This window comes from Propithecus coquereli, unplaced genomic scaffold, assembly GCF_000956105.1.
Source record: "Propithecus coquereli isolate 6110/MARCELLA unplaced genomic scaffold, Pcoq_1.0 Scaffold139, whole genome shotgun sequence".
Taxonomy (NCBI): domain Eukaryota; kingdom Metazoa; phylum Chordata; class Mammalia; order Primates; family Indriidae; genus Propithecus; species Propithecus coquereli.
The window spans coordinates 1,788,138-1,860,226 of NW_012138191.1; the positions used below are offsets into that span (position 1 = coordinate 1,788,138).

Genomic DNA, 72,089 nt, shown 5'->3' on the forward strand with positions numbered 1-72,089 from the left:
TAGTAAACCTTTGTGTGCTATGTGCATTTTAGATCATTTCACCCAGTTTGGCTTTGCATAATTTTTTTCCTCATTGTGTGGAAAACTTCACAGTGTTTTCATGACTTCAGTGTTTCATGTGTTACTTAGGAAGGCTTTGCCTACTAGATGATTATAGAATTATTCTCCAAAAGCTTTTTCAAGAACATTTTAAATTCCATGCTTTTTCATTAGTAGATCTAGAACTTATTTTTGATATAGCTTGAGGTAGACATATAATTTTTCTTTTAGGCAAAGAGAAAATTGTCCCAAGAGAAAATTGTCCTAACATTGCTGCGTATTAGTCCAATTTCCCCCACTGATACGAAATGTCATTTGTGGACATTATTATGTTCATCAATATTTAGTTCCCATGGAAGACACCCTCTCCTTTTACTTAGGCAAGGTCTTATGATTAATTCTGGCCAATGGACTCTAAACTGAACTGTTTTGTGTTACTTCTGGACTAAGGAAAAGCTCTTTGTAGCCCTTTACATTTCTTTTCCTGATATGGTCATGGAAAAGGTCTCATGTTGAGATAGCAGAGCCGTAAGATGGAAGCAGTGTGTGTGTGTGTAGACACTGCCCAGTGTACAGCTTCCCTGAGAGTCTCTTGGATCCAAGGTGCAATTTGCATGACAGGGAAATGAGCTTTGTAAATTAAGCCTCTGAGATTTTGGGGGTTGTTTGTTACTATAGTCTATCTTATTCTTACTAATACACCACCTTTAACATATATAAATACCTATATGCATGGTTTTGTTTCTTCAGTCTTTACTCTGATCCAGTTATCTATGTGCTGCTTCTTATGTCAGTACCTCCCTCTTTTATCATAACTTTATAGCAGATTTTGGTCCTGGGAGGTCCTAAGAGGACCAAGACTTACATCATTGCTCCTTTTCAAAATCCTGTTGATTAGTCTTAAGCATTAACATTTTAGGATAGATGTTTTAGAATTCCATAAAAAAGACCTTGGTGAGATTTCAGTGACTTTTGCATTAAATTTACAGATTAATTTGGAGTAAATGACATCCATGCCATATAAAGTCTTCTGGCTTTTTCCCATGCCTTACATATTTCTATTAGGCTTTTTAAAAATAGTTTTTGTTAGTATCGAATGGGCTTTTTGTCTTTATTAGGTTTTAAAATTAATTCTAATTGGTGTATAGGAAGACAACTGATGTGTATATGTTTCTCTTGTAGGCAGTTGCTCTTTTCCTGAGCTCACTTGTTAGTTCTAAAAATAATTAGTTGATTTGCTTGCACCACGACATGGTCCTGGGGTTGTTTCTTAGAGGTTTATCAAGTCTCATTCTGAATTCATTTCTAGTCACAAGCCTGAGTGTAATTCAGTGTATTTCCGTTCTTCATGGTTTCTTCTGCCACCTGTTCTAGGAAATATTGCTGTGTCCTATTTAAAGTCTCTCTTCCATCTCTTGTTCCTGTAAGGCATTTAGCAAATCTGTTTGTGTAATTAAATTCCTGTACTATTATTACTTTACAGACTAATTTTACAGCATTGCTTAGGTTATTTAATATTTCCATGCCAGTTTCACCATCCTTAATAAGAAAATCATTGTATATTATTTTTATACCCTATTATTATAGAGTTTGTAATCTGAGTAAAATCTCCTTATCTGTTATTGATTATCTTCTTTATATTGAGTCCTGAGTTGCCAATTTTATCAAAGTCTTTGCTAATAACTGTATATTAAAAGTTTCTACCCTTAGAAAATAAGTTCTTATCTCTCTTGGTTTTCTTATATCCACTCTTCAAGGCTAAAAAGAGTTCAAATATAAAAGATACTTATCTTTATAGATCTATTTATACAAATCTAAATACTTTTTTGAATCTTTTTTGAGTAAGTTTAACAAAAATTCTGTGAAGTCCCATGAGTACTTAAGTACCAAGGCATCAGACCGTCTGTCTGCCAAGGGCTTGAAAATCTTTTCTCTGCAATACCTGTTGCCCACACATGCATCTCACAGGCCCCGCTTACAGAAAGAAAAAGGGGAGTGGTAGCTCCTACTCTGCTCTCCAGAAATACCACTCCCTTAAAGAAAAAACAAACAGACAAACAAAAATAACCTTTCAGATATTCCTGAGTAAGTTGTCAAAGGAAGACAGTGGGTTAGTCAGAATAGACTGGATAATGTTTCAGTGACAAATAATTCCAAACTTTCAGAGTGGCTTTTTGATAGATTAAATATGGCTGCAATTTATTTTGCTACTTCTTGTTAAGGGTAATAGAATTCCTCTTCCCTTTAGTCTAGGCTGGCCTTTAGTGCCTTGTTTGATCAACAGAATCCCATAGAAGTCACATTCTCAGACTTCCAAAGCAATGCGGGCTCCACCTGGGCTTCTGGGAACTCCTGCTCTAGACAAAGTAAGTATGACAGCCCTGGAACTGCCATGCTGTAAAGAAGCCCAAGGTAGCTTGGGCTACCACATGGAGAGACCGTATGGATAAGAGAGATACCTGATCAGTTCCCAGCCTACGCCAGGTGACAGATATGAGTGCAAAGGACTTCATCTAACTTTAGCTTTAGCCTCCAGGTGCCTGCCACCATATGAAGGAATACAAGCAAATACAGCCTAGCTGAGCTGGAGTGGTTGTCTATGCAGCAATAGCTCACCTGAATAGGCTATCCCAATGAAAATTTGTCTCTTGCCTATGTGAAGTCCATTGAGAATCTAGGAGACCGCCCAGTGCAACTGTTCTTCATGAGGCAGTTCAGCAATTCAGGCAACTCTGGGCTTGTAGACCCCTAGATCACAATCTTTTCTCTAAAATATCCATAGCAGGAGAAGGGAACACTGGAGCATCTTGCACCAGCGATTAAATGCTTCAGCCAGAAAGTGGTACACACCCTCTGCTTTTGTTTGTAGCCCATTGGCCAGGACTATTCATATTGGTATGCCTAACTTCAAAGGTGTGTGGAATGGAAGGCTGAGGTGGGAGAATCACTTGAGGTCAGGAGTTGGAGACCAGCCCGGGCAACATATTGAGGCCCCAACTCTACAATTATAATAATAAAAAAAAATAGCTGGGCATAGTGGCACACACCTGTAGTCCTAGCTACTGGGAAGGCTGAGACAAGGGGATCATTTGAGCCCAGGAATTCAAGGTTGCAGTGAACTATGGTCATTCCACTGCATTCTAGCCTGGGTGACACAGTTAGAAAAAGGAGGGGGGTGTATGTGTAGAAGCACACTCCTCTGCAGGGTAGGGAAAGAGAGGGGAACTAAATATGGATCGACCAAACTCCTCCCCTCTCTCCTGCTATGTTGTAACCTCATCAGAGTCCAAGGAATTCCTTTGCGTACTAGGATCTGTGTATTTTTGTGTAACCACAGCTGCACTGCAGTGGTACTATTGCAAACTACTCTGGGGACAAAAGCTCTTTTTCTCAGTACCAGGTACCAATCTTCTTAAAACTGTAAATCCATGCTTCAAACATGAAAATGATTGCACACTGACCTATTGTTGCATAACCAAACACCCCAAATCTTAGTGGCTTAATAACAACATTGATTATCTCACAGTTTCTGTGGGCAGAGGACCCAGCTAAGGTGTGTGACATGATTCTGGGTCATTCGTAAGGCTCACTCAAGAGCACTGGGGAAAGATCTGTTTCTAGGTCACTCATGTGGTTGTTTGCAGGATTCAATTCTTTGAGAGCTGTTGGACTGAGGCCGCGGTTCTTAGGACATGGGCTGGAGGATGTCCTTAGTTCCTGTCATATGGAGCTCTCCATACAGAGTCTCAGAGTGAGCATGCAAGAATGAAAAAGGGTTCCAGCAAGGTGGAAGTCGCAGCTTTTTGTAATCTTATCTCAGAAGTGATAACCCATAACTTTATTCTATTAGAAGTGAATCACCAGGCCCCACTGACATTCAAGAAAAGAGGATGGCACAGGGGCATGAACACCGCGTCAGGAGCTGCTTACCCCAAGTACTGCTCTGGGATGGGTATTCTGCCAAGCAGGAGACACAAAGATATACAAGGTAGTTCCCTTAACCTTGAAGAGTTCCTAGTAAGAGCTGGAGAAGTGAAGAGAGAGTGTGATAACTACATGTAATTGAATTACACTGTTATGTTAGAGTTACACAGAAGAGTTATATAGAAGATCTGAGAAGAGACAGCAGCTCATTCTACATGGGCTATAAGAAGTACAATGTGAGCTACATGATAGAGGCTGAATAATAATTCACTAGGCAACTAGTATTCTAAGCAGAGCAAAGAGACAAGGAAGCATAAAAGCTCATGGTGTGCTTAGGAGATGGCAAGTAGCTTTTTGAAGCACAGGGGATTATAGGAATGGTGGAATGTAAGTGGGCAAAACTGAAGCTGGATTGTGAAGGACACTGTGTATGATGCTAAGTGAATTTGACTTCAGTATAGGAAAAATAGGCTTGGGAACATTACAGCATATCGTTGCCCCAAATAATAATAAATAAGCTCTTTTGAGCCATACCATGAGCTAGGCATTGTGCTTACCTCATATAATCTTCACAGATGCCTTTTGGAGCAGGTTGGTTTATTATCCGCTTTTCAACAGAAACTGGGTGTTAACTAATTTTAGCCCCAAGTCACATGGCTAGGAAATGTCAGGGCTGAGATGCCTATCATGGTCTGACAGCAACCCTTCTCCTACCCTGATCTGTGCCTCCTCACCACAAACCCTGCTACGCATTCTTTCTATATTTCTTTCCTACTGTCCTCTGTCTGAAGGCCAAGAATGCAATCCTTGAACACACGATTTGTGTTAGAGATAGGAAGCGCTTCAGCAAGGAATTTCTTTTGCACCTCAGATGCTCTCTTTCTTTTTAACTTGTCATTTTGTAAATTTCCCAACACATACAGAAGTAGATAAGGGAGCAAAATGAACTTAGTTTCAACACGGACTGATGTTGTGCCACACTTGTTTCATCTATCTTCCCTCCAGTTTCCACATTTTATTTTTGGAGTATTTTAAAGCAAATTCTAGACAGCATGTTATTTCACCCATAAATATTTCACTATTTGTAACCAATAAAGAATTTTAAAAATGTAGTTATCACACATTTATCATAGTCAACAAAATTAACATCATTACTTAATATCACATGCTATTTTTAAGAACTTTTTAAAAATCACAAATCTTACACACACAAAAAAAGCTGTACTGGAAAGAATGACAGAATTCCTGTTTGTGAACCATTTCTTTTCATAGGCATGGTAAAATGTTTTCCATTGAGTTTATAGGATTGATGTGTATGTACAGAATAACAGTGAATCTTAGTAGCATTCATTACAAAGACATTTTCCTAATTTACAGTAGTCTGTGAACCCTTGAGTGTTATATTTTGATGATAAGGGCTGGGCCCACAGTTTTTAGCTACTGCTAATTAACACCTAATTCAGGCAAGATCTTCTCTGCAGACAAAATTAATCTTCCTCTCCTATAAGTACTGGTGGAAGATTGATCTTATGTGCCCTGAAGTACTCTGATTGCTGTCTCTGTTCTAAGTCCAGGAGAGAAATTACATCTTTTTCATGGTCTATTAACCACATTACCCAGTTTCATGGGTTTGCACACCTAGTAAAGGAATGTAAAGCATCCTTTCAAAAAGCTTTGCCACAATCTAATGGTAATCCAGTATTACATACTAATGGTGCAGTGGGCCCAAGGTACGGATTCATCTAATGTGTACCTGGAAAGAAATTTGGAAATCATTTAAGGCTACTCTCATTTTAGATCTGACAAAACTGTAGCTGAGAGAAATGCGGTCTATTTTATTGCAAGTGACAATGTTCTTAACTAATTCATTTTATCTGTTAGTGCCCATGTACTAAAAGTTTCCATGAAATTAAAGTTATTTTTTTGTAAAACAATGCAATTGCATAGCTTAATTTCATCATTATCCCCAATCAGGCAGCGATGCTTCAATATACACATGCAAAGAGTACTTAAATTTTCCTCTTCCTTTGAGCAAGAGATGCTCACCACGTCCCTCCATTTTTCATTGAACATAAGTCTACCCTGCAGTCCGCTGCTGTTGTTTGTGCTGCCGTTGACGAGGGGATGGATTTTTAAATTACTGGCCATATTTCTCTTTAGAGAGGCCCACACGCGCCAATCCTCCGCCGACTGGAGCCTGAGCTCCAGTGGTGTATGTTCTAACTTAAGCAACATTGGGTCATCTGTTTATTGTGGGTTTAGCGGTCAGGAAGAAAGGGTGGCCGTTGCCAGGGCAACCGACACCCAGGGCAACGGCAAGTCGAGGAGGGAGGGGGCGTGGCCTCGAGCGGCACGGGCCGATAAGAGGCGGCGCCCGTCGTCGCGTTGCGAGTGGGGTCAGTCTACGCGGCAGGGCGGAGGCGGGGCGGCCCGGGCGTCTCCGACTGCCTAGAAAGACCCCGAAGGGCGGGCGAGCGAGGCTGCGGTCCCGGCCGTTGCCCTTCCTCACAGCCCATGCCGAGGAGCCTCGCCCGGCGCCCTAACATGGCCGGCGGGCGATGCGGCCCGCTGCTGACGGCGCTCCTGGCCGCCTGGGTCGCGGCGGCGGCGGCTACTGCGAGCCCAGAGCAGGCCGCGCTGCCGCCAGAGCAGAGCCGGGTCCAGCCCATGACCGCCTCCAACTGGACGCTGGTGATGGAGGGCGAGTGGATGCTAAAATTGTGAGTGTGCCCGCCCGCCCCGCACGCCACACTGTCCTCAGGGGCGCCACCCCCCCAACCCCGCGCGGGTAGCTCCCGATCCCGCGCTGCCGCCCGACTCGACCTGGGGCCCCGGACCCGCCCTGCAAACGACCTGCGGCGCCGGGGTTGGGCCTCTCGCGCTGCGCATGCGCACCCAGCCTTCCCTGTGACAGCTTTGGGTGCATAGTATCATCGCCTGCCTTCTTGTCCCTTGCTTTGAGGGAAAGTGTTTTAGGGATGGAGCAACTTGCCAAGGGAAGGGGGGGAAGGAAGAAAATGTGTGCTTTTATAGGTCTGTGGAAGAGAAAGCGCAGTCAGTCAATGACATTTATGTATGGTATGAATACGTAGCAGAGGCTAAGCAAGTTATTAGTTTAGTGAATAATTACAGCACAGTGAAGGCAGACCATTTGTATAATATAAAATATCTTAGTTCGCCTTTTGAAGACCTTGAGATGTCATTGTGAAAATAAAACGTACACATGGGTGCCTTTTAAGTTTTAAAATAAGATTTCAAATAAATGTTGATATGTGTTCTCATTTTTTGAGGTAGAACTTTCTGGGTAGATTATCATAATTATGCTAGTGTCATAAAAAATAGACATTAGAAAATTCTCCCTTTTGAACAATAGAAGATAAATGGTGGATAGTGTCTTTGTTTGAAGGAGACGGGAAACTATATCTTTATTTTTGGTGAAGGACAGGGATTTGTTGATTGTAGCTTAAAATTAAACTTCTTATAGTAGGGAAGTGATTATTTGAAAGGAGACTTGATGTTGACAATGGGCAGGTGTCTGAATAGACTTGAGAGACCATCATAGTGAGCTTGCAGGGAAAATGAAGAATGGTGAAATAATCACTGAGACTACATCTCTTTAGCCTGTGGTCTCAGGCAATATGTATACTTGATCACTACTATTTTATAATTAATTTTACATTGAGGACACAGACACTCACAAAATTATATCTTTATTTATCAAAGAACATTTCTATTCTTTCAGTTTAGATTTCAAGCAGTCGCCTATGGAGTGAAAACCTCAATGTAAGATCAGGGCTAAAAGTTATGTCACTTAGCAGATTACATTGCTTAAAGAATTTAATGCATAATATCCCTTAAAATGTGCATTTACCTTTTGGTCACAAAGGGGATATTTAAGACTCGAAATGAGATTCCCTCGTTTTCATAATAAATCAATGAAATTATTAGAGGTGTAGACATGAATAACTTATTAAAATACAACTATTAATACTCTGGATGGAAATAAGGAGGTCATATTCCATTTAAAACAGAAATTTTGTAAGTAAGTGGAGCTTTATGTTAGGACTGCCATGTTTGTAATTGTAAGAGTTTTAGAGAAACTGCATTTTGTCAGCCAATACTATAGAAAGTTCTTTTTTCCAGTAGATCCTTACAAAGTGGACTTTTTCTAGATGTCAATTTTCTGGTTAAAACGGAGTTGGTGTATGTACATGCTGACAATCAAATCAGAAAGTTTTCCTTATATTTAACGATGTCAACTTTTTTATGGTTCATTTTAGAATCACTGTTTTTTTTTTTTTCTAAAGTAAAAGAACTAAGAACACTAAGGCTGCAATAAGTTTATAAATGAATGACCACCACCAAATCCTATGTTTGGCTATGTTGATGATTCAAATTTTACTTTTTTATAAATATGCAAGCCTGGGCACAGTAATCAATTGCTCCAAGCTTGCTATGTGTCCCGTTGTATGGAATATACTTGAGCTGTGATGCAAGGTGAGTCTTACAGTCTGGAAATAATCTCTGTAGACACTTGAGGTCATTTTAGTTGAAGTTCTTTTTTCATCAAGCGTACTTTAGGATAGGTAGATAGGAAGCAAGCCTATAAAGGAAAGATGATTTAAACCATTACATCCAATTTCTTTGTACCTAAGAACCTGAGTGCTCATCCTGAAGAAATATTATAGGTCTTGTCTATTTGTGATCTGTTTTTCTATTTTTCTGCATTATTCCCTCTCCTCTCTGTGAAAAAATACAAAACTTTAAAAAATATAAAATTCATTAGATTCTCTACCATTGTAGGCCTACTATGAGTCTCTAAGAATTCATTAAACCAACAATAAGTTAACAGATTTCTTTTCCTGATGTATATAACAGAAAAACAAAGTAGGTTGGTACTAACTCCACGTTAACACCTTGTTCAGGTGAACTGCTCATAATTAATGGAAACTTTTAGGAGTCTGCAGAGGATGTATTTCTTTCTCCAAAGAAGCAAGTTAGGAAGCTTTCTGATATTAAAAAATTGACTTTACTTTGAATGACGGTTCTTTGTTTGTTCATTTGCTTACACGCTACCTTCTGGGAATTTTTTTTTTCTTTTTTATCCTATGTCATATAAAGCCCCTGTAATGCAATTCCTGGTTATATTGGTATAGAAAATTTAATTTATTTTTAAGGACCTAGCACTGTTTGGCAGCTCTGAGACATGAAAAGCTCCTATTAGGAGATTTATTTGATTACGTTTTCTTTGTCTTTCAAACAGAGTTTGGATTCTTGCAAGTGAATTTTCAGTTTTAGAAAAGCACTTCTGTATTAAGGAATCAGTTCAGTATCAGTTAAAAATATGTATGCAATAAGTCTCCATTTCTATTAATATTCTGAAACCTTTAAAAATCTGAAAAATTCTCCCATTACTACTTACATTTTTTTAATGTTATGACCTTATTGTATACTCACTTTTCCTGTTGTTTCCTTTCATAGATTGTTTTATAGTGTTTAACTCTATTTCTGCCATTCCCTGTAATTTGGCTTGCTGTGTTTTTCCACTCCCTTAACTTCTGAATGCAAACTTTGCTCTTTATCTGAATTAGGAAAAATGATCTAATCTTTAAAATACCTTTTGATGCTTACTTGTCTCTATTTCCATTGTTTATACTCTGCTCCAGTTACTTTGCAACCTTTTGCTATTTTAAACCCTTGCTTGGCTCATGGTATATCTCCTTGAGAATACTACTTTTGTTCTTTTGAAACACAAAAGTATGCAGTATGATACATTCTGTGTACTGTTCTGTTGGCTTTTTCCCTCAAAAGAAATAAGTAGAAATCCAAGTGGCTCAATTTTGACCCACCTACTTTCAAACTGACATCCAGAGGAAAATTATATCTTTGAGTTAAATTAATTTACCTCAGTAAAGCATATAGATCTTTTTAAAGCACTGCTTTTTCTCTCTTTATTCTTAGGATACTCATGTTTCAAAATTGAAATTAAAAACCTGGTGATGGAGCAGAGCCTCATTTATTTTCCTAGGACATCTAGGTTTTAGTATTGTCTTCCCAGTATCCTTCTTATACCCGGAGAGAATGTGTTGAACATCATTACCTTAACTTGCCCACGTCAAATAGTTATAATTTCTTGCAGTTTAATAGATTGTCTTGATTTATTGATTGAATGTTTAAGAGCTAGTCATTAAATGCTGGTTATGTGGGTTGGGGATCTGGGAAGGTAAGGGTGAATGAGCTGCAGCTTCGATTTCAAAAGTGCTCTGAAGGAAATAAATAGTATAAGTCATGCGCATTTACCTAGCAAATGTTTGCTGAATGCTCCCTCTGTATTTGACATTCAGCAGTGGTTCTCAACAGGGCACTATTGGCATTTTGGGTTGCACAGTTCTTTGGTGTGTGAGGATGGCCCACACATTGCGGAACCTTTGGCATCCCAGCCCATTACATTTCCAGTAGTATTGTGACAGCAAAAATATTACAACCCCCATTCCCTGTACATACTTCCAAATGCCTCCAATTGACAACCACGGCTCCCTAGGTACTGTTACAGGTATCTAAAAACATGCAAATATTTGATTTTAGATAGTTTCCACAGAGGGTTTAAAGCCTCATTAAAACTTATCATCCACTTCACCTCTGTCATTATCATCATCATCATCACAATCATATTAAACAGTTAAATTGCTTACATCACATATTCCAAATGTTATCTTATTTAGTCGTCTTAGAAATGTCGTACAGTATTATCATTCCCATTCTGACTAGAGGAGATGAAAAGTTGAAAAGGTTAAAGCTTTGGCCAAGGGCAAATCCTTAGTAAGAGGTGGGCAAGGCCAGAACTAGAATGCAGGCCCCAATTCAATCGTGGGAGGGTAGTAGGGGAGCCTGGAGGAAGGCACAGGGCCTGGCTGACCTTGCTTAGGTCTCAGCTGGCCAGCACCCTGACCCACGACAGGAGGCCTTGTTCCTGTAGGATTCAGAAGCCCATCCATGCTTTACCATCTCTCTAGTTTCTGTAAATAAAGAGCCTTTTTACTACATGCTGATTCCTGACACTGCTCACCACTTAGATAGGTGCCCTGCCTTCCCTACATCCCAACACCCCAGGAATATTCCTTCACACTACACCTTGGTTGTATCTAGTATGGTCCTTACCACAACTAGTAATTATAAATTATTTATATGCTTTAGTGCTAAGTTTTTCTTTGACTCTTCCATTACAAGCTTTTAAGTAGAGGAACAAGGTTTTTCTTCTTCCCTGTTTATTTCCAAAGTCTTAATACCTATTAATAACAAGTAGTAGGTGTTCAATAAATACTTTTTAACTAAAGGAATGAGTGAATAATAGACTTCAATTGTTTCTATAATCAAGAGATTTTACAAGTATATCCCTGGAAGGAACATCTGTACTATTTTCTTAAGTTTTAAGTATAATCGCCATCATCTCCCATTTGCTTATTGCAGTAATATTTATTGTGGTGTAGGACCCACCAGGCTCTGTTCTAGGGTACAAGTGATGCAGTAGTTACTGCCTTCATGGAGTGCTCATTCTAGTGAAAGTAGTGAATTCTACTTTCTCTAGCAGGTGTCTTGATTTTCACAGAGCTGTCAATTTTTTATTTTTTCTCTACCTGTTGTGATGACATGGTCCAGCAATGATTTTCTAAAGAAGTACATTTGCGCATAAAGCAGCGGTCCGCAACCTTTTTGGCTCCAGGGACTAGTTTCATGGAAGACAATTTTTCCACGCTGACGAGGGGTGGAAGGGGATGGATTTGGGATGATTCAAGCACATTACATTTATTGTGCAGTCAGACCTCTCTGCTAATGATAATCTCGATTTGTAGCTGCTCCCCAGCGCTAGCATGACTGCCTCAGCTCCACCTCAGATCATCAGGCATTAGATTCTCATAAGGAGTGTGCAACCTAGATCCCTCGCATGCACAGTTTACAGTTGGGTTTGTGCTCCTATGGGAATCTGATGCTGCTGCTGATCAGTGTGACAGGAGGTGGAGCTTAGGGGGTGATGTGAGTGATGGGGAGTGGGCTGTAAACAGAGATGAAGCTTTGCTCACTCACCTGCTGCTCACCTCCTGCTGTGCTGCCTGGTTCCTAACAGGCACTGGAGGTTGGGGACTGCAGGCATAAAGCTTTCAATTCCTGAGTCATTCCAGATTTTCCGGAAGAAAGAATAACACTTGATGTAGCTGAGGCATCTTTTGTTGACATTTTGATTTAGCTTTATTTATTAAGTTGTAGAAAGATGAACCTAGTGTACCCTTTCCCTCTTCATTGTCACAGAGTATTTTGAGCACTTTGATCAGAGTAAGTTTTACTAAGTGAAAATTGACTGTATCTATCATTGACTATCTCATTTCTGCAAGGATAAGAAGTCAGGGCAATGTACTGAGAAACACTGCTAAAATTACAGCCAAGATAGAAGAAGAAAAGTTGCCCATTACTGGTCAATAAAAATTTATTTTTAGTAAAAGTTTCTTTGTACCCAATATTTAAGTAAGTCCTTCCCTTGAAATGTTTAGTGCACATAATGAAATGTTTAGTACACCAGTTTACATAATAGCCTACGAAATTCGGTGAGTTCTTACAATAAAGGATTCAAGGTTGTTCGGCCACCTTACATCTAGTAGAACCTCGGTGTACTTTGTGCTTGGATACTAACAAGGACAACAAAAGCTTGCTGTTGACCTTTCTTTCTCAGAAATGGTTGAAAACCTTGGACTGATATCTAAGTTGGTATAATTTAACAGTATCTTGGCTATCTAGAATATATTTCAAACGTCTTTATGAAGTTTACTAATTTTATATACCACTGTGACCTTGCAAAAAGTTTAAATAGAAAAGATACTGGTTTATGGTTTCTATGATGATAATGGAGCTAATTCTCCCTGGAGGCTCTTAAATCAAAGAAAGACTATATATAAGAGACAAAGTTATGGCAGTGAGATCTTTTATATCAACAGTCCTTAGGAGAAGACTGCTACTGTGAATTAATTTTAAGTAATATAAATGAAGATCATGTTCAGTTCTTTCTGATGGGTTTTATTCATGCATACATGCATGTGTACGTGAAATATATATGCGCACATAAATTAAATATACATATATATGTCTACAGTCTCACAGAGAGGAGAGAGAGAGAAAGAGAAGGGCATGAAGGTCTCATGGGTTATCCTTGTATTTATTTCACTCCTGGAGGTATTTTACTTACAGTAGATTCTAAATTCCTGTCTAAATTACGATCCTTTAGATACAAAAGAATACTAATAATTTAAAAAGCTGCAGCAACAATGGACCAGCTCCCACACCAAAGACTCAGAGCTGGCTTATCTCCACCACTGAAAGAACATCTTGGTGTATTCCAACACAATCAGCTCTGACTAAATCTCTGAAATAATGGCATTAACAGTGCTGCATAACAGTAGGTAGCAGCTACATAGAAAACGGCCTATCTAAAATTACCTCAATGGCATATCTGACGGTGTATCATAATTGTATATCTGAAGGTCAGTTTCACCAAAAACTCAATTTATATAATGTCCTATCTAGAGATTAGGGACTGGGAGTTTTCAAAATTATGAAATTTGCACAATTTAATAATTACTGATGTAGCAAATGTGTCCATGACTTATATGTAAAACAGAGTCCTAGGGAAATAAAGATCTAAAGTTTATTATTTTATACTTCAAGATTTCTTCCTTATTTTTGTTACTTTCTCTCTTATTCTCTCTCTCTCCCTCTCTCTCCCTTCCTCTCCCTCCCTCCCTCCCTCCCTCTGGTTGTTGGTGTGGAGTCTTATTTTCCTTGAAGATTTTTATCACCGAAATACCTTTGTCTGGGTTCTTGCTCTGCGTGGTCTTAAATGACCTTAAGCAAGTCTCTAAACCTTTGTTTGGCAGTGATGTCGCAAAGTCAGATGAGCTAATGCATCCTAAAAGTGTCTTGGATACCAAACAGAATATTGCAAATTTAGTTCGTAGTAATTATTGGTCTAATATGTGCCTGCTTTGCATGTGTTATCTAATCTTCTAAGGTAGCTACAGTTGAGGAAGCTGAGGCATGAAGAGATTATTAATCAATCCAAAGTCACATGGTTAATTCCTGGTTGGCATTTCTGATTCCTCTGGCATAACTCTTATCCCATATTCTAAAATACCTCTTGAAATGTACTTAATTCAATGTTTCCCTTTTTTTTATTCCTAAAGCTTGCCAGCTATCTGAATGAACCTCATTGCCATTTGGATATTTAGAAAATATGTAGAAAATAACTATTTTCTCAGATTAAGAATATAATTTTCATTGAAGTTTATATAGTTGTTTATTTAGCAAAAATTTATTGAGCACCCACTGTAAACCAAGAATATACTTTGCTTTGGAAATGTAGAGATATAAATGTTTTTTAAAAAAATCTGTGTTCAAAGATGTCAACAGATTATTCTCTGATGCATGTCTCCTGGATCCCAGGTCTTGGGCAGTGAGCTATAATGGGAAGATGATGAGCTTTTAGAATGATCTTGGGATTGGCTATATCTTAGTCTTTTCTAGAGGTGCAGTTAGAGAGGGTGAACAACTGTGCTTGCTATGTGTTGCTGCTTCTGGGGCTTAGCTGGAGAGAAAAATGCATGCTTTGGCTTTGGGCAGCCCTTTCTCTTCTGGGTTCTGCCTAATTTTCAATACTTATCCCAAAATAAATGCCTTTCTTTCCCTAGTCTTGGCTTTTTAATTCCTCCTCCCATCACCTTTTATAATACGAAAGATCAAAATCTTGCCTGATTTCAGTTTTTTATATTTGTTTTGTAATTTAGCAAAATTGGTTTATGTGTATCATTGCATCGGTATTTGAATGGTACTCATAAACATGTTTCTGCACAGTTCAAGATTTTATTATAAAAAATTTTGTAAGTGATGACCTAAAAGGCACCTTTGAGCCTAAATCTTGTTACAGAATTTCATTAGTTTCATACTCTGCTGCCTTACTTTGTTTCCTTTTCCTAAGGCATTGTGCATGTGTGTGTGTGTGTGTGTGTGTGTGTGTGTGTGTGTGTGTATTGTTTTGTTGGAAGGCATTCTTTTATTTTTCTACTGTCCCTTTCTTCCTTTAATTTAGAAACAATAGGTGCCACATTTTGTAAAAAACAATTTAGCAATGGAAAAAGTGAAAAATAAATAGGAGGGAATTGCCATTTTTACATTGCTCAGCCTACTCATCCACAAGTTAGTGTATTTCTCTACTTAATCAAGTCTTATTATGAAAAATTTTAAATGGACACAAAACTAGGAGTAGTATAGTGAATCACCATTACTCATCATTAAGTTTCCACAGTTATCAGTATATTGCCACTCTTGTTTCATCTCTACCTCTTGCCCTCTTTCCCTTGGTGGTATAATTTATATTATGTGCTTTAACATTTACCCATTGTACATAAACAATTTAGTGATATCAAGTCTTTTTAAATGTCTGTTTTATTTTTTCCCTCAATATTTTGACTTGAGTTAAAGGACTTTTAAAAATTTTAAACAGATTTTAAAAATATGTCTAGTTGTTCGTGGCATCCTGAAATACTATTCAAAGTGCCTGATGATTTTTTTTCTGTTCTATTTTGTGAGCATTGATTGATTTATTTTATTTACTGTTTTAATCTTCTGAGTACTATTAAGCAAAACAAAATGTTTTTCTACTTGCACTAATGTATTTTTGTGACATTGTTCTGTAAATGTTAATTTTCCTTTTAATCATGTCATGTTAGTGTTATAAAATGGATTTCCAGCATACATTGTTGTTTGTTGGTGGTATTTCACGTTAAGCATAGCCTTGCCAGCTCTTTAAATCTCTATAAGGCTTATTCGATCTCGATTTCTTCTCGTTTCAAATGATATCTTCCTTTGTATACTAGTTTCCTCAGGCTGCTGTAACAAATTACTACAAACTTGATGGCTTCAAACAACTGAAATTTATTCTCTCCCAATTCTGGAGGTCAGAAGTCCAAACTCAGGGTGTTGGCAGGGTTGGTTCCCTCTGGAGGCTTTATGGCAGTGTTCACTCCGTGCCTCTCCCCTAGATTCTGGTGGCTGTTGGCAATCCTTGGCTTGTAGCTGCACAACTCCAGTCTCAGCCTCCATTTTTACACGGCCTTTCCTTGTGTCTTTCTGCCAAATCTTCCTCTTCTTTCTTATAAGAACAGCTGTTACTGGATTTAGGGCCCACTTTAAACCCAGGTTGATCTCATCCTGAGATCCTTAATTTAATTATACCTGTAATGACTCTTATTCCAAATAAGGTCACATTCACAGGTACCAGGGCTTGGACTTATGATTTTAGGGACTACCCTTTAGTTCACTACACTTTCTAAGCAGCAGACTTCTCTGGATCATTTTAACATCTACAGATTAAATCCTGGAGAACTTCAGAGCTTTATGGTTTGAGTATTTGTGATGTTTTCCAGGATATGGGAGGGCGAAGTGAGGCCACTAACATATTGCCAGGATTACTGTCCAGCCTTCTAGTTCTCTTTGCTTCCGTCTTGTCCTTCCTTGATTGATTATCCACAGGGCTATAAGAGAGATTTTTCCAAAATGTAAATCTGATCACAATTCTTACCATGGAGCTTCAAATGAGGTCCTAACTCCTTCTACAACTTTTTTAAAGACCGTGGGTGATGTCTTCACCCTGCCCTCTTAGTGCTCTGAGCCTTCACACATCCTTTTCTCTGTGCTTAGATTAGAACATTCCGTGACCCCTCTCTGGGTATTAACTCCTACTTGAGATCTTAGCACAGAGGTTTCTCTCTCTCCGGGCCCTTCCGAGACACCCCAGCTCCACAGTGTCTCCATAGCATCTGTTTCGCACTCGCAGTCATGGCGTTGCCACCTGGATTGTGTTTACCCCTGTGCTTATCTCTGTTCATCTCGGAATTGACGATCCACAAAGAGAGGAGGCACCAAGTCTGTGTCATTCCCAATTGTAGCCTGAGCTTCTAGCATCATGCTTAGTTACTGTTTATTGAATGAAAAATAACTGAAAAACAGCGTTCTAGCTTGAAGGCCCAGGTATTCATAACGCCTTTTCTATTTAAGAAAGTGTTGGGTAGAACTGGGTCAGCCTATGGTTTCTACTTTCCTTTTCAGAATGTTTTAGAAGTGCCACAGATCTTCTGATGTTTGGAAACATTCTTGATGACTCTCAAGCAATATGTCTGGTCTGTGCCCATCAGATCTCTAGTTTGGGTAGACCTGAAACTGGTTTGGCTAGTTTAGGGGCAGCCTTGCAAAAATTGTCCCACTTAGTGGAGCAATAAAAACTGCTCACCCTCAAAGATCAAAAGGTATCCGGAGAGTGACAAAATTGTAAGAATAACATTGAAATAAACTGTTTTATGTATTACAATAATCCTTGAACATATTTTCAAACTTTGGCTAAATTTTTCCTATAGAACTTACGTTTATACATTAAATCCTAGGAGGGAATGTGCTTCTGTTTTTTTATATCAAATGACTTTGGAAAAGCTTGCTCTTATAGATCTCTTTAGTTAAGAGTTTATCTTTTTTAATTTAAATACTCTATTTCTCTATTTTACATATTTTTCCATATGTTTATATTGATTAGTTATTCTTCTCTTATAGTTACGCCCCGTGGTGTCCATCCTGCCAGCAGACTGATTCGGAATGGGAGACTTTTGCAAAGAATGGTGAAATACTTCAGATCAGTGTGGGGAAGGTAGATGTCATTCAGGAGCCAGGTACTGTAAATGTTCAACATTAGATGTAAAAGTTTAACAAATTTTTAGTTTGAATTTTTTCAAGTATACAGAAAAGTTGAAACACTAGGATACTGATTACCTGTGAACTGACTACCTTTAATGAATGGATTACATTTTGGCATATCTGGGTCTGTCTGTGTGTGTGTTTGCACATACGTAGGTGCATGTATATTTATATTTTTATTTTACTGAGCCATTTGAAAGTGAGTTTTAGACATCATGATAATTTATCCTTCAATTCTTTAGCATGTTAAAATCTTCCTAATTATTTCCCATGTGTGTTTTTATAGTGTTTTGAACCAGGATCCAGTCAGGGTTCATAAATTGCATTTGGTTATTACGTCTTTTGAGTTCTCTTTCAATCTAGAATTATCCCCCATTTTTTTCATAACATTGATTTTCTGAAGAGAACAAGGCAAGATTTTCTTAGGTGTTTCCTTATGGTGACATTTCACTTATAAGAATATATATAATATTTTCTGCATTTTCTATATAAACTGGAAGTTCAAATCTAGAGGCATGATTCAGGGCAAACATTTATGGCAAGAGTACGTCATAAACGATACTGTGATTTCATATTGCATCTCATCAGAAGGCACATGCTGTCACATTAACGATGTTAATTTGAGTACTTGGTTAAGATGGTGGCACTAAATATCTCAATTATGAAGAAGTAACCCCACTTTGTGATTAGCAAGTAATCTGTGAGGTGATACTTTGGGGTTTTAAGATCCATTATGATCTTGCCTGAAGCAGATATTCCATTATGGGTTCCAGAATAATGAATTTCTAATTCCGTCATTCCATTTACACTTATCATCTGCCAATGATGTAATTTTTCAGGAGAAAGAAAGAATTGCTTTTACCCCGAAGAGTGGAGAGAGATAGAAGAGACTGTTTTAAATTCTTAAAAAAAAGTATATATAATAAATTTGTAGTCTTAAAATAACTTTGTGTATTATATATAAATTGAGAAAAAAAGTTGGCCTTCTGTGATCTAAATCTCTAAAATACGGCTGTTTTTAAATTTTGATAGTCATCTTTTCTTATTGACATTCAATTTCTACCTACCGTATCCTTTACCAGGGAAAAAAGAAGATAGACATAAAAATATAATTATTCACCTTTCTATAATTACTGTGAGTTCAGAAATCACCAAGTAATGAAGACCAATTACTTGGACAACAAAATGGATGGCGTATGTTAAAGTTGATGTGTCATCTGGTCACGGTGGCTCATGCCTATAATCTCAGCACTTTGGAAGGCCAAGGTGGGAGGATCACTTGAGGTCAGGAGTTTGAGATCAGCCTGGGCAACATAGTGAGACCTGTCTCTACGAAAAATAAGGAAAAATCAGCTGGGGATGGTGGCACCTGCCTGTAGTTCAAGCTACTCAGAAGGCTGAGGCAGGAGGATCACTTGAGCCCAGGAGTTTGAGGGTACAGTGAGCTATGATCACACCAGTGTAATCTAGTCTGGGTGACAGAGCAAGACCCTGTCTCAAAAATAATTTTAAAAAATCAAAACAATAAAATTGGGGAGAGATTTCTATTAAAAGGCACGAGTCCTTGAGCCTCCATATTTGTAAGCATTTGAAACAAAGCCACCTCTGCCCATCCTCTATTTAGAGATGGACAATTATAGTTATTAGTTCATGGTTTTGGCCGTCATAATGAGTTATTCTGTTTGGACACCAAATCGTTGCAGTTGCATTTTTGCTAAAAACTTGTTTTCATCTTTTAGTACTTTGAGTCCAATAAAATCAGGTGTAAGGCTTGTAAATTAGTGGGTACCAGGCACATTTTATGATGGGTTTCTTAAAAATGCAGCTGGCCTATTCACATTTCAATCATTTTGTACACCTGCCATGAATTTACAGCATGATTTGAATTTAAAGGATTCAACAGCTTTGTGATGGGTTCACAAATCTAATGTTTAAGTAAATATAGCCTTTCATCTAAAAATATGGACTTATAACTATTTTTTCCATTGGGAATGGATTATTTTTGATAATGAAGTAAGAGAGAAATTAAAGAAGTATTTTAAAAACATTGTTTTGACTCATAATTTATATAAATCTAAACTATATATACTTGAAATACTCATTGAAGAAGGAAAAAACTTCTTTCTGGTATTCTGTAGGAATCCAATAAAAGAAAAGTTATTAATTATTTTATGTGTTAGAACAAGTTTTTTAAAGGCAGAGGCTTTAGAATTCTTTTAAATGATAAAAACTTAAAAAGTGCAGCTCATAAATAAAAATTAGGAGGCAAAATTCTTCTACATGCATAATTGTTGGAAAGGCCTAGAGAATTTTTCACTTCAGATTATATTTGTTTTACGTTTATAACTTTACTTTGAATTACAAACCTAATGCTTTCAATTAATCTTTTAATAGAAACTAGAAATAACATGTTTATTTAACAAATATATGCGTTCCTGCCACACACAGGCCCTGTTCTAGATACCAGTGATACAGAGGTGAATGAGGAAGACAGAGGCCTGGCTCCTTATTAAGCTTACTTTCTAGTGAAGGAGATAAATAGTAACAGAAATAAATAGGCAGATAATGTGAGATTGCAGCAAGAGCTATGAATAAAAATAAAATAGGGCAAAAATGTAGAAAATGATTGGAGCTAATTTTAAAAATACGATGGCTAGGTAAGGACTGTTTAACTAGAGTTCTTGATAAATTGAACTTTAGCAAGTCTTGGGGGAGGAGCATTCCAGGCAGAGCAAACACCATGTGCAGGTGGGAGTGTCCTTGGTGTATCTGAGGAACAATATGGCAGCCAGTAGGGTACTCAAGATAAATGGGAATGGAGCGGTAGCTAGGGACCAGACTGTGTAGGGTCTTACTGGCCATAGCAAGGAGTTTACATTTTATATGAGATATGATTGAAAGGAAGCTACTGAAAGGTTTGAGCAGGAGAATAACATGATATGATTTATATTTTAAAATAATTCCTTTGGCTACTCTGTGAAAACATTGACTGCAGGAGGTCAGAAATGGAAGCAGGTAGTCCAGAGTGAGAAGATGGTAGCTTGGACTTGTAGCGGTAGTGGTAAGTGGATGGATTTGAGGTACTAGATTTCCTGCTGGATTGGTTGTAGGATATAGTGGAAAGACAGGAAATGGAAAAGACTGAGGAGGAGCAGGTTTGGGGCAGGGGTTAAGTTTGGGACGTTAAATAGACATCCAGATAGAGATGAACTAGTGATATAAAGTTGATGGTCTTCAGTGTAGATGGTATTTGAAGCTAGGGGAAGAATTGAGATTACCTAGGGGCTGTGTGCTAGAGAGGTAGAACTGGGCACTCTATTCAGAAGAAGAAAAGAAGTTGTCACAGAGGAAAAGGAGTAGCCAGTGAGGAAAGAGGACAGGGAGAAGTAGGAGCATGTGGAAGCCAAGTGAAGAGAGGTATCTTATGTTGTACTAACTCACTGGCAAGCCACCAGGGCAGCTGCCCCATCTTGGAAACAATTTGAGTATTTACTTCATTTTTACAAAATCTAATGTCCTAAAGGAGCAGTAGAAAAACCATTGAAACGACACTGATTATTTTCTCCATGGTTAAGTCCTTTACTTGATATTTCTATATACAAATTTCCATTTGGTTACAGATCTGTGTAAGTATATTCTTTGTAGCCTTGCTACAGGAGAGCTAGTAAGGAATAATTTGAATTCTTTTCCCTGCAAGTAAAATTTAAAAAGAGGAAAATACAAGAATTTTCAAAGTGTTCATGCATACTCTTTAGCTATCAGTAAGAACATATTAACTCTTCCATCAGTATGTCTAATAAGAGATCCTTTTAGGTACTTTAAACAGAAAATAAAATTTCAGAATTATCAAGAGATTATAAGCATATTGCTTTTTTCAGCTGAGATGCACAAGTCAAGGAAAGGGCAGGCCTTAGATTAGGTTACATTACATTGCCTGTTTAATATTGCATAGATCAGGTGATGTTTCAGTTGAGTTGAATTTAGGAAATTAAATTTAATGAGTATGTACTTGAACCTTCTGTTCCATGCAGAAGGGCTTACTTGTCAAGGGCAGGAAAACAGCATCTGCTCATAGATTACCTGTTGGTGATGGTTATTTCACTGGGTTAGAGATAGACTAGACCCCTACCACAGCCAAGAATAAGCATTCTGTTTAAAACCACCAATTTAATACGAATCCAATTTAGTTTGCTATACTTCAGTTAGGGTTACATTTTTAATTTTATAATTATGAAAAGAGTCTTTCTTTTGTATTCTATGGCTAACTTTATTTCAATCTCAAAATACGTTTAGCTCTACTTTCTTTTCATTGTTTTCCTTCTGCTATTCTCTTTGGTTATAATAACTAACATTTAGTGAACATTTATTTCAGCCTATAATTATATTACACATCTACATATGTTTTAGCTTCATAACAACCCTATAAGGAACAAATTGTTTATCTCTATTTTAGAAAACTGAGGCTCAGAGATGTTTAGCAACATGCCCAAGGTAATACAGCTAATAAATAGTAGAATACACACTATAAGCTATCTTTCTCTTCTTCGTCATTAAATAATTTCTGTTGTGTTTTTTGCATATCAAAATATAATTTCCTACTATAATTTGTTTACTTTCTCTAAGCTTTTAATTCTCTTTTGCTACATATGTTTAAGGTATGTTTTCTGATAAGAAATTAAATTTATTTTTACATTCCAGATTTATACCTTTCCCATGTTGCATTACAGTCTTCATTTTAAAGTGGAAATTACCGTTACAGTAAAAAAGGCATGCAGAAATTTTGGGAGGCTTTGTGGTCAGACTTTTGTCCTTTTTATTTATAAGCTTAGGAGTATACTTGGTTTTTCCACACTTTTTGAAGTTCTTGCAGTGAAATATTTTTTCTGCTTTTTTTTTGCTTTTTTATTTATTGCCATAGCCAATGATGACTAAGAATATATGAAGGATTTTAGAGAGAAAATTTTAAAATATGCTTTGTGTTATCTAACATTTATTAGAAACCATGTTTATTCCAATAAAAATAAAATCTAAGTAGAACACTTCCAGAAGTGATGAGTAATTTATTTTGTTCATTCCATTTTAAAAGGCAATATAAATAAAATACTTCCCTAAAATCATAACTCTCCTGAAATAAAAATTTTGGGTGGTCATAAGAATCTATAGCGAGGAAAGAAGTGAGATATGAAACTGTTTGTAATAATTATTTTAAACCAAAGATGTAATAATTTTTAATCACTTAGGAATAGCAATATTTTTTTCCCTGGCAATTTATAGTTGGAATTATATACTGTGAGAGCCCTTGTTCCCCACTAGAGTGGAATTCCCAGCATCGTCAGAGGTGAAAATATCCTTAGACAGAGGTGCTTCTTACAATCCTCAGTTAACCTCATTTCAGGTCACTTGTGTTTTTGTTACTGCCAATGCAACTATTTTTTTCAATGTACAATGACAAATTTATATAATAAATGTTTCTTTTCATGACATTGACTTCAGTTAAACCTGAGTACTATTTCCTTTTAAGTATCATAGGGATGTTTTTAGAGTCCACTTGGTCTGATATGAAATAAAATAGGGAACTCTTTTTTGAGAAGACTTATCATTAATTAATAAATTATTATACTGAATATGGATTTAATTTATCAAATGGGTAAAAGCAAATTTCCCATGTCATTAAAAGTACAGCTTCAGTGTTTTGAATTGCACGTTACCAAAGAATTGTTCAAAGTAAAATTTGAGCAACTTGATGTGTATAGATATTTGATTTGTCTAGATTGTTCTTACGTGGAAAAGGCAGAGTGATGAGAAATTTTAAAATGTCATTTTTCCATGCTGGCCAGGAGGATCCTTTAGCTGTCCTTCTCTTTACTCATTTGTGGTAGCTACATAAATATATTTATTTGTAAATATTATTTATTTATAAACATTTAAAGGGCAGGGATCTGTTCTTTACTCCTAGTCTCATTCAGGTTTTTGTTGCATGCCACTTTTTCCTGATATCATTGTTCTCTGTTTATAGTTCTGATTGCGATTATTCGATTAAATTCTTTCCCTCTGCCGCTAGACTGTAAGCTCTGTGAGGATAAAAACTGTACATGTTTTTGCTCATCTATGAGTCTTGAGCAGTTGTCACAGTCCCTGGAACAAAGTAGGTGCTTAGTTAATATTTGCTAAGTAACCAAGGGTTTTATTTGTCTTTACATGCATGTAGCATAGCATTTATAAAGTACTTTGTGTTCAGTAAATGTTTTCTGAGACAGCTTGAAAAAAATATAGTTCATGTGCATATATTCCATCTGTTGACTATGTGATCTTTAGTATTTTGCATTCTTTAGTCTTCTGAAACTGATAACTGATGTAATAATACCAATAGTTTATTGAGTCCTTCATTATGTGCCAGGCCCTGTGCTGAGCTCTATTATACTGATCTAATCTAACTTCAGAATATTTAGGCTTTAATATACCTATTTTCCAGATGAGTTGACTGAGACTCAGAAAGGTTAAATAATTAAATGAGGAAGTTAGTATTTAACCCATATTATATGACTCTAAATCCTATCCTTTTACCTTCCACACACTCCCAAAGTGATGCACAAACCAGGAAATTCCAGAGTAACACATTGAAGATAACCAAGTTGTGTCAGTGATTGGAAAGTGTTAATAAAAATGAGTAAAAAATGAACTTTCTTTAATACAAAAAATAGCACATTTGACTCAATAATTGCAGTGATTTTCATGTGATTATGAAAGCAATCTCAAAGATACTTTTTCTTGGAACTTAAGTGCTTGGGCTTGACTTGTGATCTTTTTTTTGTTTATGTTTCTTGTAGGTTTGAGTGGCCGCTTCTTTGTCACCACTCTCCCAGCATTTTTTCAGTAAGTTTAAATAATCCTCTGTTCTTGCAAAGGTTAGAAATGAATAGACGTGTGCCAGGAAGTCTAAGTTGTTTTCCATGGCAGCCACTCATTCAGCTTAATGTTTGAGAGGAGAAAGACTGGTCTGCTCTGAGAATGGGAGAAGGATGCCTGGAGTGTTATGGAAAAGGAGGACATGATTTCAGCAGGGCGTAGTGGGGAGGAGTGGTCAGAGAAAATTTCTCCAATGATATCAAAGGTGGGATGATTCTTAATAGATAAGTAGGAATGGGTTAAGCTAACAAACTGAGTGGGTCTTTCCAGGTAGAGGAGACAACATACAAAAGCCCAAGAGAAAATGAGATGTTTTTTGAGAACTGTAACTCATTCTGTTTGGCTGGTTTTCAGGTACAGTTGGGCTCAGGTAGTGGCAGGGGAAAGAGAAAGGAAGGGATGGATTCCAGAGATACTTAGGAGGTGGGATCATTGGGACTTGCTGACTGATTAGTCATGGGAAGGAAAAGTCTGTGATGACTACCAACAGGCCATGTAAAACTAGTAAAAGCTCTTGCCTGCCTTCAAGATAAGGAGCCATTAGGATAAGATAAAGTTTGAAAGATAGAGGCAAAAATGGAAGAGATAGTGTGAAGTACCTATGCTAATTCCAAATGGAGAAGTTTAGGTGACAGTTTGATGTCAGGATCTAGAGCTCAGAACAAAGATCTAGATTGGCAGTACATATTGGAAATTCCTCAGTATTGAGATAGATAACACTTGAATTGTATCTAGAGAAAACATGTCCTGGGAAGAGAAGCAGGTCAAGGATTGTACCTGGGGTTGACTAAAATTAGGAAGACAGTTAGTGAGAGAACCTGAGTTGGAATGATCATAGTAGTAGAAGGAAGTCCAGAGAGCCCATGTCATAAAAGCCAACTCAAAGGAGGAAGAAAGTGGTGTTCAGTAGTGGATAATGCCAATGACAAGTGAAGGGAAAATGGCAGACAAGTGCTCCATGGCTTATGGCACTGATAGTCATTAGAGACTCCAATATGAGCAGTTTCAGTCAAGTCAATTGGACCAGAACCTGTGACTGCACTGAGTAGTGAATAACAAAGAGGAGAAAATGGCAAGTGTAGACTCTTCTGCTGGGAAACTTGATTGTGGCAGGAAGGCAAGAGGGAGGGAAGGCTGAAGGTGGATGTGAGACTAAGAGGTTTTTGTTGATTTTGAGGAGAGGGGCTTGAATAACATGAATTTGGAAATGTGGATGTAATTTTTTTACCTTCATAACAATGGCTATTTTGTTATTGTAAGAGAAGAACCAAAATAATTGTTAGCAAAAATAATGCAAAGTAACTTAGCAAAGTAAACACTGCCAAGAACTTTGTTCTTAGTCACACATTGTGCAGTGATAAAATAAATTGTTTAATGCTTTCAGTTTAGGAATTTCTGATTTGTAATAGATGAAAACTTATGCATACTTTCTGATTTATGCTTAACTATACTTTTTTCTTCATTTGAGCCAATTTAAAATTCAAGTGCAGTTCACATGTCTGACCAATAGTTATTTTGGTTTCTATTGTCTGTAACACCTGTTATTTTATTTATTTTCTACTTGTTTTTATAATTTATAGTGCAAAGGATGGGATATTCCGCCGTTACCGTGGCCCAGGAATCTTTGAAGACCTGCAAAATTATATCTTAGAGAAGAAATGGCAATCAGTTGAGCCTCTGACTGGATGGAAATCTCCAGCCTCTCTAACGTAACTTGTTAATTTTTTAACAACACGGTGTTAATTAAGAAAAAAGAGGTATCAAATTAACCACCTATGGACCTTGAAAGCCTACATTGTTCTTCATAACACTTCTGATTACCCAGACCACATATGGCCATACTTGGACCATGTGGTATTAATGGTTTTGTGACGCACAGCACATTTGTTTCAGTTAGTTTTCAGTTCACTAGGAATTAAGTAGCCAGATTTGGGTAAGCTATAGAAAGCCTCTCTTCCAGCTTTTGTGCTAAGCCACGCTGACTGTTTTCTCTTTACAAAAGATAGTATTGAATATCATTTACCATTCTTTCCTTCCTATAATTATTGCTAAAATGGAGGAGTAACTCTTGAATATAGTTCATGACAGAATTGCTGTTGCATCTTATGTAGAAAAAAAACCTATGGTGTCTTTGGTGCCTAGGAGAATACTGCCGGGGGCGACTTCGGGCCATGATGGCAAACTGTCCAACACTTCGTGAGGTAGATAAGGCCAAACCATAATAACTTTTTCCATAGTTAGTTTTAGTTTTAAATGAACTGTCATATTTGTAATTAATTTTATATTCCTATATAAAAAGGTAAGAAATATTCCTACTAAAATGAGAACAAATTATATAATATTTTAAGAATAAATCATCTAGTGGCATCTATGTTACTACCCAGGAAACTCATGGCTTACTCTAAAAGCAGCTTACTTCTGGCATTTCATTCTAAAAATGTTTGAGCACTGATTTTATACCAGATATTGTTCTAGATGTTAGGTATTCAACAGCGAATAAGACAGACAAGGTCCTTCCATTCCCCTTTGGTAACTTAAAGTAAGACAGATTAAGCAAAAAAAAAAAAAACAAAACTGAGGATACAAAGAATCATAGTCTGGAGAAGGACAGTTAACAAAACAACATACTTTACCAAGACAGGGAATGACTGGAGTCATAGACCTGCTCTAGATGGAGTGGTTAGGAGAGGTTGCTCTGAGGAGAGGCCTCTAGGTATCATCTGAAGAGTAGAAGGAACTAGCCCAGGTCAAGAGCAGGGGGAAGAATATTCCCAGGAATGGCTATAGGATGTGCATAAGCCCCAACTTGGAAAAGAGCTTGGTGTGTTCGAGGAGCAGAGTGGTGGCCAGGGTTGAGCACAATGAAAGGGAGGGGGAGTAGGCTAAGCTGAATAAGAGAGGCAGGCCCGAAGCCAGATCATGCAGGGCCTGGGGCCATGGTGAGGAGCTTGAAGGTTATCAGAGTATGGAAAAAGTTGACTCTCAGGAGAAAGGATTGGAGAGGGCAAGGGTGGATGAGGCGAGATGAGTTAGAAGGCTGGTGTAGTGTCCAACCTCAGGACCGTAGCTTGTATCAGGTGGCAGCAGTGGAGAAGGAGATAATGAGTAGATTTAAAATACGTTTTGAAGGTAGACCAAGGTGAAGGATAGGAAGGATTCACAGGTAAAATCTTCTTGGTGTCTGATTTGAGTACTTGTTAGATCTTGGTACCAGTTAATGTTTCGGGCAAGAGAAGATCCAGGGTTCTTTGTTGGATATGTTGAGTTTGAGATGCAGATTTTATAATGCTGTCAGATTGAATGTATGGAGGTGGGTCTCCATGGAAAATTCAGGAACACAAATATGAAACATATGGGCAGCATTGAAAGCCTTAGAAGTAGGGGGAATACCTAGAAAGAAGGAAAAAGAGAAGAGTGCTTGAGACTGAGCCATGAGCCACTCCCAAATTAAGAAGTTGGGTTAAGAAGGGGTCAGCAGGAGGAAACTGAAAATGAGTACCGGTGAGGCAGCATGAAAACCTGGAGTATGCCATTTTCCAGAAGCCCAGCAGGTGTTCAAGAAGGAGGGAGTGGTACCTTGTGTTCCATGTTACCAAGAAGTGAAGGAAGATCAAATATGAGACATGGACATTGAATGAAGCAAGGTGAGGTAGGTCATCATGGCCTTGACAAGTAGTGACTAGTGCAGATTTGAATGGGTTGGAGATATGGTGAAGAAGAAGCAACAGCATGTGTAGACTACCCTTTGGAGAAATTTGTCTATGAAGCTAGAGGACCATGTGAGGTCCAAGGATGCTCTTTTTAAAAGATGGAAAAGAGCAAACATGCCTATGAAATTGATCCAGCAGAGAGGGAGCAATTGTTCATGCAGGAAGAGGGGTTGGGAGAAAGAACCAAGTCATTAACAAGACAAAAGGGATGGGTTCCAAGGCACATGGGGGAGGAATTGGACTGTGGTAGGGCAGATAGAGTTTCTCTGTGGGAACAAGAGAAGGTGGGTGCAGGAGTACACCAGGCCCAGATTTGGGAGCAGGAAGATAAGCAAGATCACATAATGGCATCTGATTTTGCAGTGACATAGGAGGAGTATTTGTTAGCTGAGAGTACAGGGGGAGGAGAGGATGTGTAAGTGTTGAAGAAAAGGATGTGAGCTATTGTCTCAAAGCCTGAAAAATGCAGTAGGACTGGGCAGTATTGACAATTTGCTTCGGTTTGGGACTGTGAAGCAGTGAGAATAGTCACCGGTCATGTGATTATTTTTTTTTCCCCCAGAGACATTTAGCTGCTTAGGGTTGAAGTTTTTGCCAGGCAGGTACAATGGAGGGAGAAAGTGCCAAGGAATTGGAATGTATTTGTAGCAGAATGATTCATATCATGGCCATGGAAGCTAAGCTCTGTAAGAACAGAAGTGAAATCCAGGAATGAGGACAATATATAGCAAGAAGTGCAGGTGCAGTCCTCCTGACCTGAATTTTGTTTGTTTTGTTTTGTTTTTTCATAGTATATATGATCAGTGGTGATCTTTCTTTTCTTTTTTTAGGATGTCTGGAATGGCTGGCCTTTTTAGCATCTCTGGCAAGATATGGGTGAGTAATCTTAAATAAAACTTTATAGTTATATTTGCAGAGAGGTTTTTAAGAATAAAAATACAGCTTTTAAGCTTTGGAGCATAAGCCTTTATAAATACTTCTATAGATTCCCTTTTCTTCTTAAGCCACACAGCTACTCTCATGTGGGCTTCTCAGTGGTAATTGAATAGGGACCTGTAACTACTGTGTCAAAGTCATATTTTCTCAGACCAGTGATGAAGTCATTCCATCAAAGCAAAAGGGCTACGTGGTTTTACTTCATCTTATTTTCCCATTGGCGTATCTCCACACAGATCAAAGATTGTTTATGCCTGAAAGTGGTTCTGTATATCATGAGTTGGCAAACTACAGCGTGTGGGTGTACCGCCTATTTTTGTAAATAAGGTTTTATTGGAACACAGCAACATTCATTCATTCATTACCTATTGTCTATGACTGCTTTTGTGCTACACTGGTAGAATTGATTAGTTGCAGCAGAGACACAGAGCTGTGGCCTATAAACCTAAAATATTTACAACCTGACCTTTAAGAAGTTTGTAGACCCCCACTATATGTGATTGTATAATTTCACTGAGTTTTTTCAGTGGGTTTGAACCATTATTCAGATAAAAATGTTGAGTTATTATGTAATGTTGAATATATCCCATAATTTTTTTGTTCCTCCTCTGTGAAGGGGGGCTAAATACAACCAGATTTAACAAAATTGCTCTGGAATTAAATATAGCTCAAAATATTTTTAAAAAAATCTTAGAAGTGAGTTTTCCTACATATGTTTTCTAAGCTATGCTTTGTAGCTTATGGTATCATGTTTGGAACTTAATATTCAGGGAGTTCATGAAAACTGTTTTTCTCATGCGCAGTGATACATGTGGAGGGAAATTTAAGAACAACCTTTTATATCCCACTTTCTCAGTTATAGTATATATTCTACTTTGTGAGATAGACTATATACTATAGGTTTTTTTGGTTGGTTGTTTTGTTTTTTACAACAGTGGCTAATGGGATACTTGGATTCAGTCTTTTTTTGGCTAAAATTTAATGTTTTTTTGGCATTTGTTCATCACATTAAATAATAACTAGTATTTTCCCTTTTTCAGGATAGTTTGAGTTTCATGTAGTTTCCCTCTACTATTTTCTTATATTTGTGAGAATTTTAATCAAGGGCTGAGAATTATGAATTGGAAATTGGGAATTGAGAGTAAGGGATTCTACCTTCTGCACTATGTTGACATTGAAGGTTGACAAAGTCATGTAGCCTGAGAACTGTCTGACCTTGTCGCATTATAATGTCTATTTCAACAGGATGATTGTAATAGGGGGATCTCAGGCAGCACAGACAGCAAGATCTTAGCACAGAACCTATGATAAGTGCAGATCAAGAGATGAATTTGTTCTTCAGGTTAAGGAAAGCCTAGATGGAAATTGATCACAGCCTTCATTGATTGTTAAAGAGAAGTTTTACTTTCAAAGACAGTATTACAGAAGATATATCATTGCTCTGACCTCATATAGCTTGTCATTTAGCATTTAGATAAATAAGAGTTTAAATTAGAAGTTATAGTTTTTCATTATGTGATGCAAATGATTACAAAGTGTGACATTTAGGGTGTGTCAGGGCCAGGAGTGGGTGTTTTATCTTTGTGTACACAGTACCCAGCCATGGGTAGCACATACGGATGCTGTGTGGATGCATTGAACTGCAAAGAAAGAGCCATGTGGAGAATAGAATATGACCCATTTCTGAATAACTAATTAAGATGTTCTTTTTAATGATGACAAGTAGAATATATATGGTATGTGAATATATATTTATAATTTATTTCCAGATAAAGGAATGATAAAAAGGAACCAAATATAGATCATTTTATAAGACAAACTATAAAATTTGACACACAAGTAATTACATCTTATATTTTGTAAGGTCAGCTTTGTCTAGTATTAATACCATAATTTTCCGTTTTGTTTAGCATTTGTCTAGAATATTTTTTTCCATGTTAAACCTTCTTGTTGTTATGTTTTAAGAGAGTTTTGTAAAAGGCATGTAGCAAGAAGTAATTCTTTCAACTGATGAATTTAATCCATTTATATTTATTGGAACCACTAATACATTTGTTCTGACTGTAGATAGTGTTTGTGTATGTGTGTGTGTGTGAAGGGGGGCACGGGAGAGGTACATAAAAGAACATAAATGATAGATTTGTAGATTATTTTGATCTCCTTGTACGTATGTACAGTACCTTAATAATCTGTAGTAGAAATCTGCTATTGCCATCTGTATCAGCATCTAGCCTCCCCAAACCTCTTGACATTTCTTTTATTCTTAGAAATAAGTCCCCATCCTTTTATCAAATATATTGATAGGGCTCTTACCACCTGTGTTTCTAGAATCTGGCTCTTGTCCTCTTATTCATAAAGTTTATGATTTCTGGCCTGGTGAGATCCAGTTCTTGGCTACCCATCAGGTCTCTGGTTCCCACTTCAGCCTCTAGGAACAGTCTTGCTTTGTTGCTCTTGTGGAGCCACTTACTGAACCAATCCTCCTAGCTAACTACCCTGCTTACTCAGTTCGCTCATTTAGCTGGCTCTTCCTTTTGTCTGGAATCCTCAAATCAGTGTTGACTGTATAACTGTGGGGCATATAATCTGTTTTTAACTCATGCCTAGATAATATAAAACTGCAGTGCAACTATATTAACAACAAACAGAAGAAATACTGCACATGGTGAGAGACAGACAGACAGACAGATACTGGGGGTGGGGTGGGGATAGAACCAAAAGAGTATAAAGTGTCAGAGAAAGAAGATGAAGAGATGAATGGAGGATGTAGAATGGCTAATGGCAGGATTTTTGATACCTATTCACAGTCTATTTTACCCTATGGAGATTTTGTGGGTACATAGACAGAAGTCGGTCTTTCTTCAGCAACAATTTCCCCTGCATGGGTGACTGGTTACATACAAGTATTTCCACAGGGAAAGATAAAACAAGTACGTATAGTGCTAATATTTGTGTGGCGTTTTCCTATGTATTAATATATAGGAAAATGGGTAGAGAGAGATCAACAGTAGTTTTCTCTGATATTGGAATTATGGCTGATTTTTTAAAAACCTTTTATCTTTTTCTGTAATTTCTAATTTTTCTGTGATGACAACAATTAAAACAATAGCAGTATCTAGAAGATCAGAGCCTACTGAACTAGTGATTCCTTAAAGTCCTTGAGTTTCTGCCTGAGGAGTGAAGCCAACTTGCCAGATCTGAAATTCTGGAGGTAAAAGCTGGTCCTTAGTATTCTTGGATCTTCGGTGATGAGACATCCACATAGCTGAATTGCTTTGAACTCAGGAGTTATGTTTGGTCTAAGGTATCATGCCTATCAGGTGACATTTTAGTGCATTTTCAGTAAACAGTAGGATAATTCCTTATAATGAGCACATATAATACTGAACAAGGATCAGTATTTTCTACAAGTAAAAACTGTCACTTTGCCTGGCAATCAAAGGAACAGAAACACAAAAATCTAAAACTGAATTAGATTTGTTTTAATTAGTTATTCCTTTGGAAACATATATATGTATGTATGTGTTTATACATATATATATATGTATAATATATATACATATATATATGTGTATATATTATATTTATATTTATATATATATATATGAAACAACAAATACCTAGTACCACAAATACTAACATTCTAAATGGCTCCAAAACCATTGTGGACTCAGAAAAAGTGAACAGATAAAGATTTATGCCTGCAGTTTTGAAAATAGAGCTTGACTAATGGGTCTTTAGTAATAATTACCTAAAAGACCACAAGATGGCAGGGTTTCTTTAAGAAACTCAGTTAAATCCCCTAAAGAGTAAGTTGATACAAGAAAATTGAAGTAGAGTTTATTAAAATAACAAGATGTTTTGAAAGTACTAAGAAGTGTTTCACTCAGAATACAATGATTCAAAAGCAAATAATTTAATGAAAACTTAAAAATAGAAAGTGTCTTGAAGGTTGCTTTAATTATTTTACAGAAAGTGTATAAGACACTGTGCAGAAGAACACTTAAAACTGCATATTATTCATCCCCAAACCGTACATTATTCATGCCAACCATTTGAGTAAGGTAAATCACCAGATCCTTATAAAGTAAGTTCCAGAATGCACTGAGGCAGACTGGCTTTCAACATCTTCTAATTCTTTGACATATTTCAAGGTTTAATCCTGATGATATTACTGAGTCATCAAGAAAAGCATAAACTGTGTTTAATACACAGTGTTTTCTAAAGTAGGGAATTGTACAATAGATTTAGAACTTCAATGAAAAAAAGTTGAAAGAAAAAAACCTTTGAAAACCCAAAAAACCCTTTTAACCTACTGGGTTGTAAAATACTAGGTTACGCTTAACAAAAACAATTTCCTGGCTGAGCAAAGACTAATATTAATGCTATCAACAGAGGACAGATGACAGTTTTACAAATCAAGAATTTGTTTGTATTTCCTGTGAATACTCCATGCATTTGATACATCTTTTCTTTATTCAACGAATATTGAATACTTGGATTACATGTGTCAGTGTTGAAAATACTTGCGCAGTCTTTACAGTTATCTCTTCTGCTAAGTAAGAAATTGTAGAGAGAGATCTTAGATTATTCTAGATCAGTTAACAAGCTTTTTTGCTTATTTATTTATCATTCAAAATTAAGCCAGAGGGGCCAGGTGCAGTGACTCAGACCTGTAATCTAAGCTACTTGGGAGGCTGAGGCAGGAGGATCTCTTGAGCCCAGAAGTTTGAGACCAGCCTGGAGATATAAGAAGACCCTGCCTCAAGAATTAAGCCAGAATGAAATATATTATTTAACTGCACGAATTACATAAACTAAGAAACTAGTAAGAATTATTTAGATTTTGAGAAATATGAAAATAAAATGAAAACTTCAACTCATTTTCATTAACCTTATTGGTTTTAGGCAAGAAATTCAGTCATTATCTCTTCTTGCTGGTAATATTTAATTTGAAGCCATCTCATCCTGTGTCCAGTAATTGTTTGGATTATAGTTAATGGCTATTTTTTGAAGCCGTATGAGTCTAAAACAGCTCACTAAATCCTTCCTCATGGGGAAGCATGGCTCCTGCAACTCTACATCTAAGTGGCTTTGACTTTAAGCCAGCAGGTTCATATGTACAATTGCTGTTTGATTTAGTATGTGAATACTTTCTAGCTAAGATTGTTCCTTTTCACTCATTTTTAAAGTGTTTGTCATCAAATGGAGTCCAGAGGAACAGTGAACAGTAAGCATGGAGGGATGTTCACTCTTCTCAAAGACTGATGAAATCTCATTTGCTCATAATACATTAGCAAGAAAAACTATTTCTGCTGTCTAATGTTACATTTTATGTTTTCTGATAATTCAGTAAACTTTTTTAAGGATGGATAGATGTAGAGCCAAGAGAATCTGATTAGAAAAAGGAGGCATTCTAAATTGTTAGTGTTCTGTGAATAGGAATTAGGTTTTAGTTGAAAATTGATAAAGGCCAAAGAAATTTAATTTGTTTATATATGCCATATTATGAGTAAACATTGAGATATATATAATTATTAGGAGAAGGGGACCAAAAAAATCTATCATAATGGAAAAGAGGACTAGCAAAACAATTCTATCAGATTTCTGTCCAGATCATGAACTCTGAGGAAGTAACTCTTACTAGATATGACCTTGATTATTATTTTCATTAAATTTGACTTATTCTTTAGGAATCATTTTAGATATATAAGCCTTTTGGGGAACTTATATATGTAGAGATGATTTGCAGATTTGAGTTATAGCTAGAGAAGGAGATTCAAATGTTACATTTGAATTTCATTACAAGCAAATATTTTTGTTTTCTTCTGATTACAGCATCTTCACAACTATTTCACAGGGACCCTTGGAATTCCTGCTTGGTGTTCTTATGTCTTTTTCGTCATAGCCACCTTGGTTTTGGGCCTTTTCATGGGTCTGGTAAGAGATAACCAATCTTTTTGCCTATCTTTAAAGCAAAATGGATTTCATGGAAAACTAAAAGGCAGCCAAGAAAGAAAAAACACATGAACAAATATTCTTTTGCGTGTAATCTAAGCAGTTAAATCACATTTGCTTGTTTGATACTGCTTTCAATTGTAATGTGAGATATAATGGAAAATTCATTAAATTATTGTCCCCTAATATGGTCCTTGCATATTCTGAAGATATGTACAGCCCAGAATGTAGTGATGAAAAAATAAATAGAGACACTACTTGAATTGACAGTTTCCAAGACAACTGAATCAGCTGTGATTTTACACCTTGCCTACTTGATTAGAACACTGTGGTGACAAGGCCAAAGTTTTGAATTTGTTCTTTTGGGTAGATGCAAGATATTTTTCTCGTTCATGTCCTCCAATTGAACCTCTAATCCTGACTAGCTGCTTATACATACACTCTGGTTTTCTCGAGGTGGATTTCGTAAGATAATGTAGATAAAACAACATAGTCATTACTGTGGAAAAAACATTTAAGAATCACAGCACATCATCATGTCTTCTTTGGGAATGAAAATCAGTATCCAGTATGTGTCTGTCCATTTTATCCCTAGTTGTTTTAGATGAGAGTTGGAATAATACATTTATTTACATAACTATATAGGCAACTATAAATGTTTTAGCATATTTTAATGTTATAAAGAATTTTTTGTCTTTCTTTTAACCTTCTCTTGATCAATTTGAATACATTTTAAACTGCTATTAGGATAAGAAGTTACTAATCACAGAGCTCCTAAACACCATATGGTAGGAATAATTGATAATTACTCAAAATTTATATAAAAAAACAAACTTTTAAGTAAGATTATCTTAAAGTTCCTTTATAAGAAGTTGGGAAGATAACTTTATTTAGCAAAACAATAATAATAAGTTTAAGTGATGCGTATGGTAATTACCCCGATTTGATTGTTACACTGTGTATACATGCATTGGAATGTCACACTGTACCCCATAAATATACCCACTTACAGAAATATACAGTTATTATGTGTCAATTATAAATAAAAAATAAGAAAAATTGTAAAAAACATTCCGTCCTGTGAATAGCTAGTAAACATGTGACTGTCACATTAAAAATGTAAGGTTTTCAACCTCAGCCTTTTCGGATGGAAATGTTTTTTTCTCTTTGCTGTTCAAATTAGAGCTTGTTTTTCCCCAACCCACAGAAGCTCCCTGCATCTCATTGCTCCACCTCCTGGTCTCCTCAACCTGGCATTTAGGGCTTTCTCTGGATCCAAGAGCCCCCATGGTGATCCAACTTGGTGTAGCTTTAGCACCCAGGCAGCTGGTGCTACCCATCCTTTCCTGACTGTGCGCAGGGCCTTAAATGTCTCTTCCTTGAAACAAACTGCCACGCTTGATCCTTCCCCACCCCACCGTTGGTTGTAACATTCCTAAAATGTCCTTCTACTTAATGAGGGTCACCCATTGGAGAGGAGCACCTCATGTACAGAGTAGTTGTGTTTGTCCAGAAAAGTGTTTTTTAAAAAGACTTGTTTTAGACTTGGCTGATAATGTCTATTTTCTTATACCTGATTGATTCATCTATTCAGAGTGAGCTCTCTCTAGACTTTTGACTTTGTGATCCCCATTCTAAATTAATATTTTTCTGTATTATGCCACATTTGAAAAGTAGGCAATTCTTAATTATATCCTTGTCTTTGTTGAAGATTTTTGACCAGCTGCTAGTTATTTGTCTGAGAATATCTGGTTATAGAAGCAAGACCTAATTTTGGGGCCCTTTGGTAATAACTGTCCTATCTACTCACTGTAAAATCGTTTTTTTCCCCTTCAGGTCTTGGTGATAATATCAGAATGTTTCTATGTGCCACTTCCAAGGCATTTATCGGAACGTTCTGGTAAGTATGATAAGCTCATGCGACGTAGAATATTTTTGGAATTCTATGATGTGCCCTTTTGTCCTCATGTAGATAGTGGATTTTCCCTCTGATTTGCTAGCTGACCAAACCATCACCACTCCCAAATTCCTTAAAATATATTCTGTAGGTAGTAGGTAGATTTGAACAAAAATATTTTTTTCCTCTCTTAAATTAGGTAATATTTCATTCTGGCAGTTGTTTTTTCCCTTTAGGCTTGTGCTCTTCATTAATCGGGAATGTCATTTCCTTCATTCAAACTAGAACTAGAAGAGAGGGAAGGAGACTCACATGTACCAGTTCCTCTCCTGAGCCTTTTAAAAGCAGTTTCTGCAAATCCTCACACTGTTTGACACTGTTTCTGGGACCAAGTGGCCCTGGATTCTTGTGTCTTTATTCCTGACTCTTTCTGAGACTGCATAAGGACTTTTATGAGACTTTGTAATTATTGAATTTTATGTGGGAGTTCTCATATTTCTTTTTAGTTCTTGAAGTTTTTGAGGCTTTGAGATTTCCATAGATTATTAGAAAATATATTATGATCCTTAGAATTCTTAAAAATGACAGAAACCCAGTATAAAGCATCTTCGGGGAAAAAAATGAAAATTTATTAGCTCACATACCTAAAAAGTCCATAGATGTTCCAGCTTCAAGCGCAACCCAAGTGATGTTAGAGTTCTGCTCCATGTGGCTCATTCAGTGGCTGTCCACAGTCCCAACTCACAGTTTCTCTGTTTAACAGTCCTCGAAGAGAGGCTTTTCCTCCTTACCCTGGCCTAGAACGCCTGGGGAGTACTTGGATTGGCTCAGCTTGTCTCATTTCTGAACCAATTGCCATGCCCGGTGGGGGTCACTGAGCCTTCTACAAGGTACAAAATACAGAGCATGAAGGAACTTTTGCTGTCCCTGCCTACATGCTCTGCCAAAGTCCACGTGGTCAGTGAGATTTCCAGAGAGGGGCGGAGAAGCCCTGGATGGGGCTAGGATGCCAGTTGGAGACTCTGTCCTGCGTGATAGCACGGCTCCAACGTGGAAAAACTTTCACTTCCCCCGTTTTTTCATTTCATAGCTGAACATATTCAAGTGATTACGAATTACCATTGTTTATTCAGAGGATGTTCCCCTCTCCTCCCTCCACAGAGCAGAATCAGAGGTCAGAGGAGGCTCAAAGGGCTGAACAGTTGCGGGATGCAGAGGAGGAAAAAGATGACTCGAATGAAGACGAAAACAAGGACAGCCTTGTAGATGATGAAGAAGAGAAAGAAGACCTTGGTGATGATGATGAAGTAGAGGAAGAAGAGGAAGAAGACAACCTGGCTTCTGGGGTGGATGAGGAGAGGAGTGATGCCAATGACCAGGGACCCCCGAGAGAGGGCAGTGCGGCCCAGGGGGAAGGGGAACCTGAGGAGACTGAAGAAGACATCACTGAGCAGCCCCGTTCAGCTGACGCAGAGCAGGGGGAGGACTCGTTGAGGCAGCGCAAAAGTCAGCATGCTGATGAGGGACCGCAGGTTTAATGACGTTGTTTCCAAGAATACAGACCAAAAGAATATGTCAGCTTCCCTCTGGTCTGCAGTCTAAACCAAACTCTTAATTTTTTCTAAATAAGCAAGCTTCTCTCTTAAAAGATGATCTCTAGTCATGTGGTCTCATGACAGTAAGCCTCGTGTATGCTAAGGAGAATCTTTCAGGTATGACAATCATGATACGGAAAGACAAACACGATGGTGATGTCAGGATCTGTTCATAGACTTGGGATGGGAATGAGTTCACTTACTTGGGGCTAGAGAGTCTTGACCAGTGGAGGCCACCCCCAGCCCTCATTAGCCCCTTCTAGAGACAAGGCCACAGGCCCCATAAAATGAAAACAAAGGAGCCTTGGCTCTGAGCATCCTCACTGTGCAGCAGAAGTCTTGCTTCCTTGTCTTGTGTTGTTATTTTCGTCAAATTGCGGGAAACATCAGGCACCATAGTGCACGAACACTTTTAGAGATAGAAATTGGCAGGGCCCTGGATTTAGAAAAGAGCTCTGAAATCATCCCAGACTTCTAAATCTCCTTTGTGATATTTTTCTCCTTACCTTTAATTTTTTCAACTCTTTCACCCTGGGCCTGCAGGCTCCCCACACTCTGCACAGTTGTTCCTTGGTGAGAGAGAACTTAGCAGCCAGCTTTACATCAACCATGTTTATTCTGACTTAAGGGTTTAGATAATCAGTAACCACAACCCAAGAAATTATGACTGCCAAGCATCTTGAACGAAATGTTGTAACCGTAAGAGATTCAAAAGGAAGTAGGGATTTTACAGGACAGATCTTTTATATTTTTTGGCTAAAATGTAGTAGTTTTTTTCAAAAAGTTTCTTTAGCAATATCCTTTTTGAAGCCAGAAGCCCTCTAAGTCTTGCCAGTACAAGGTAGTCTTGTGAAGAAAACTTGAATACTGTGTTGTTTTGTTTCCATCTCAAGGGGTTCCCTGGTTCTTGAACCACTTTAATAATAACTGGAAAACCATTTCTGGTTTTCCTTCAGTGATGTGCTTTTGGTGAAAGAATTAATGAAAGTCAATATCTGGAAATGAAAGATTTGATTTTGTTTCCATCTTTCATAATCTAAAGAATTATATCTTTATAAATCTCTCAATACTCAATCAACTATAAGTATCTAGGGAGCCCAGTTTCTTTTAAAAATCCATCCATCTACTTCTCTCTTACCTGATTTATGTCTCAGAATAAATTCATGAAGTTAGATTCCAGGCATCTGAAAGACGCCCAGAGTTGATTCTATGCCCCTTGGGTCCAGGAAAAATAATGAGTACAAGTATATAAAATTCTAAAAGTTTCTGTCATCTTTAAAAAGGAATATGCAGTATGTTTCTATCTGGCTATTTAGATAACCCTTTCCTTGTATTCACCGTGAACATGGGGCTCACTGGTGAGGAGAGGTTCTGAAACTCTCTGCCCTCCTGTGGTTGAATGAGACACTATTGCAAACCTTGCACAAAGGAGGTTATTCTTCTGACAGTATCGATTCTTAGAAACAGTTATTTTTCATCTTTCCAACTCAGTTACTTAATAGTCTCCTTGCCCAGCACAGTGAAGTTTGTTAAGAATCACCAGTTATTGTGCTGTTCATTCAGCAGTGCAACCTCAAGGTTGAGTACATCACAGAACTGATGGCCTGTGCAGAACCTTGACAGGTACCCATTTCTGCCCCTCCCGCCACGTCAGTCTCTGACACAGCCTCACCCAAAGTGCCACAGTTCTGGTCCTGGCACTTCCATCTCCCTGATGCCAGGAATCTTCTCTGGATCAGAGCTGAGCTGGGCCTTCCCTCCTGTCCCTGGGTTTCTTTCTCTCATAGTCACCTGAAACAAAGTTTTCAGAGAACAGTAAGTTCAAGTTCTGAGGTACAGAGTAAGAAAGGTTTTATAGTTTAGTTTTTCTGTATAATTATCTCCTCCAAAATTGAAATATTCTTATAGTGGAGTATTTTTAGTGGAGTATTTGACTAGAGGGGAAGGCATGCAGAAATACAATCTACCTTGGATTTTCTAAATGTAAGACCAGTTTCCAACTGGACTCCAAATAGTATGAGCATTCCACATCTGAAAGTCTGAAGTCCCAAATGTTCCAAAATATGGACCTTTTTGAGTGCTGTGATGGCTCAAGTGGAAAATTTCACATCGGACCTCATGTGACAAGTTGCAGTAAAAACACAGTCAAAATTTTGTTTCATATGCAAGATTATTAAAATCTTGTATAAAATTACCTCCAGGCTATAGGTATAAGGTGTATATGAAACATAAATGAATTTCATGTTTAGACATGGATCCTATGCTCAAGATATCTCATTATGTATTCTCATATGTACATATATTCCAAAATCCAAAAAAATCTGAAACATCTCTGGTTCTAAGCATTTCGGTTAAGACATGCTCAACCTGTATCTAATTATGTAATAAGAAAAATGCATTTTCTTTCTCAGCAATACTTTAAAAAAATTGGAGGGTGAGGCAAAAAACATCTTAGAGAAGAGGACCCGTTAAAAGTTTAAGTATGTGTCTATGGGAACCATTTTTCCCTGATTTTCCCTTTTTTAACATCCTGGCGAATGATGGGTTATTTTTTACCAGTCAGCCTGATAAGTGCACATCTGATTTAACTTGTTTCCACTTGAAGGCTTTGGATTTGTTTTCAATACTGAACAAATATAAAACTGAAGGAAAAAAATCAACCTAAAGTAATTTAAACTTGAAATTAGATCAACATTTCAGTAAGACTTTGGAGATTTTTCCTGTAGGTAATATATTTAATCTAGAAGGCAAGTGCTTGGAAACATGCTTGTGATTTAAAAAAAAAAAAAAAATCAGGCTTCCCTCTATTGCAATACCAGATATTTAATTACAGAATAGTAGTTTATATGAATTAAAATTAAGAGAATGAAATGAAAGTAACTGGATTTTGGAGTGGGGATGTGCAGTGCTTTATGTGTGGGTCGTTGGAGCAGGTGCCTTTTCTTTGATTAGAAGGAAAATTTGAAAGTTCCGATTACATTTTTATTTTTTTATTGTTCATCTCTTGCTATATCTGCTAAACTGGTTCAGCTTGCTTAGAGATCTCCTATGGAAGCAACATACCGGCAGTCCCACCTCTTTCTTTCCCTTCGAAGCATAATCGTTGGATGGGGTGGGAGAGAGGGCCTTTGGCGCTCACAGGGTCTTGCACTGCATGGGCACGTACTTACAGTCTCACCTTGCGCACAGGAGCCCTGTCTGTTAGCCACAGGCCTCTTGAACTGCTTAAATTCAAAATAACTACTGTAGTAAATAAAGTAAATAAGCTTCAACTGGGTTGGCTTTTGACAGCGGAGAAAGCCACATTTTGACTTTTTATGGTCAAAACCTTTGTTGCTAGCTATGATTTTGCAACATGATTTGGGTATATTTCAGTCTACAGAAGCTGAATCTTGTAACACCTCCAGGGTAGATGATAAAAATGATTTTTAAGGCGAGTACTTACCGTGTGACTTTGTATTACCGAGTCCCTCAGGAGTGGAGCTTATATTAATATGTTGTTTTACAGGATGGGAAACAATGAAGAATCTGTAGAAAAATTAAAAAAATAGAAAGATGGAAAAGATAGGGTAAACTTTAGATTTCAGCATAAAATTTTTGGTGTGAAGTGAAAAAGGAGGGGAGACTGGTGCTTTGCTAGTGTCTATCGGGAGGTTATCTACGTCCTTCATCTCGGTGTTGCAGTGTTATTTCTGCCAGTATTATAAATGTGCGGTCGACCCATCCCGTCAAATATACCAACATTTTGGAAAGTACTCATGTAATCTTTTGTGCCAACAGAAAAGTTCCTTTTTGTGTAATATCTCTTTACCTCAGTCCTACGTTTTGATTCTCTTGAGAAGATTATAGCTTGTCTTGAAAAAGCCAAATGTGGTGTCAAGTCTGATGAACCCTGATGGGGCGGCTTTCTGGATAGCTGTCCTGAAGCAGGAAGTCACTTGCAAGGGTTTGCTAGCTTCAGCCCAGGAGGTGGCCTTCAGATGGCTTATTCTCAGTAAAGGTTTATGTAGACTGTGACACTCTGTATGTGTGACTCATACGACTTTGACATGTTTCCAAAGTAGTTTATTCATATTTTTTATTAGGCAGCTTCATGGAAATACAATTTTTATACTAAAAACATTGTTTATTTGTACTGCAATATGTTATAAATTTGTTATTTATATTCTTTGTAATAGTCTTGATTATTTAGCCCAGTGTATTTATTTTTCTCCTCGTGTATTCTTTGCTTCCTCAAATAGCATCTGCAGCAACTGGAATGAGAAATCAAGATAATGCGTTTTAAGTACATTGCCTGAATCACGAATCATTGGATCTCAGTATTGTACATAATCCTTGATCCTGTTTTCGTTTTATTGTAAATTCCCATTTGCATCAAAACTTAATGATAGTAATGAATAAGTAAAAACAAAGTGGCATATTGCTTTTCATATAAGTATTTTCACAAAAGCCATTTGCCTGGGCAGTAAAAAATATTACTTTGTTAAAATAATTTTCCTCTGTGTCCTTTCAGTCTGTTCATACTCTCTCTCTGTCTTTGTCCCTTCCTGGCTTGGTGAAACCCACACCATGTGCCCTTTAGCTGCTCTGGAAAGTGCACTAAACCGAAGACAAGCTCAAGGATCACAGCCCGTTGTGTTGCCTGTAGAAACTCTTTGTCCTGACTTCTTGGGTCCCCCTCTGTCCTGAGATCTAGGGGAGGCCAGGGCTGGAGCAAATGGCAAGGGATGCTGCTAATCCTCCCAGACACTGTGGGCTGACCTGGTCTCCTAGGGCTTTCAGAAAACATTCTACATCTGACCCTCCCGACTCCTATCACAGTGGAAAAGCAGAAAGGAGGTGAGGTGACTTCTTTAAACACCCTCAGAGAATGAAAAAATGCAGATTTGATTTTTCCTTTTGGAAGATGTCGGAGGATGTGTAGTAAGAAGACAGCTATTAAACTTGCATGCCACCGAGTTCCTCCCTCCGAGGAACTAGCTCAGAATGCTTCTTTGTCTGTGCAGAGAAATATATCTGTTACGCTGTATCTGCCTACATGACCTTGATTATCCACCCTTGGTGGGAGCAAAGCCTGCAGCTTTGAAGCCAACAATGCTGACTTATAAAATTCAACCCTCTAGTTTGCTCCAATCTTGAAGGCTCTTAGAAATATATTTTATAATAATAGGAATTCTTTTCTTAGAACATGCGAACTTCTTGAGATTGATAACTGTATTAGGCTAGTCTAGGCTGTGCTAATAGATCCCCAAATCTTAGGGTTTTTAAGAACAAGAACGCTATTAGTGTTTCACAAAGTCCAGGTTGGGCATCCCAGGCAGTAGTGGCTCTGCTTCCTGCAGGTTTTTCTGGGGTCTGGGTCAAGGAAGGCTTTGCTGTCTAATGTAATTTCCAAGGTGGCTCTGATCATTTCCACCCCAACCAGTAGGAAGGAGTAAGAATGTGGAGGAGCATTTCTGAAAGATTTTAAAGCTAGGCTGCTAGGGGCATACATGCAGCACTTACGGTCACATTTCCTATGAGAAGACTTAGTCACAAGGTCATACCTAACTGAAAGGAATGCTAAGATATGTAATCTTGCTGCGTGTTTAAAAACAAAGGGAAATCTGAGAGTGAGCAATCTCTGCCACAGTGATTTATCTTACCTACTTTTGTAACCCTTGTGCCCGTATGGAGTAAGCTCCTGATACGTGGTAGTAAGAACGCATGCATGGCAGGAGAGGAAAGAATACATATGGGCTCGATGTGAGTTGTCTTCCTTCTGGACTTCATTATTAGTCTTTGAGATACCAGAGTTTTCAAACTATGAGTGTTGTGATCTCTTGGGTCTGATAATTTATTTGGGAAGATGGGCATTAAAAAGTGGGATAAGAGTTGCAAATGGAAAAGTTAAGAAATGCTATGTGAGTTTATAAAAATAGAACCTGATCTAGCCTGAGGGTTTAGATGTTACGGATGTGACCAGGAGGATAAGATTAGGAGTTGTCGAGGCAGAAGGTATTGCCACCCCTCAGGTACACATAAGCAACCTTTAATCTGCACACGTGGAAACATAGGACTAGTGTTTTATCTCAAAGGGAGGGTCTTTGCTAAGCCACCAGAGTAAATTCTCACCTTCATTTTCTTTTTTAGGAAGGGACTAATGGAGGGAGGCATGATTTTTTTTTTATTAATCTTTGCATGAGCTTTTTTCCTGTCATTTCAGTATCTTTGACATCCATTCAGTAATTTATAGATTCCATAAATTTTCCCAAATGGGATTCTGATTAATAGACATCTGATTAATCGTGTTAACTTACACATTACCCTTTGGAAAGCTTTGTGCCATCAAAATGTTTTGTGTTCTGTCGTCACTGGTGGAACCCTTTTCAAAAATTATTTATTATAATCAGTTACTTTGGTATAGATCATAGGGTAGATCCAGAGAACATGTGTGCCCTAACAGGACATCCTGGTCGGTTCACAGAATTACAGAGCTATCACTGTATGGGATTGCCTTTAAAACTCTAGCCCTCTATGCGGTAAATCCTGAGCATGAGTCTCAATCTAATAAATAACATTAAAAACTAGTAGGTTATAGGTTGAGCATTCACTTTCAGTTATTTTGACTAATAATATTATACAGAGTATTCTAAGACTTTTCATGTCCTTGACTACTCCATAGATGGGACTCGACTGTGGGTAAAGCCATATGATTATAATACGGTTTCCAATCATTTGACCTTCAGAGCCATTTGTTCCACTGACAGCAAAAGTAGGAATTACCTTCTTCTAACAGAGCAAATTGTCTTTAAAAAAAAAAGGGAGGTGAAAAATATGATCTGGTACTGAAACTTCCTTCAGTGATGGTGGTGGTGGTGGTGGTGGTCGTAGTAGTAATAGAGGAGGAGGAGGAGGAGGAACTGTTCTTCCTGTGGTTGAATCCCAGGTCCTCTACTTACCTGCCAGTGGTGTGAACTTGAGCAAGTTTCCTAACTTCTCTGTGCCTCATCTTTACAGTGAGGATAATGAGACTTTCATACCCATTGATGAAGGTATAGACAATTTTACCCAACCCTCCCAATGAGGACAACTAGAAAAGTTGCATTTTAAAATATTGCATATGTATAATATATAATATCTAATATACTTTATATTAGACATTCCATATATACATATATTACTTGAAGGCATCAGAGTTTATAAGATAATAAAGGATTATCAGTCCAAGATCTAGGGGAGATTGAAAGATCAGGAATGTGATTCTGATGTTTGGGGCTACTTTTCTGCTGAGGGCATTTACGGTTCCTGGAGTAGGTGTGGGAGGTGTGTTGAGAGGGTGAGTGATGCTGTTGAGAGCTTGGTCCTGCTAAAGGGACAGGAATTAGCTAAGGATGCAGGGGGGCTGTGAAACCCCCTTGTTTGGGTTGGATCTCTGAAAGAACTCACAGTGCAAATAAGGATGAACCAGAAGTAAGCAGGTCCCCACAGAGACTGAAGCTCAGCCTTGATCTATCCAACTTCTGAAATCAGGATGAAGTGATCCTGGCAGCAAGTGTGACTGCTGGGAGGAAGTTCACTGGTAATAATTGAGTTCTAACTTGGATGGGGAGGTTCTCTTGCCATTTTTATTGTATTACGAGACAGAATGCCAGGGTCTAAATAAATCCCAAGGATCATACCGCCGCATCTTTGTGTATTATTGCATTCAAAGGGCCATAATCTAGCAATCAAAAGTTAAAATTGATGCCTTATATTCCTTTCATTCTTTGCCTCTTTTGGTCCCCAAAGCTATCTCCTCCCCAAGCTGGTGTGATCCCCCCCTTTTATTCTTCATTCCTGAAAATTATCTACAGTGTCCCCAAAGTGTGAACATTAATTATTCTCTTTCTCTAACCACTTTCCTCTTACCTATGACTTCCCTATCTACTCTTTCTGTAGAAAGATCCTTCTCCAAAAGTCCTTTCTGATATAGTTACCCCATCACTGCTTTAAAAGATTCTTCTCAGTGCACAATGAAACCATGGAGCTCCAGGAGAGTCATGGCATTGCCAGAATTTTCCTTCCTGGGGAGAGGAGTTGGGTGGGAGGCCATGAATATCCGTGTGTAGAAGGAACTGTGCTTGTGTGTCTATTGCACTTTCCATCTGCTGCCCCCTGCTTCTCTAGTGTATGCTGGGTAGATCAAAACTCCTGTCGGGCACCTCCCACTGCAGGAACTGTCAGGCTCAGCTACCTCTGCCAGAATTCATCATTGTCCTCTCTAACAAACATTGGAGGTAGAGAATGGGAAAGCTCCTTGATGGCTAACATGTCATATTTAGGATTTAATCACTCCCTCTCCTCTCCCCGTTCAGAGAATCTCTAGTCTCCTCCTCCAGCCCCTATTCCTCATGTAGAGAAAGATGATCCAGCTGTTAAACACCCTCTCAGTGGAAGCTACCACTAGATGCCTGACATTGACCATGTCCAGCCCCCCAGGTTTAGCTAGGCAGGCCGGGGTGATCCTCCTATGGACTCATCCATGCTCAATTTCTCCAAATCCGTCATCACAGGAAACCTGCTTGCACTGGAAGCAAATTGGTGCCCAGTCTCCAAGAAGGGCTGTCTCTGTGGGTCCATGATTGGGATTTGGACCCTCAATTTGTTCACCTAAGAAAATTTCAGTAAGATGGAGTATCTTTGCTTTGACTTCCAGCTCCCAAAATCTGCCCAAGACCTCTGGTGTGAGCCCCATTAGGTCATTAGGTGGTCCTGAAGGCCATTACAATCCATTCTTGTTCCTCCTTGGGTTAGGTCAGCTTCACCAACAGTGACAATTCATGTGGCTCTTGCTTCAGGATTAAAATCCAGCAAATCTTGGCTTGCTCCCCTATCTGCTCCAACCAGATTTTCCAAGCCTCATTCCATCACTCCTGGCAGTCGTCCACCTCAGGAATTCTTTCAGCCACTTACTTATGGGTACATTCTCTCAAAACCATAACATTAATGGCAGCTTTTCTAGCTTCTACTTTATAAATCACTCCTTGTGGAGGATATCAGATATGACATCTCTTTATTTATATGTCTGTGTATCTTTGTATCATTTTAGTGGAATGCTCAAATCACAACTCAGGGTTTTTTGATTTGGTCCTTTCTTGGCATGGTGTTTTCCACAAATTTCCTAAGTTTCTGGGTGTTATTAGCTTGTTCTCACTGTTCCAAAGTGTGCCTGAAGTTGACTTCCATGACAGCAGCCAGATCCCTTTGGAATGAATCTGCTCAGATCGGTGGAGCAGAACAGCCATTTTTACTTCTCCAGGCAGGATCGACATGGGTGGCCTTTCTCTGTTAAAAATGGAACATAATATCTTGAGAAACTGGATGATCATTGAAGCTTCCTTAAAGTTAATACTCATTTTTCAATTTCACAAGGGAAGTTTTTCTTTTAAAGGCAATCTCAATTTAATGCATTATATTTGCTTCCTAAGTCTGATTTTCAAATTGGAACCATGCATCTCCCCTCAACCCCCAAATTACAATTTTGATTTTATCAAAGCCTCAACCACATTGCTCTGACTTTCTGGAGTTATTGCAAGAACTCACTCTTCAGTTCTCATTTCTTTATTCCATTGTTCCAAGGGTCTGGTCTTCATGCTAAAACTGTGCTATTGATTCAGGTAATAATTTAATTCAAGGTGCAGATGAGTATCGCATTATAAATCCAAAGACCTGCAGTTCACTTCCAGAATGTGACCCATCTAAATTCAGTGACTCTACATGGTTCAGTCTTTCAAACCAACAAAATTGATCCCAGGAGCCAGAAACATTGATAATTAATTTTATCTCCAGAAAAATAGGAAAGATGGTCTGATTCATTATCCAGATTAATATTTCTTAAAAGTTCTACTCATTTTTTTTATTCTCCTACTCCCATACATGGGTACAGGGGCTACTCTTCAACTTCTACCCCCTTTCTCCTCCATTCTCTTCACCCCCAGACTTTATCTTGCATTCTTTTTGCATAAGCTCTTGCTTTTTTTCATCCTTCCCATTTCCTTCCATATCTCAATTTTTCTCTTTTCATAAGTCTTAATCTTTTCTGCGACACACTTTTTTTGTTATCTTTCTTTTGTTCTCTTCTTCTCACTTGTCTGCTCTTTGTATAATAAGGTATAAGAGGGTAGAGAGAGCAAAGGAAGAAACAGGACAACACTATGTTATTCCTTGCTGGGGGCAGGAGAGAATCATTAAATATTCATAAAGTAACATGTTGTCATTGACACATTACAGTGGAATAATAATGAATTACAGCTGATATAACTTATTGCCTCTGTGGACTATATTTTTGCTCATCATCATTCCACTCTCCAGACTTTTTTTCTCTGAGTTGAATGCTTTCGGCCTTCAACATAAAACCAGAAATAGAACAATTGTTCTTCCTTCCTCAACATTTACTTAGAACAGGTTTCACATTTGAGTGGAAGATGTTACATTGAGTTCTCACATTAGTGCTATTAATTCCATTCAGTTTTTCCCGTCTGTCCAGAGTGAGTGAGCCTTCAGTGTGCAAAAAAAAGAAAATTGCACATTTGCTGCTCCAGCAGGGGAAGGCATTTTCCTTCTGCCTCTCTCTTTCCCTCCATATCACCATTGTAAGTTCCCAACTAGGAGTGTGTAATGGCTAAAGTATTATTTTTCTGTCTGCAATTTCATTTAAATGTAAAAATCTCTCCAGGGGACTACTTTCTTCTCAGTATTACGCCCTTATCTACTCAAGCTCTACTCCCAGTCAAATAAAGCATTATTAATTAGTATTCTCGAAAATAAAAAACTAAAGCCAGAGGGAAATTAGAGAGAAAGTATTATGAATGTTTGAAAAAATATGGGCTGAGTTTTAAGAACTATAACTTCTCTAGTTTAGCTAAAATTCAACAAAGACTTCTATTCTTGACATAACTCAGTGAACACTCAAAAATAGGGACTTCTTGGAAAAGTTTCTAAGACATGCATAGCTGCATCATTTGAAGAAAAGGAAAGCCTTAGCCTGAAAGACTGAGATAGGTTTTAACTTACAGTAACTGCTATGAAATAATAATTTACGAAGACTTCTCATTTTCGATTCCTGAAACAACTCAGTCTTCTCTGCTACAAACTTCATTTGAAGAGTTGGAGATGTTATTACATACGTGGCACAACAACTTTAAATTCCTCACAAACTTTCTCATAATTTACCTTTACATTCAAACATATTATCTTTTTAATGATAAAAACAATCATTGCTTTTAGCTTTTCTTTTATAAATCCCCAATTGAAGGTTGCTTTTTGACAATTTTCCTGGAAGTGTAATATTTATCGAGGATACTGTCTTTTGAAATGTATGTTATGAAAATTCTGATCATAATTTGAGAGGTTTTATTTCTATCCCTGTGTTCTATAGCAGCAGCCTGGCATGAACATTACGTTTGAGTCAGAACCTTTAGGGTCTAGCTCAGCTCACCCACTACTTGTGTAATCCTTTAACCCTTCCAGTGAGAATTCAGACTATCCTCACAGCTTCCTGTCTATATTGACTTGACTTTGGTATTCCACTGTCTCTATCAACATAACTTCACTATTCCAGGAAACACTTTCCCAGGAAGATCAAAATTACAAATAACTATGATATGTTCTTTTTAGAGACTTTCTAAAAGACCCATCAGATTCTTCATTAGAAGGCATCAAAGTTTTATTGCTTTATTGTGTTCACTGATCCTAAAATATTGCATTCTGATCCTTAGGCAGTCCTAACAAATCCCCCTGCCACTCTCTAAAATATACTTGAAAGGAGACTTCCAGTTTTTGATAAATATCCCAATTTTGCCATTCCCCCCAGTAAGATGCAATTAAGACTCTGTTGAGGTAGTGCTCTGTTACCAAGTAAACAATAAGCTCAACTTTGTCTTATTGACAGGTTGTTTTGGAGATTTTGTGGGAAGCCAGCATCGAACATGTGCCTCAGTGTTTTTGATTTATTAAATGATACCGTTGGACCGCATAGTGATTCTCACCTGTGGTTCTGTACTAGAATAGCTTTGCTTTTAAACATTACAGATACCGGGACGCGAGCCTCAGTAAATTATTTTGCAATACTTTGAGCAACGTGGGCTTCAGGAATATGACCCGTGCAGTCCCACAGGATCCCATGCCTAGAAAGGGCCAAGTGCTGGGTTTAAATGCTATGCTGTTGTTATAGTTTTGAAATTATTAATAGCTCGTGAATAAGGGCCCTGCATTTTCATTTTGCATGGAGCCCTGCAAATTATGTAGCTGGCCCTGCCTTTGTGAGGTAAAGCATGAGTACTTTATACTTCTTCAAGTGGTTTTAATGTGCAGCCAGGGTTAAGAAACACAGGGCTAGGACTTTTCTTTGAACTGTGAGACACAACATAGCTGGCATTTAATTGAGAGATTGTATAAAGTGTTTTACAGGTACTATTTTGTTAATCTAAAAGGTAAGATTTGAAGGCAAAAATCTTAGTTCACAGTCTGTGTTCTAAATCATTGTTACAGTCATGTGTTGCTTAATGACAGACATATAGTGTGAGAAATTCATCAGTAGGCAAGTCCATCCTTTTGTGAACATCATAAAGTGAATTCACATAAACCTAAGTGGATAACCTGCTACACACCTAGGCTATATGTGGCCTATTGCTCCTAGGCTGCAAACATGGACTGCATGTTACTATGATCAATGCTGCAGGCAATTGTAACATGGTGGTAAGTATTGCTGTATCTAAATATATCCAAACATATTAAAGGTACAGTAAAAGTATGATATTATAATCTCATGGGACCACCACTGACTATGCGGTCTATCCATACATGTGTTGACCAAGACATTGTTATTCAGTGCCTGACTGCATATTGCCTTTGTTAAGGAATTGGTTCCTTAAGCAAATATCTATGGAATACGTCTATATTAGTTTGCAATTATAATACTACTGTAACAAATTTTCACAAAGTTAGTGGCTTAAAACTATACAAATTTATTATCTTCCATTTCTGGAGGCCAGAAGTTATGAGTCTGAAGAGGCTAACATCAAAAGTGTCAGCAGATTGCATTCCTTCTGGAGGCTTCAGGGGAGAATCTGTTCCTTTCCTCTTCCAGCTTCTAGAGCCTGCCAGCATTCTTTGGCTCCTGTCTTATCACTCCAGCCTCTGCTTTCATCATCCCATCACTGCCTTCCCCCACATATACCTTGTTGCCTCCCTCTTACAAAAACCTTGTGAATACATCGAGGGCCCAATTCAGGATAATCTCTCCATTTTAAGGTCCTTCATTTAATCATGTCTGCAAAGTCTCTTGGCCCTTGAAGCTAACATACTCACAGGTTCCAGGGATTAGAACGTGAACAGATGGTGGCAGGAACGTGGGGCATTATTCAGCCTGCCATGGTGGCCTGTGCACCACACTCAGTTCTGGACACTGGGGATTCAGCTGTGAAAAAAAGAAATGAACCTATGACTTCAAAGAGTTTGCATTTTTGTAGGAGACACTCACAATAATAAATAAACACATAAACTGATAAATAATATAATTTCAGATTTTTTATATGTACTATGAAGAAAATAAAGCAGGATAAGGAGCAGCGCTAGGGAAGGAGGATGCAATTTTTAATAAGGTAATCAAGGAAGACTTCTTTGAAAAAGTGCCACTTACCTAGAATTTTGGAAGGAGAAGGAGTCAGCCCTAGAAAAGTCTAGACAATAAGAGTTTCTTGGAGATAAAAAGCTCTGGATCTAGAATAGTTTGTTATCCTGAAGCAAAAATGTGTAGAATGGGAGGGGTCACCTGGTAAGAATATGGGTTTTATTCTAAGTGTGATGAAAAGCCACTAGAGGCTTGAAAGCCAGGGAGTAACATGGGTTGGCTTAAGGTTTTAAGTTTCATTGTGGTCCACAGTTCAAGTGAGAGAGGTTGGTGGCGTGGACCAGGATGGTTGGAATACATGTTTGTTTAATGGTAGGAAGTGGGATGTAATTTAATGTCAAAGTCAGTAGGACTTGTTTCTGGATTAGATGTAGATGGTAAAAGGAAAAAGGAATTAGTAATGTTTCCTAGGTTTTGGCCTGAGCACCAGGGGTAAATGATCATGAAAGATGAAATTAATTGGGTTAAACTGCTGTTATGGATTGCATGTTTGTGTTATTTTGCATTTCCGTCAGACATCTATAATTTATACAGTTGTAAAATAACTCAAAGACAGTGATGACTCGCATCAGATAACCTGGGAGGTTGTGATCTAAACAATCATAGTTTTCCATTGAACTACATATTTTTTTCCTACATATAGGCACTTCCTGTGAAGGAATATTTATTAGTTATCCATGGAACCCAGTTTGGGAAACTACTTTGGGAACTGCTGCTTTTCTGTAATTGCACCAATCAAGAGAAATGAAAAGAGGCAGATATAAAGATTATGTGTCTCACTAATCAAATTTGAATTCCAGGTACTGCTCATTTTATATGTATCCAAACATTTCAAGAATGTATGTATCCTCTGTGGGCAGGAACTATTTAACATTATCAAATGTTGATTTTCGCAGCAGTCGGTACTGACTCCAGACTGAAAGAACAACAACAACAAAAAACACATTTTATTTAAGCTTAGAAAAATAGGTTAAAATAAAAACCTGCCCATATGATTATAATTTTTAAGTCCTTTGCTTTTTCAACCTCATTATCCATTAAGAAATTGTTTCCTGAATATAGACAATGATACCATCTCCTTTCTGGATAATGCTGATGTCTATCAATGCTGAAATCTCATTAGCAGACACTTTCCTGTTACTCCAAGCTGAAGGGGAAGAATAATTCGTATGATCCCTATGCACATGATTTCTGGAAAATCCCATTAAGGTAAAAGGGTTAAGACCTATGAGCTGGCCTGCTTCCCACTGTTGTCTGACTACTGTCGAACTGAAGAGATGAACGTAGATACTAAGAGAGCAGAAAAGGTAGAGGCGGGTGTGCTGAGTACTTGTGAGAAAACAAGGCTAATGTATTATTTTTGTTTTCACAGTGACCTAACAGCTGGGAGGGGACAATTGCCTTAGATAATAATTTGACAGCCACTTGATACAGAGCATATTAAAATGAAATTTTTTCCAGATGTCTTTCTGTTGCAAATTTACCATGTTCTTGTCAACATTTCAACCTATCCTTTTTTTGGTGACTTCTCTCTCTCTTAAACAAGGAAGAGTAAAATAGGACTCTTAAATACACGTGTACTTAACTTTCAAGAGTTATTCTACAGTGGATAAAGCATGGCTTAGAAAGGAAAAGAGCTACAAGGTTTCATTATATAATAATATTGTCTCAACCTTACCAAAGAAAGGAAGCCACGGAAAACCTGTGATTTGTCTTGTCACTAAAGGGATTGCCTGGTGCTGGGGCTGTCCAGAGGTATATACCCCCGAGACACCAGAAAAATGGTCTGCTTTTATTTTCCATAATTAGCCGACTGATATACTTCATTTAGGTGCTGCACAGAATTTGAAAAGAAGTCTTTGTCTTCCTGATTATATCGAGGCTATCGGCATGTTGTAAGAGCCTACATGATTTCATTAAGAGTTTATAAAATTGAATATCAATCCACACAAAACTGACTTATGCTGGTCTGAAATCTCATATGGAACATTCACTACCAATGGTCCCAGAGCAGATAAAAGAAACACCATTCCTGCCAAACAGTTCCCTCAATGGTAATAAGTTAGAAGATAAACACTTCTTTCCTCTTATGCTATCCTTTATGAATGGGCGGCTACTTTTCTTGTCACAAATGATATTCCCAGCAATTGAGTTAAAGTATCAGAATATAAAAAAGTATTTTTACATATCTTAAAAGACTGACTTTTATTTTTATTTTTTATATTTAGCAACAAAATGAGGAGAGGAAGGATAGAACTTTATCCAGTCTGCTCCTTTTCCTAAGTCCATTTGCTTTCAATAAATTTGCATGGTTTCTACATACATTTCACATAAATATTCTCATATTTTACTAATTTCCAAAATATGTTCGTCCCCAAACTTTTCTAGTTTTCAAATATGCTAAAAGGAGTTTTCATTTGACATGGATATTAGGCTTTCAGATTTAATTTTCAAGAAAAATACTATTAATAATCATCTATAACATTTATAAGAGGATCAAATAGTTGAATGCCTTTCAGAAGAATACATGTGTCTGTGTCTCACCATCTAAGACAAGGTGCCTGCAGAATGAGACTCTATTCTGGGATGTGCATCCAAGTGTAGTGATTTTCTTTAAGCATCACCTTTTAGGTAGAGCTGTCTTTCCTGTCTAGATTCAAATTATCTACCTCAAGAAATTGTGTTGTTTTAAATATCAAGAGCTTTTCCTCTTAGCAGAAGACTATAGTTTAAAAAAACACTGTTTAAGATCATTTCATTTTGATTTCTAATCTCTAAAATCAGAGAGCATGACATCCAATTATTAGCCAATCTATTCTTGCTCACTGGTTCCAAGTACAACTGTGTTTTAAGAATAGCTCCCTTTGGAGATTTCTGTACACTGCTCACAGAGGACATATTTTATAGCATCCATTATTTATCTTTTTTTCATTATTAAATTTGGGAATATCCTACATCTACATAGGAAATATTGTGGTATAAATTAGTTTTTTATTAATCAAAAGAACATGGTTTAGGTTCTATTAGTTACATTCATAGTATGAAATATTTCTGTCCTAATGAATATTATCGAATGAGTTTGGAAATCTAGTTTATTCAATCAGTGATGTTTAGACAATTGATTATTTATTTGGAAAAATAAATTAATTTCTACCTTGTGCCTTGTATGTATCAGTTAGATTGGAATACATTATGTGACTTAGAATGACAAAGTTATAATGTGTGATCACACTATGTGCCAGTCATATGTTGCCTAGGGCTCTTCTCCTCACCACCCATGCTAAGAAAGCAGCCACCGCGAGGACAGAGCTTGCTGATCTGCCAAGGAGAGGAGAGATATGAAGGGTCTTGCATTGGCAATTAAATGCTCCAACCCTAATTTGATGGTTATCAGACACTAATAATTCATTCACAATTGGTCATATGAACAAGAACCAGCACGGCCCCGTGCATAGGGGAACCAGAACATGAAATTTCACTATGTGCCTTGCAGGGAGGAGCTGGATATATTTTCTGAACCAAATATTTGGCTCATTTGGCTTATGGATACAAAATCACCACCACCACAGTGCACAAAGATCAATTCCAAACGGAAGAAAATATGGGAGAATGTTTTTAAGACCTTCAAGGGATTTTATAAATGAGACTAAAAAGTCCAAACCATCAGTAACACTATTGATACATTTGACTAAATTAAACATTTACATTTCTATACAATAAAAGGCCCATAATTAAAGAACCGTAATTAAAGCATTTGGAAATATATAGATTAGCTTTACTAAAAAGTCTTTTACAAAACACCTACAGATGTGAGATAAAATATTATAAGCATATTTTACAATGTGTTCCTGAAATGTCAAGAAAGTAATGGAGACTGGGCGTGATGGCTCACACCTGTAATCCCAGCACTCTGGGAGGCCTAGGTGGGAGGATCGCTTGAGGTCAGGAGTTTGAAACCAGTCTGAGCAAAAATGAGACCCCATCTCTACCAAAAATAAAAAAAAAATACAGCTAGGCATTCATGGCACAGGCCTGTAGTCCCAGCTACTTGGGAGGCTGAGGCAGGGGGATCACTTGAGCCCAGGAGTTTGAGATTGCTGTGAGCTATGATGGTGCCACTGTACTCTACTGGGGGTGACAGAGCAAGACTCTGTTGTCTCTCAGAAAGAAAGAGAAAAGAAAGAAAGAAAGAAAAGAAAGAAAGAAAGGAAGGAAGGAAGGAAGGAGGGAAGGAAGGAGAAAGTAACGGGTATTCTGAAGAAGCCAAACACAAAACAAAACAAAGAACAACAAAAGCAAGTAAAACTTCAAAAGGCAGATTAATGGTGCTGAAGCATAAGGTTTTCCCAAGGTGCTCTACAAAGCCCTGTCCACACAGAGGGCTGGAGTTTGTAGCTGCATGGGGGCAAGGAGACTAAGTCATGGTGACACCCATGTAAAGATGGGAACCCATAGGATGATGTCCCCAGTGAAAGAATAATGAGGAGGAAAGAATCCTTCAGTGCAAGGGGAGATCCAAGGGAAAATTACTTGTCTCCAAACTGGATCTGCGATAATGGTAAAAAACAAAACAAAACTAATAATTCATGATCAGTAGTTAGTAGTCAAATGATTTGTTGCCCATATTCATACTGAGTGATCTAAATATGCCACTTCAACTCTCCTGCTGAAAATAATTATCAGTTATTTCAAGTATAACAAACATATTTTGAAAGGCATCAAAATGCTCATAAAATAATAGTGAATAAACAGACCAAAATCTGTGGGAGCAAGATCCCAGAGAAGTAAGCAGGATCCTAAAGCTACTTTCCCCCTAAAGGCATGTGCTGAACCCAACCCTGCATTGGAGCTCTGTTTTTAACTGCCTCATGGCCCTTGAGGAGACCACAGGGAAACCACATCACTTTAAAGGTGGGTGTTCACAAGGCCATTAACTCAAGGTAGTGGAGGGACACAAGCAAACCCTTCCCACTCTCATTTCCATTGTCACTGTACCTCCAGGTGACAGCTTGCGAAATTGTATGGTTGTTGCAAAGTATGGAAGAGGGAATCCTTCCCAAAAGTTAATAATCGCTGGCATACCCCTTCATCCCAGGTCAAAGCCAGGACCTCAAAGGGCAACATGTTTAGAGGATCAACCAGAGAAAGAGAATCCCCCTAGCTAGAGGCAACTGGCCTGTCTAGGACTTGGCTCTAACTGCAACATGGAAAGAGAGAGAAAAAGAAAGAGGAAAAATAAGAAGAAAATGAAGAGAAGGAGGAAGAGAAAAGGGAAGAAGAAGGAAAAAAGACAAAGAAGAGGAAGTTAAATAGGAAAACAAGGAAAGACAAAGAGAAAAATTAAAAAGAAGAAAAAATTAGTAAAGGAGAAAGAAAAGAAGAAAGGAAGGGAGGGAGGAAGGAGGGAAGAAAGAAGAGAAAGAAAAGGCTATCTAACCACATGCTCTCAATCACTGCAGGTCTGAGGCTGACATTGGCATTATTAATGTGTGAAAACAGGTCAAGAACTTAGTAAAAATGTACCATATATATATATATATATATATATATATATATATAACCACAAAGGATCTATGTCCAAAGTATATAAAGAAAGCCTATCAATCATCAACCTAAATAACAAACAGAAAGAGGTTCTCTAAAAGAAGAGATGTTTATTTGGGAACAGAGCAACAGGAAAATGCATGCCATGGTAAGCTATGTGCACATTCACGGAGATGACAGAGGACAAAGGTTTTTAAAGGAAAAAAACGAGAATTACAAAATTGTTTTGAGATAATCATTTTTGACTACAAAGATCAATAACAAGGGCTATGCCAGTCTCAGGTTGGACAGGCAGGTGCTGAGCAGATGTCCTTGCAGCAGTATTTTTTTGTGTAAGGTTGCAATGGCCTTTGTACCAGGTTGTGGTTTTTGTAGAGTCTTTTTCATTCTCAGCCAGACAAGTGTGAGAACCTGCTCTTCATGGCTTTCCCCAGCTCTGTCAGGGTTTTCTTAACGTTAGTGACTTCATTTTGATTTTGACAACTTTCGCACAATCAATAACAACAAAAACTCAAGACATTTCACGAAAGTGGAAAAATAAAAGGCCAATAAACATATAAAAATATTTATAGTAAGACTGCAATCAAACAGTTTTTGTCTTTGTAGGAGGCACTCTCTCCAGCAGTCTAGGATACCCTGGCATCTCGCTAGCCATTGGTGCTTGAGACATTGTAAAACTTAGCCTCTTCTAGTGCCTACACTCATGGAAATGACTAAGACTCAACCAAACCCTATCCCTCATTTAAAATGAAAAGGCTCCTAAAAGGATGAAATCAGAAAATAAGACAATCTTGAAGCAATAGACTATATTGCGTCTTAAGACAAAGGATGATGAACATCCAGTTGAGGATGTGGCGTTCTCACTGCTTCCTTCTAGTTCATGTTTGAATTTCCCTTGCAATAAATGAGCAGGAGAGAGTTCTTCAAGATGGTTTGAAAAAAAATCCATAGATTTTGGAGGTGTCAGGGCATTATTCTGCAGAGGACAATATTTATTGGGATATTAAGGAGGGTCGGAGTTAAGATTTTATTAAGTTAATTGAAATAAAAACCCCAAACCCTATTCTTTTGGCCACTGTGAAGGACGGTGCCTAAACCCCACAGATACCATCCACATTGGCATTTATCACCCCGATCCCCACACTTGGTGGTGGTGGTGGTGGGGATGTGGAGGGGTGTGCAAATGCAGCGTTTAGCAACTTGAATAAACCCTGAACTTTTTTTTGCTGTGATGTCCCTCTTCAGCATCTCACTTCACAGGGACCTAGAGAAGAGTTTTATAGAATGTATTGTCTCTAAAAGAACGGTGAGCCGTTTAAACAATGTAACGATCACAAATTAACAAAAGCTGTTCTAAATGCCAATCACTTCTTTTAATCCTATCTACCAAGAGATTAATTAAGCCAAGTGGGAACTACATTTCAGAGTTTTCCCACTAAGATGGTACTCCATATAAACTGCTGGGCTGCAATAGTTCAGAAGGACAGTGGATTTTTTTTTAATTGATACCTCTTTAAAAAAAAATTCTCCTTTATTCTCCATCTTGCCAAAACCATGGTTCTCAACCAAAATTGTGCGTCAAATCACCTGGAAGGCTCGTTAAGGCACAAATGGCTGGAGGGTTTCTGATTTGGTAGGACTAGGGTGGAGCCTGAGAATTTGCATCTCTAATAAGTTCCCAGGTGATGCTGATGCTGCTGATTTCGAACCTACTTTGAGAACCGTTGGCCTTTTTGTGTTTTCTTTAGCTTCACCAGTACTTTATTTGCTTAAGGTTCATTAGAGAATGTTAACTTACCTCTTCATCCCAATTACATTAGTTGTAAGGTGCTAGTAGTTTTAATAATTGCTAAAGCTGTAAATGAGTAAATATGTAAACAAAAGGTCATGCTTTAATCTGCAAATTTTGAATCAGTTCTCAGCAGGAGTTAAGATCCCTTAGATCAACTTTTCATGATTTTGTTAGTTGTGAAACTGTGTTATTTAGAAGTTGCTTATCTTATTAACAGATTTTTTCACATCCCAATAACAATTATGTCATTTGACCTATCACTACGCTGATGCAAAAGGTAAGCATTTGTAAACTTTAAGAATAAACCTATGTACTGTATAATTCAATGTCAATCCTAACAGCATAAAGCTATTTTAATTAAATTAAAACCTTTTACTCTTTAGATACTATGTATGTCATTATTGCTGGGAAAGGGTAGCTTATAGTTTTGGTTGTCGTTTCATTCCCAATTTTCCCAATGGACCACTATGGAACTAACATCTTTGGTTTCTAGTTGCTTTGTCAGTAGTGGAAATGGATTTGATTGATATCCTCTCTCTTACTCCTTTTTGTGACCCACGGCATCGGAATTTTACAGGATAGTTGATTGGGCTCTGTGTAGACTCTGTAGCCAGAGGTCTAAACCAAGTCACAGATTATTAGACTATTTTCCTTAGACTATTTTCCTTCTCCAAAATAAACTTCGAGGACCCTTATATTATGATCTTGCACCCTATCCTTTGTATTCTATGAAGATTTGTAAAGCATTAGATAAAGCAGTTGTCAAAAAGATCTGGCTGTATAAATACACATTATTTCAGGAAGGCATTTCTCTTGAGGGTGTAGAAAATAAATTGAACCAATTGAAACCCAAATCTGGCTGCAGTAAAAGCCTAAAAGCCATTGAAATCTCAATCACATCTTATTACTAGAAATCTTCCTCAGGTGTTCCATGATTTAGTGAAATTTTAGATGAAGACCACAAGGTCTTTTGGAATGGCACCTCCCTATGTCCTCTCCAGGACAAGGTAAGACTATAAGAATTAGCAGTAAACCTAAATGCCTATGGACAGACAAATGGATAAAGAAAGTATAAAATATATGCAATGGAATATTTTCCAAACTTAAAAAAGAAGGGGATCCTGCCATTTGCAAGAGAACATGAAGAACATTGTGCTAAGTGAAATAAGCCAGACACAGTAAAACAAAATATTGCAGGCTCTCATTTATAGGTGGAATATTTTTTTTAAAGAAGAGCTCAAGTATACAGAGACAGAATAAAACAGGATTACCACCAGTGGGAAGGGGTGGGGTGGGGAAGAGGAAATGGGGAGATGTAGGTCAAAGGATGCAAAAAGTAAATACGTATGGACAAGTCTACAGATCCAATATACAACGTAAGGACTAAAGTTAATACAATCGTATCATTTTAGTAGATTTTACCTGCTCTTGTCACACAAAAGATAGCTATGTGAGATGACAGATGTGTTAATTTGCTTCACTATTGTAACCATTTTACTATCTATATGTATGCCATAACTTCATGTTGTAAACCTTAAATACACACATAAAATTTATTTTTAAAAAAGACTTAGTGGTAAATTTGGCCTTAATATTCCGTGTTAAAGCCAAATGTTTATAATCAGCTAAATTTCGTATCATACAGAACCCTGTGTTTACTGGATGCCCCATTCAATTCATATGCTTTTTTTCACATGATATGTGCAGGATCCAAACATGTAAGGAAAATGAGTGGGCAGCCCATTCTGGGTACCAAGCACAGAGCAAAGGCTCGGTAGGGAAGAGGATAAGACAGAAGCAGCCGTAGGCAGAACTGAGCCAAAAGTGGTTTCATGCAAGTACTTCTCTAAATTCTTAATTTTTGACTTATTCCTCTGCTTTTTAAATGTGACAGACATCTAATCCCCACCTACTGTCTCCCCAACCCTAACTTCTTGTGACTTAAGTGTTCTTTGGCAGACAGCCTGCAAATGAAATGTAAACGTCTAGGCATATAATGCTTGCTTACTTGACATAATCAACAAAGAACTAAACCTGAACTTTGGCAAAAGTCTATTAATAATTGACAAATAACGGAACAGTCAGGGTGTAGAAGGCAATACATGAAGAAAAATAACCAAAACAACATCTGGGGTTGCAACAAACTGAAAATGCTCCCCCGGCTACTTTGTATCAATGATTATGAACAACATGCTAAATCCACACTTCAAAAGTCTATATATGACTATTATAGGTCCGGGGCAAATGATCAGGAAACCTTGGCTGATAACATGGCAGCATTTTCCAGGTAAGAAAATCTATTTTTTAAAGTTATGCTTAAAATTGCACAAAGACATTATACCAAAATAAAATCTAGTTTTATGTTGGTGAAGAATTATTTGTCTATCTTTGTGCTTGGTAGAGAGAAGAAAAATTCTTGGGGCTATGATAAATCTTGGCTTTTAAGTTGTTTAAAAATATTCCAACCTGAGAATCTTAAACAACTGACTGTAAAAGCCGACCCTATGTTACCTCACTTGGAAGTATGATGATAATTAATTTAACTACATATAGAAAACTAGTGATAAATTCTGATAACTCCATTTTCTTTTTCTCTGAGAACAGCAGTGAGTGTTTATGTTCATGTTGTAGGAAACAGCATTAAATGCAAGATAACTATCTTATCTCGTTGAACCAGATTGGATTGTTGCTTCAAATGTTCCCATCCTGCTGGCTTTCCGTGTTATCATTCATTTTGATTACCGTTGTCTAAACTTTCACTTTAGATTTCGATTTGTCTATGTAGCATTAATCTTTCAACCTTGCTGTTTCATCTCTCCTCCAGAGCGCTTCATTTCTCTTCCTAAATTAGTTTTCCCTTGACTTTCATACTTCAAAGCACAAGATGGTGGGTGTCATGGTTTATGTTTTCTGTTTGTAATAAAAACAAGAAATAAAATAACTTTCAAAGGATGTTTTTCTTTCAGCAGTTATAAAAATGGTTTATTTGCTGGAGTATGAGAGGAGTGTCTTCACTACACCACCCTCTTGCTGTCTTAACCATGTAACATTATAGCTTTTAGTGAAGGCAATGGATATCGTGGGTACTCATTGATGGTGGCAGATTTTGAAAAGGCAGAAAATATGCAGGAACAGAGGATTGGCTTTGCTTCCTGATTTCTTCTTTAGTCTATAATAAAATTACTCAAAATCACTCTTCTATATGTAAATTAGGAGGAATGAAATCGTTCTAACTAAGGCGGCTCCTTGTAGATAGCACTGATTCACCCACAAATCAGAGAATGGGGACAGTGTGAAGGGTAGGACCTCTCCCAACCCCTTGGAGCCTGGACTTTGTCTTAGGTGTTCCCTGGAACCCAAACGAGTTCAACAAATGCTGGGGAAGTCATGGGAAGGGAAAGTTGGCTAAGAGGAGGGGTGTCAGATTCTGCATGATCTTTTCCAATTTCATATTTTGGATTCATTTAAAAGTTTCTGCTCTTGAGAGATGTCCCTTTCTTGGGTCAATTTCAACTGTATTCACCAAGTAATGTGATTTTCTTTTGAGTGGTCTCCTTAATTCGAATATGTCATTTGAAAGAAGGAAATTTCAGCCCCTTGACAGATTTACAGGTTGGTGTCTCCGCATTGCTCAGGTCACAGTGCTCAGGTGACTACCTATTTCATTTACATAGAGCCCTCCCCACTCCTGTGTCCCCTCCACTCCCTGCTAGTTAATTAACTCAGGCTGATTAGGGGGCTTGCAGGGTAGACTCTACTACACACCGAGGATAGCGCCACGAACCAGACAAAGTTCCTATCCACAGGAGCTTACATTCCACTGGACGTACACTGACCTCCACAATGCTGTTGGATTGACCTGATGCAAAGTGGACCCAAAACACTTGGCCCAGTGCAGGTCTCAGAGAGGGAGCAAAGGGCTGCAGCAAAGCAGATGGGCCACCTCTGCAGCCCTAGAAATTCTATAATAGAAACTTTGTGAGATATAGAAGGCTTAATGACTTTCAAGTTGTGAACTGGCAAAGTGCCTCATGCCTGCATGAATAACATGGCACCGGAGTGAGTATTCGCATCCCAGGTGTGTGCTGAGTAACTTAGGGGCAGGACACAGATAATGAGAATGAGTTTGCAATACTACCTTTTCCATGAACTTTGATCATTTCCTTTTGTTTAACTTTAAAAGAAAAAAAATGTATTAATCTACTTTCTTTGGCAGACAGCTGATTTTTTTTTTTTTTTTATTATCAACTACCTGAGATTTTATTGCAACAAATGTTAGGGGCTGTTACCTATCTAACATCTCAATTCCTCTTTTGCTGTGTAACTTGCTACTTGACCCTTGATTCCTCACCCCATATCATCTAGCTGGTCACGTGCAACTAAGAATAGACTTTCTGCCAGGGTTGTGTTGGCTTTGGGTTGCTGGCAGGAAGGAAATCAGCCTGAAATTTCCCATTCTGATCCAAATGAAAGGAACAATTCAACCAAACCTCAGCTAACCCATTGTGGCGCAAGGTCAGGGTATTTCAAAGACATTTATGAAATATATACACCTCTCCTTCCCACAAGTACAACAAAAGGTCATTCACAGTGACAGCTTTTATCTCTCTGTGCTCAGCTCTGACAACCACAGTTTAGAGTTCTGGGGATGTGGGCCAGTCATGTGACCCAGAAATTACTTGGAAACATTTCTGAGTAATACTAGAGACTCTAACATTATTTTGGCAAAGAAAAAAATTTACAAAAAGACAAATACATGCAACCACCCAGAAACCAAAATTTCTCATTGCAAATATGACAAAATAGGGCAAATATCACTTACTACATTTTGGATGGCCTGAACTGATCGAGGATAATTTAAAAAGGAACAGTATTTTGTTTCTCCTACACATTAACTCAAAGTAGCCTTCTCAACTATGGTCTCTACATGTTTTGTGGCTTTTTTTCTCTGAAATTATTACCGAAAAATATTCTTCAATTTAGGTATTTAGAAGCCCCATGATTTCAGAAAAGGAAGCTCATCTCTTTTCTGCCACATCACCCATTGACACTGAAAATTGTGTTGTTCTCTTTTAAATAACCAGTGGGTAAAGGTGATATTGTTCTTTCACTTTAATACTTGAGAAGCAATATCAACTTTTAGTGATATTTTCGGTATTCTTCTCATAGGCATAAATGTCACAAAATCATTCAGCTATTATCCATAACAGGTGAATAAGGTTCTTTTTAGTTTGTATGTTTTAAATATTTAGATTAAAAATTTAATGTAGAGAATGTTGGAATGCAATTTGGAGCAAATTGGAGTGAAGAGGTGAGGCAAAGCAGACTGACCACCTCTGCAGCCCTAGAAATTCTAGAAACTTTGTGAGATATGGAAGGCCTGATGACTTCCAAGTTGTGAACTACAAAGTGTCTCATGCATTATGTGAATTACATGGTACTTGAGTGAGTATTCCCATCCTACATGTGTACTGAGTAACTTCTGGACAGTAAAAAAATTTATAGAACTTTAATTCACTGTGTTCAGTTAGTGTGGTTAGAAAACAGCACGAAGTTTTAAAGCTGGCCGATGCGTGAGAGTCTTCCTTCAACAGAGTAGCTACCTCATAGGGAGTGTACATATCACCTGATTTTTTGATAAGTTAAATTTGAGATGTATTATTTAATTGGTTCAACTGTTTGCCAATCTTCATATCCTTTTTCCAAAGTGGAGGCTCCATTAGAGCACAGTCCAAAGTTAAAGCGAGCTACTAATTTATGTATGATTGTGGGAAAGTTATTTAAATTTGGAGTAAAAAGCTGCTATTGAACTATCTGATACAGTTATTGTAATTGCTATTTGAACAATATCAAAACATAGAGGACTCTTTAGAGAACATGTTTTCTAATGCCATTGAGTTTTATCTAATTTTGCCTAGGAATTTCATTTTGTGCATTAGTTGATAAGTCTCTGTAATATCCTCAGAGCATAAAATAGTGTTTTACGGGGAAGGAAGAGCACGCAATTAATAGTAAAGTGACTGCGCCACCACGTGGACAAACGTCAAACTACTATCTGGGGATAGAAGGATGGAGCCTTGTCTTATAAATGGGAGTTTAACATTTAAAAATGTCTCTGTTGTTGCACACACAGACACACACTCACACACACACACACACACACACACACACACACACACACACACACACACACACAGCTGGGGCCCTGTAGCTTTGTATGTTCTCTTCATAAAAGCTTTCGTTGTTTCTCCAGCTCTAAGTAAATATTAATGCCTTCCAAGGCTGGCATGCCGATGGCTGCTATTAAAATCGTTTTCTCTCGTTCTAATAACACACTTAGAGATGATTGGTAATAAAAACTCTCTTCAAGGCTTCTGCTTCTCTCCCTTCAAAATGGAGATCAAAGAATCATGCTGTGAGGGTCAATTGAGAAGAAAAGACTTCCAGCAACAGAGCATGTGGTGTGACATAAAATAATGACAATTATGATGTTCAAAGGAATAGCATAGAAATCACACAGTAAAACTTCTTTATTATGCTTTTCAGGGACTTGATGTTTTTACTTTATTATGTGAGGAAGGGTTAGATTACAGACCCCAAGCTACTCCACAAAGCAACATGAAGGCAGAATTTCTTCTTCCACTCCAGGAAGTATTGCTTCAATTAAGGACTTTTTTGGGGTTACTCCATTACTAAATCATACATCACTATATTTACTAAAAAATCTTGATCTCTCTGGAAACAGAGTTAAATCTAGATAGTGAAAGGTGAGTGCTGGTTAGGGATGTTATGTGTGTCTATACAAGACATTTATTATACTAATGCAAATTAGAAATAGGGCTGTATTTTCTTCAGTTTTAAACAGCACTAATGAGGAGAATAATAAACCCCAACAAATAGGAGATATAAATTTTCCTGGGAGGAAAGAGAATTAGTTCTCCTGTAAATTTTACTACTGAATTTTTGGTTGTTGGTTTATTGGTACATTTCATTCCAACATAGAAGAGTCACAGAAAAAGTCATTTAGAATAATTTTTAGGAGTCAAAAACTCTTTAAAAATTTCAGTTCCTGTCAAATAACATTTTTGAGGAAAATGTTCAATTAAACTAAAAAAATCTTCATTTATTATCATACTTCAATGAATACAGCATGGAGCGCAAGGATTTTGAAGAAACCAAATTGTAATTTTCAAAGTAATTGCCTGAAGTTACTGCCTATTATACAAAAAGAAGACAAAGTAGACATAGCCTCTCTTCTTCAACCTCTATGCGTTTGTGTACCATCTTCAAAATGGCTTGTGGGAAGTGACATGAAAACTATGTTGACACAAAACCTGTAAGTGAATGCTTGTAGTAGCTTTATTTATAATCACTCCAAACTGGAAATATTCCAAATGTCCTTTAGCCTGGGTATGGATGACCCAATGGTGGTACCCATGTGCAACGGAAACAATTCATCAACCAAAGGAAACAAACTACTGATACACGCAACAATATGCAATGAATTAGGCTAAATGAAAGAAGACAGACTCAAAAGGTTGCACACTGCATGTTTCTGTTTCTATAATATTCTTGCAAAGCAAAGTTATCAGGACAAAAAAAAAATGTATCTGTAGTTGTCAGGGGATTGAACTGGGGAGTTTCACTACAAAAGCAAATGAAGACATTTTTGGGTATGGTTGAAACTTTCTAGATCTTTCTTGATTGTTGTGGCAGTTAAATCATCTTATGCCTTTGTCAAAATTTACAAAACTGTACACTAAAATGGGTGAATTCTACTGTATGTTAATTGTACTTTAATAAAATAAATCACTTGGGAATTTCATTATCATCTTATTGTTAACTTTCTATCCCAGCAAACATTAAAATTGCCTCTTTTTCTTTAGCTTTATAAAATAATTTGCTTGATGGGAAAAAATAACAATTTTTTTTTCTTTTTCACTAAAACATAATGTCAAAGCTTTGATTATGTTTTTGAAATTCTAAAATTTTTTTTTTTTTAAATTCTAGATGGAAGCTGTATCCACGGATGCTCCGGAATGTTGCTGAAATAGACCTGTCCACTTCCATTCTAGGACAGAAGGTCAGCATGCCCATATGTGCAGGGGCTACCGCCATGCAGTGCATGGCTCATGAGGATGGGGAACTTGCAACTGTGCGAGGTAGGAAGAGGGTCCTCACCATAGGGACTGGAGGGGGCTAATATTTAGCAACTTCTTTCTCTGTATGCACCAAGCAAATGCTTCCCTGGATATTTTTACACTCAGAAAAATTAACCTCATTAACTCTACGGTTGAAATGCCTGTTGCATTCCTGCTCCTCTACTTTCTAGCTGTGGGACTCTGGATAAGATACTCTCTCTGTGCCTTGGTTTCCTCAGCTGTAAAATGGGGATTACAAATAGTACCTACCTCATTGGGTTATTGTGAGGATTGAATGAGTTCACACATACAAAGTGCATGCCACAGAGTAATGGCTCAGTAACTGTTATATTGTGAGTGTTAATATCAGCATCTCAGGAAATGGAGATCTGAGAAATGGATGCACCCAAGGTAGCCAGGTGGTCACAGAAACTGAATTCAACCTTATGACCACCTTGTATCTCAAAGCCTTTCTGCTTCTGCTAAGCCAAAGTGTTCACACAGTGAAAGAGCAAATGCAACAACCTGGTTGGTGGTTTTCTTCCATGGTTTTGGATCATGACTCTTTTTTATGGATGAGTTATATTCCCAATAGAGCATGTCCAGCTGCCTTAGTAGGGAGCGATGAGAAAATCAAATATGATGGAAAGAAATCTCTTATTAGGGCTAATTTATTAACTTTCCAGTTCCCTAGCAACTATAAGCATTTGAAAGTTTATGCGTAGTAATGACTCTTCCCAAATTCTGCTTCAGAAACTCATATTACAATTAGTAATAAATTCTTTTCATGCTAAGCAGGGCAGGAAATGCAGATCAAAAGAGCATGAACTAAATACTATTTTAAAGCATTTCAGTTTTAAGAATTAAGGATCTTATGAATTTGCCTTCCTTCTTGAAACGTCTAACACAAAATTTTGTCAGGGATGTCGGAATGGTACAATGAGGTTTTGCTGGATAGACGTAGGTCATAGGCTGGCAGCTTCTTTAATTCCAAGACCATACACAGATACATAGCTATGGGTCTTCAGCTATCTGTCTATGGTAATCCTGAAACATAGGCAGGGAGAAGAAAAAAAGAAAAAAAAAAAAAAAGAAAGAGAAAAAGGAAAATATTAAGTGGGTATCTATCTGTTTAAGGTTGGGATGAGAAAAGCCTTTACAGGCATGATGCTATAGGGTAACAACTATTAAAATAGAAGCAAACAAATGAACATAAAAAAACTAAATCTTCAATGTTCTCACATTTCTATAAAAATTGAAAGCAAATGACAAACTGAAAAAAATTGAAAAAATATGAGACTGCAAAGGGTTAATGTTCTTTCTATGTAAAAAGCCTTTATATTTGAATAAAAAAATAATATATGACCCAAAAGGGACAAAAAGATGTAAGTGAGAAAAAGATACAAACAGAAAATTCACAAATGGGTACATAAAAATGGCCAATAAACATAAGAAAAATATTCCATTTCACTAATAAGCAAAGAAATGTGAATTATAATGATTTATTTTATGGATAGAAAATTATTATTTTAAGATTATACAGTATGATTAGATTGGGGGAAATGTGCATTTTCAAACACTGATGGGAAAAGTATAAAGTGAAACAATCTTTCTAAAAAATAATTCGGCACTCTATATCAGAGCTCTAAAACTGTGAATTTCATGTGATGCCATAAATTCTTTGCTGAAATGTGCAAGGAAATAATCATGATTTTTGAGGATAGACATTTCTGCAAGGGTTTTCATGCTTTTGTTATTTTTAATAGGAGAAATATTAGGAAAAAAAAAACAACCAAATGTCCCATTATTGGAGATAGGTTGCAAAAAGTAGGGTACATTAAATATAACATAAAATTTTGAAAACAATATCATAGAAAGAGTGTAATGGCATAGAAAGATTTTACAATAATATTTTTAAAAAGCAGTTACGAACAATAGTTATTAATAGATCCTAAAATATGCTTAGTTTTAAAGACCAAGATGCTGACCACAGTTTACAAAGGTTTCTTTATGAGCCATGAGATTACTCCTGGCTTTATATTCTTCTGATTTTTGGTTCATACTTATGAACTATTCTTTGAATGGAAATGAGGGAAGGAAGCAGAGAAGGCAGTAAGCAGAGCTCACCTGGTAAGACAACATGCAGCAAGCAAATTATTTCTACATATATTAGTTTATTTTATAATTTACAGATCCTCATTATGTGGGTAAATAGCTAGCATTCCAGAGAAAGCAGGTTTTCTTAGCTAGTCAATGACAAGCTTAACTCTCCAATTCACTTCCGATGGTTTCGAGACCACTGCTGCTTATTCTCGGTGGCGTTGGGCTGGGCAGAAAGAGGAGAAGGAAGCTTACTTAGAAATTATGATGCGGTAGCCCAGGCAGGACTCATTTATACAGCATTGTTTTCCCCAGCACTAACATGGGGGAATATTAAATGCCTGTTAGAGTCTCATGCCTTTAGATTTATTTAACAAACACTTAGAAAGCAATGACTGTGTTCCAGGAACCATTCTATGTGCATTACAAGCATGAAAGCATTGAATCCTCGGAGTGGCCCAAAGGCATAGGTCATATTATTAAGCCCATTTTACACACGAGACACTGAAGCACATGCCAGATGAGTAGCTTGCCCAGGGTTACGCGATTCATAAATGCCAGAGATCCAGGCATTCTGTCTCTAGCATCTGGGCTCCCAGCCACTTTGTGTTGTCTTTAATTTCCAGAAAATCCTCTAAAGTGTCATGAAGAGAAGCCCATGACACCCCCCTAGAAGTAATTAATTTATAGTTTTAGGTCCAGGCAAAGCAGGCCCCCGGAAAGTGAAATATACAATAGATAAGGTGGAACCGGCACAGCAAGGAGGGCGTAGTGACACTGAGGGGACAGAGGAACCGGGGATGGCGATGAAAGTTCACACACGTTGCCCTCAAGCATCTAATATCTTCAGTCCCTTCTGCTCATGGCAGCAACATCAGTTTATGTTCCGCATCGTACTAGAAACCTCCCTCAAGGATGTCAACACTCTTGAGGTTTCCGTCTGTGTTCCAGTGACCACCTATGGGTTGTTGCCTATTTAATATCTAGATGTATCCTGCGAGCCAACGGCCATTAGCTTGTAACCAAGAGTAGTCCTTGGTTGGTGGGTTTGGTTGTGGAATAATGGGTTAGTGGAAGGAAAGAAGGAATGCCTGGAACAGATGCTGCTGGTGCCCTGGATATATCTCCTTGCTACTTCACCTTTCTGCCAGAACCTGCTGCTTTTTCCCTGACAGTTTCTCTGGCAACAGGAGCCCACGTATAGGTGAGTTGAGAGTGGGCAAGTGGGAGTGGGTCCCTCAGCCAATGATGTGCAGCCGTTGGTGGATAAATACCTCAACTCTCTTTGATAGGGTAACTGAGTCCTTTTCCAGTAGCGTCACTCAGTGTTTGCTAGAAGGGTTGAGCCCCAGTTGCGCACAGAATTTACCTGCCCATTGACATGCGTTCCTTTATTGGCTGCCTTCTCCTGCCTCTCTCACTTCCCTACTCCTTTCACTCATCTTGAGATCATTTCCAAATAAAATGACTTGCTCTCACATCTTTGTGTCACTGTTGGCTTCTGGAGGTGTGCAGACCAGGGTAATAGCTCACTGAAGACTGTATAGGTAGCCACAGGCAAATTTAAGCAAGAACATGAGAACATTATTTTTCTTTCAGAAAACGAAGATATTTGATTGATTTCATCATTCCCAGAAAGATTATGGAAATCCTCTCAAGCAAGTCTGATCCTTGGAAAATCTAGGAAAGTTGTTCTGGAGGATTTTTTGTTGTTGTTGTTAGGCTCCTAATTATCTGGCACCTAGGTTTTCCTGTTTCTAGGGACTTACCCCCTTGATAGGAAGGGAAGTTGGGGCCAAGTTCAGAAGACGGAAGTTGGTTAGCAATCTCTCTGGAGAAGTGTCCCCGTCAGCATGGTCAGTGAGAGTAAGCGAACGGCATTTGAGTCCACAATGATCTGGCCTGAGTAATCAGAATGGGCCTCCAGAAAGTTCTGGAAGTTGCCACGGCACCATAGTCTTCCTTTATCTCACATAGTCCGGGTTGACTCTCCAGACTTCCTCATAGAGCCTGACTTCAAGAGCCCTCCTGCCTTTCCTCTCACCACTGTGGGGCACAAGCCCTGTGCAAACTGGGCCCGAGGACAGAACTCCGCTCTTTTACACTGCTGTGTA

At 37.7% G+C, this 72,089-nt stretch overlaps 2 protein-coding genes across 2 annotated transcripts in view; both read left to right on the forward strand.

Moving 5' to 3' along the window:
• The first annotated feature begins 6,285 nt into the window (after positions 1 to 6,285).
• TMX4 (thioredoxin-related transmembrane protein 4) lies at positions 6,286 to 39,931 on the forward strand. The gene is made up of 8 exons (XM_012639305.1): positions 6,286 to 6,683; positions 17,605 to 17,720; positions 24,573 to 24,618; positions 26,232 to 26,360; positions 29,192 to 29,237; positions 35,136 to 35,237; positions 37,092 to 37,155; positions 38,314 to 39,931. The coding sequence occupies exons 1-8, from the start codon at positions 6,478 to 6,480 to the stop codon at positions 38,688 to 38,690; spliced, it is 1,086 nt and encodes a 361-aa protein (XP_012494759.1). The 5' UTR covers positions 6,286 to 6,477; the 3' UTR covers positions 38,691 to 39,931.
• A 21,860-nt stretch (positions 39,932 to 61,791) lies between these two features.
• Positions 61,792 to 72,089, forward strand: part of HAO1 (hydroxyacid oxidase (glycolate oxidase) 1) — a 69,113-nt gene continuing 58,815 nt past the window's right edge. The window contains exons 1-2 of the mRNA XM_012639239.1: positions 61,792 to 62,021; positions 67,745 to 67,896. Of these exons, the coding sequence (XP_012494693.1) occupies positions 61,837 to 62,021; positions 67,745 to 67,896 (337 nt within the window). The 5' untranslated portion in view covers positions 61,792 to 61,836. The remainder of the gene's footprint in view (positions 62,022 to 67,744; positions 67,897 to 72,089) is intronic.

Bases quoted from the DNA above. Each gene is read 5' to 3' on its own strand.
- TMX4 (XM_012639305.1), top strand. From the start codon at position 6,478: ATGCCGAGGAGCCTCGCCCGGCGCCCTAACATGGCCGGCGGGCGATGC. The intron at 6,684-17,604 runs GTGAGTGTGCCC...CTTCTCTTATAG, and splicing joins GGCGAGTGGATGCTAAAATT to TTACGCCCCGTGGTGTCCAT. The intron at 17,721-24,572 runs GTACTGTAAATG...TGTTTCTTGTAG, and splicing joins AGATGTCATTCAGGAGCCAG to GTTTGAGTGGCCGCTTCTTT.